This window comes from Osmerus eperlanus, chromosome 2 (assembly GCF_963692335.1).
Source record: "Osmerus eperlanus chromosome 2, fOsmEpe2.1, whole genome shotgun sequence".
NCBI classification, from domain to species: domain Eukaryota; kingdom Metazoa; phylum Chordata; class Actinopteri; order Osmeriformes; family Osmeridae; genus Osmerus; species Osmerus eperlanus.
In genome coordinates, this window is record NC_085019.1 from 25,138,412 (window position 1) to 25,210,500 (window position 72,089).

Consider the following 72,089-nt stretch of genomic DNA (forward strand, 5'->3'; position numbering starts at 1 on the left):
GACGGCTGTTCAACCATCTTTGTGTTCTTCGGGATGTCCAATGTTGGCCATCAACATCTGGGTAGAGTCCAGTAGAAACCAAGGTTTTATGTGGCCAGTAGAGAGACCAGGGTTGTTATATCCAGCAGAGAGAGACTAGGGTTGTCATGGTCAGAAGAGAGAGAGAGAGACCAGGGTTGTCATGGCTAGTAGAGACCAGGGTTGTCATGGCCAATAGAGAGAGAGAGACCAGGGTTGACATGGCCAGGAGAGAGAGAGAGACCAGGGTTGTCATGGCTAGTAGAGACCAGGGTTGTCATGGCCAGTAGAGAGAGAGAGACCAGGGTTGACATGGCCAGGAGAGAGAGAAAGACCAGGGTTGTCATGGCCAGGAGAGAGAGAAAGACCAGGGTTGTCATGGCCAGGAGAGAGAGATCAAGGTTTTCATGGCCAGGAGAAAGAGAGACCAGTGTTGTAATGGCTAGTAGAGACCAGTGTTGTAATGGGGTAGAGACCAGTGTTGTAATGGGGTAGAGACCAGGGTTGTTATGGCCAGGAGAGAGAGAGAGGCCAGGGTTGTCATGGCCAGGAGAAAGACAGACCAGAATTGAGTATCATAATGTAGTTATTCCAGCCAGACTTGGTTCATCCAGGATTAATAGCTTGGCAGTGTTAAGGTTAGGGAAGCAGTCTTGTTTCTAGTATCTTTATGTGCTCCTCCCACACGCATGTCACACACCTCCAGCCAGCTCCTCATACACACACGTCACATGCCAGTAGATGGATGCCAGCAGCTTGGTCCAGGCCCCACCCACCTCTGGTGTGATGTAATCAGGATACTCCTCCCCCAGAACCTCCAAGATTACACTGTTTAGATACTGAGGTTGGGGAGGAGAGGGAGGGAAGAGAGGGGAAGGGGGAGAGGAGCGAGGGGAGTCAGGGGGTAGAGAGTGGAGAGATAAAGGTGGGAGAGTAGGAGTGGGATGGGGATGAGGATATTGTGTGGGTGATATCATGTGAATCTATAATATTTAGATTCTGTCAGAGAAGTGTGAGATGTGTGTGATGTGTGTGATGTATGAGTATGTGAGTGTGTACAGATTCTTCACCTTGAAGTACACAGGCTCCACCTTGTGTTTGAGTGCATGAGACCTGCCCACCAGCAGCAGCACTGATGCCATCTTGTCTCCATTATGGATGTTCTCCACCAGGGTGTTGATGGCACTCATAACCCTCCGAGCGTGCCTCCTCAGCAGGGCGCTTGTCTGCAACGCACCAGCCTCCTGCATGTGCTGAAACTGGGGGAAGTACTGCTTGGAGTCTGGGTAGTTCTGGAAGAGTCTGGAGGGTGGTAGGGTAGAGGCGGTGTTGGAGGGATCAGTAGGGAGGAGGGCAGAGTAGGGGCAGGGTTAGGTCACACATGCAGAGGAGGGCAGAGTAGGGGCAGGGTTAGGTCACACATGCAGAGGAGGGAAGAGTAGGGGCAGGGTTAGGTCACACATGCAGAGGAGGGCAGAGTAGGGGCAGGGTTAGGTCACACATGCAGAGGAGGGCAGAGTAGGGGCAGGGTTAGGTCACACATGCAGAGGAGGGCAGAGTAGGGGCAGGGTTAGGTCACACATGCAGAGGAGGGCAGAGTAGGGGCAGGGTTAGGTCACACATGCAGAGGAGGGCAGAGTAGGGGCAGGGTTAGGTCACACATGCAGAGGAGGGCAGAGTAGGGGCAGGGTTAGGTCACACATGCAGAGGAGGGCAGAGTAGGGGCAGGGTTAGGTCACACATGCAGAGGAGGGAAGAGTAGGGGCAGGGTTAGGTCACACATGCAAATATAAATAGTACCCACCAACACCCAAGTATGTTTCTGGGACAGAGCAGCATGTATCATGAGTAAATATTATGCGAAAGAGCCGATTTAGCGACACGGCTGCATATTTGACCCTTTACCCTCTTGTAATGTTTAACAGGTGTTCTCTGTGTTGTTCTTGGAAAACAAGAAGGAGCTATACTTCTGACCCCACAGACATGCATACCTAACTTCTGACCCCACAGACATGCATACCTAACTTCTGACCCCACAGACATGCATACCTAACTTCTGACCCCACAGACATGCATACCTAACTTCTGACCCCACAGACATGCATACCTAACTTCTGACCCCACAGACATGCATACCTACCTTCTGACCCCACAGACATGCATACCTAACTTCTGACCCCACAGACATGCATACCTAACTTCTGACCCCACAGACATGCATACCTAACTTCTGACCCCACAGACATGCATACCTAACTTCTGACCCCACAGACATGCATACCTAACTTCTGACCCCACAGACATGCATACCTAACTTCTGACCCCACAGACATGCATACCTAACTTCTGACCCCACAGACATGCATACCTACCTTCTGACCCCACAGACATGCATACCTAACTTCTGACCCCACAGACATGCATACCTAACTTCTGACCCCACAGACATGCATACCTAACTTCTGACCCCACAGACATGCATACCTAACTTCTGACCCCACAGACATGCATACCTAACTTCTGACCCCACAGACATGCATACCTAACTTCTGACCCCACAGACATGCATACCTAACTTCTGACCGCACAGACATGCATACCTAACTTCTGACCCCACAGACATGCATACCTAACTTCTGACCCCACAGACATGCATACCTAACTTCTGACCCCACAGACATGCATACCTAACTTCTGACCCCACAGACATGCATACCTACCTTCTGACCCCACAGACATGCATACCTAACTTCTGACCCCACAGACATGCATACCTAACTTCTGACCCCACAGACATGCATACCTAACTTCTGACCCCACAGACATGCATACCTAACTTCTGACCCCACAGACATGCATACCTAACTTCTGACCCCACAGACATGCATACCTAACTTCTGACCCCACAGACATGCATACCTAACTTCTGACCCCACAGACATGCATACCTAACTTCTGACCCCACAGACATGCATACCTAACTTCTGACCCCACAGACATGCATACCTAACTTCTGACCCCACAGACATGCATACCTAACTTCTGACCCCACAGACATGCATACCTAACTTCTGACCCCACAGACATGCATACCTAACTTCTGACCCCACAGACATGCATACCTAACTTCTGACCCCACAGACATGCATACCTACCTTCTGACCCCACAGACATGCATACCTAACTTCTGACCCCACAGACATGCATACCTAACTTCTGACCCCACAGACATGCATACCTACCTTCTGACCCCACAGACATGCATACCTACCTTCTGACCCCACAGACATGCATACCTAACTTCTGACCCCACAGACATGCATACCTAACTTCTGACCCCACAGACATGCATACCTAACTTCTGACCCCACAGACATGCATACCTAACTTCTGACCCCACAGACATGCATACCTAACTTCTGACCCCACAGACATGCATACCTAACTTCTGACCCCACAGACATGCATACCTAACTTCTGACCCCACAGACATGCATACCTAACTTCTGACCCCACAGACATGCATACCTAACTTCTGACCCCACAGACATGCATACCTACCTTCTGACCCCACAGACATGCATACCTACCTTCTGACCCCACAGACATGCATACCTAACTTCTGACCCCACAGACATGCATACCTAACTTCTGACCCCACAGACATGCATACCTAACTTCTGACCCCACAGACATGCATACCTAACTTCTGACCCCACAGACATGCATACCTAACTTCTGACCCCACAGACATGCATACCTAACTTCTGACCCCACAGACATGCATACCTAACTTCTGACCCCACAGACATGCATACCTAACTTCTGACCCCACAGACATGCATACCTAACTTCTGACCCCACAGACATGCATACCTAACTTCTGACCCCACAGACATGCATACCTACCTTCTGACCCCACAGACATGCATACCTAACTTCTGACCCCACAGACATGCATACCTAACTTCTGACCCCACAGACATGCATACCTAACTTCTGACCCCACAGACATGCATACCTAACTTCTGACCCCACAGACATGCATACCTAACTTCTGACCCCACAGACATGCATACCTAACTTCTGACCCCACAGACATGCATACCTAACTTCTGACCCCACAGACATGCATACCTAACTTCTGACCCCACAGACATGCATACCTAACTTCTGACCCCACAGACATGCATACCTAACTTCTGACCCCACAGACATGCATACCTAACTTCTGACCCCACAGACATGCATACCTAACTTCTGACCCCACAGACATGCATACCTACCTTCTGACCCCACAGACATGCATACCTAACTTCTGACCCCACAGACATGCATACCTAACTTCTGACCCCACAGACATGCATACCTAACTTCTGACCCCACAGACATGCATACCTACCTTCTGACCCCACAGACATGCATACCTACCTTCTGACCCCACAGACATGCATACCTAACTTCTGACCCCACAGACATGCATACCTAACTTCTGACCCCACAGACATGCATACCTACCTTCTGACCCCACAGACATGCATACCTAACTTCTGACCCCACAGACATGCATACCTAACTTCTGACCCCACAGACATGCATACCTAACTTCTGACCCCACAGACATGCATACCTAACTTCTGACCCCACAGACATGCATACCTACCTTCTGACCCCACAGACATGCATACCTAACTTCTGACCCCACAGACATGCATACCTAACTTCTGACCCCACAGACATGCATACCTAACTTCTGACCCCACAGACATGCATACCTAACTTCTGACCCCACAGACATGCATACCTACCTTCTGACCCCACAGACATGCATACCTAACTTCTGACCCCACAGACATGCATACCTAACTTCTGACCCCACAGACATGCATACCTAACTTCTGACCCCACAGACATGCATACCTAACTTCTGACCCCACAGACATGCATACCTAACTTCTGACCCCACAGACATGCATACCTAACTTCTGACCCCACAGACATGCATACCTAACTTCTGACCCCACAGACATGCATACCTAACTTCTGACCCCACAGACATGCATACCTAACTTCTGACCCCACAGACATGCATACCTAACTTCTGACCCCACAGACATGCATACCTAACTTCTGACCCCACAGACATGCATACCTAACTTCTGACCCCACAGACATGCATACCTAACTTCTGACCCCACAGACATGCATACCTAACTTCTGACCCCACAGACATGCATACCTACCTTCTGACCCCACAGACATGCATACCTAACTTCTCCCAGGTGACTGTTGACCAAAGCCAAGGGTTAGGATTCCGTGAAAGCAGTACTATGCGAGACATGTTTTACCACATACTGTACAGGCTGAGATCTCTGTAATTGCAGACAGCACAAGGTTACCTTATAATGTGGTTTAGTCAAACCGTGCCTCTGTCCCATGGCGCTGCTATCTTTTCTGACAGATACACATTCATTGTAAGATTGTCTTTTCATGTTAGGTTAGTTAAGTTATGTCAACATTTTGACTATATGCTTTTCTGGTAAGGACTTTTACGCGTATTCACCTACCAAGTTTAGCATTTTGGCCAAATGGTCCCTATTTTCCCACTGTTTGGGTGCAGTCACCTGCTCAAATAGCTCTCTATCACGTTGTCCACAGCCCTGCAGCACCTCCTTTAGAAGAAGTGGCTTTGATCATGCTTGGCCGTATTGAGCACATTCCACAAACGACGCATTGAATTTTTGTAGATTGTACTGCCCCACTTCCCAATCTATCCCAACATCAGAAAGGCAATTGTATGCACCCAAATTGTAGCTGCCGCAATAATGTTTTTCTTTCATAATCTTGTGTTATTTTGAGTTTGTAATGTCACTAAGTAATATAGTAAGTTCTGTGTTGCGCTTCTGAATTGTTGCTGTCAGTGAGTAGCGTGCATGTAGATCACGTGCTTCATTGGTAAGACGGCTCATGTGCTTCCGGATGCTGCAGAGAACGCTTAGGCACTGAGGAACACGCTCATCGACTAATACAAGAAAATATATTATAATTAGACTCTAACAACTGCTAAATGTTTGATCAGAAGTCGCACACGGTATGTTTATGTGTTACATTTTGTATGGATGTTTATGTTGATGTGATTAATTGTTTTGGTGACTGATATGTTTTCACCATGTTTGACGGTGTTTGCTGAAAAAGAAAGGAACGTGCAAAGAAAATAAACAATCAAACAGCAGTTGAAGCGTAGCTTTATCTCTATCAAACAAATAACTTTGGTAGCAGTTATACAAATGTTATTCTAATGTAATTAATGTTGACACCACTGATTGAATGTATGTTTATCGAAGAGGTGGGAATTATGGACAGTGTATGTCTTTAATGGAGAGGGTGGGATTATGGACAGTATGGCTTTATGATCCATGTCTTAGGGGTCCCATGACATGCTGTTTTTGGATGCTTTTATATAGGCCTTAGTGGTTCCCTAATACTGTATCTGAAGTCTCTTTCCCCAAATTCAGCCTTGGTGCAGAATTACAGACACTACGAGCAGTCCCACAATGAGCTTTCCTCAGAACGAGCTGTTTCTGTGTCGGTAGCTTTAAATGCTAATGAGGAGGAGAGAGGCGGCACCATGCGCTAATGTTTACAGTGGATGTATCTCAATGGATGTAGCCCCGTTGCTGTAAGATGCCTCAAATTTGCCCATTCTCATCTGATCACCCTGGTTTGCAGAGTTGCACACTCATAGTCATTTCAATGAGGGGAAAGGCGGATATGGCGCGCTATAACAGGAGTCAGTTGGCTGAGCGGTGAGGGAATCGGGCTAGTAATCCAAAGGTTGCCAGTTCGATTCCCTGTCATGCCAACTGACGTTGTGTCCCCCAAGGACACAACGTCAGTTGGCATGACCGGGTCCATGACCGGGTCCTTGTCGGGGGAATGTCCCCGTACTTACTGTAAGTCGCTCTGGATAAGAGCGTCTGCTAAATGACTAAATGTAAATGTAAATAACACCAACAGCAGAACCATTATCCAAATAACAAAGAAGTGTACAACACTCGCGTTACAGTGTGTGTATTCACACACATACTTGATGCTATTTACCTTTACATTAGCGAGATGAGCTGTTAGCTGTTAGCTGCAGAGCTAATGTTACAGCCACATTCTGAAGGTGACATTCTGACATGATGAAGGGTAGCAAGCTAGGTAACCATATACAGTAAAGCAACAACATGATATTGTCACGCCCCTGGCTGGGACACTGTTTCTGTTTCTCTTTTCATTGATTAGACTGTCATTAGACTGTGGGTCGGGTTCAGGCATGGTGACTGTTAGGGTGTAAGGCATGGTGATTGTTACAGAGTAAGGCATTGGTGACTGTAGAAACAATAATATTTTATATATCATTTTGGTTATGAAAGAGTCAGCACACATAGTCCAACACACACAGTCCACATGCACACATTTCTGTATCAACTGCTGTGCTGCAGGTATATTTGTTTCCAGGATTTACCCTTTAGCTTTTCCTTCAACTTTAACCTGCGAACAATCCTAAAACCACACCCGATGAATTTACTGGCTGGGTGAAGTTCTGTGTCATGCAGATAATCATAACATTCCATTCCATTAACCATTGATACAATTCATTTTGCCTTTAGTTTGGCTAGAGAAATACAGTTAAATTGTTTTCATTTTCCAGAAGCTTTTATCCAAAGTAAAACAAATGGCGCATATACTGTAGATAGTACAGCAGAACATCAAGGATCAGAAGTACATAGTCCTCGAATCCGGCCCAGGCCATCCCCCCTCTTTCCCCACATTTCCTGTCTTCTCCAAACACTATCTCTCTTAGAATTAAAGGCAGAAATGCTATCGGAACTACAGTACAACAATAACATCTCAATTGAAATGCATTGGACGGTGCTGAAAACATCAACTTAAGTGAAATAGCACTTTCGTAGATGTAGTTTCTTGCCACAGAGTGGTGCAACAGGATCTCAAAAAATAACATGCAGAGATGTGACAAACTCAAAACTTCTAAGTTTTGCTTTCGGTGCCCTTAGGTCAGAAGTAGTTAGTCTAGGTGAAGCTTGAAGAGGATCCATAAAATGTCACTTATTAAATTAAATTTTTCATGTTGGTGGTTAAATTAAGTAGGGTTATAATTAGGGTAAACTCTAACCCAGGTTAAAAATAACTCTAACCCAGGTTAAAAATAACTCTAACCCAGGTTAAAAATAACTTGGGCTGCTACTACAGCCAGACAGAGTCAGGGTCAAGGTTGAAGTCAGGGTCAATGTTAAGGTCAGGGTTATGTAGGGTTGAGCATGGGTTAGTCTTAGCAGAAGAGAAGGAGGAGACAGAGAGGGTGGTGAGACAGGAAGGGTGGTAAGACAGGGAGAAGGAGGAGACAGGAGGAGTCAGGACCGGTAAAGAGTCCTAGGGCACCAATACCTGACTAGTATGGCCACCCCCGCGTCCTCACAGTGCTGGTAGACTTTGCTCCAGGACTCTTGGACCAGCCCCCTCTCCGTCTCTGAGAGTTGGTCTGGCAGCTCCACAGCTGCCTGCTCTCTGTTCATCCTGGCCGCCAGTAGAGAGCTCAAAGGATCCCAGCAACCCAGCCTGCCGTCCCTAGTTCAATCCTCTGAAAGAGGGTGTGTGTGTGCTGGACTCTCTGCTCCTCTGCGTGTGTGCTGGAAGGGGGAACACCTCAGGAAAACACTGAATGAGGAGGAGCCTCCCTCCCACATATTTCAAATTATACTCTTTGTTGTTATACTCTTGTTCCCTCCCTCCCTCTCTAGGTCCCTCCCTCTAGCTCCTTCTCTTTCTTGCTGACTTCCATCCTATCACTCTTTCCTGCTCACTCCCTTTCCCTCTATCCATCTAGTTCTCTTCCTCTCTTTCCCTCTACCTCTCCCTTCCTTTTATTCTCTCTCTTGCTCCCTCTCTCTCTTCCAGTTCTTCCCTGACACCCTGTCTCTTGTCTACACTGCATGAACACATACAAAGGTAAACGATTCAAGGGTTAACCAGCAACATGATACTCATTGTATTCATAGGTTTTAGATCAAAAGTACAAAATATTTAACCTTGTCTTCAGTATTGTTCAAACCAAGAGTAAATCAGCAGGATATTCAATGATCCTATGGAATGTAGATGTTTATCTGGAAGGAACTGAGTCTGTAAATGTAACTACGTAATTAGGTCACAAACCTGGGAACAGACCTCCTGGAACTGCTGAAAGAGAAGTCTTTATGAGTTTGGGTCCATTCTGTTCCGTCAAGAGACAGAGAAATCTTATCATATTTATTTGTCATGGTCCATAGACAACCCATAGGTTGACTGAATAGAGACATGTATTTGCCAAAACATGGTGTTCTAGACTGGTGATTATCAGATAATTATCAGATCTCCATTTAGCATCATTTCTCACAAGGGTATCTGTTCATATCTCGTGCTCTTTCAAAACTCCCTAAAAAGGGAATGAAACTCAACCTTGAACTAGATCCTGAGGGTTCTATCCACTAGCACAGTCAGTTCTAACCCACAGTCCCAAAGTGCAATATTGATCTGTTGTCCCCTCAGGTCACCTGGGGGGTGTTCCATCAACGTCGCTAACGCAAGTTGCGCTTACACAAATAAGTCTCACTTGGGTAAACGTCAACTTATACTTAAGCCTCAAGCTGTTCCACTAACGTTCTGTTTCACTAACAGGCAACGCTAATTCAAGCCAGACCTCTATAAGCTTAGACGGTGCAGCCCAGATCAGGCGATCGTCGAAAAGAGGAGTTATGTCGCAAAAAGCAAAGCATAAACAAGCAGAGAGGTGTTATTTTCAGCAGTGTAAATTGATTTGTTGAGTTTTTTTGGAGTTGTCCCCAAAAAGGGCAATGTTGCCACAATTAACATGGCAAGGGAGACAACTTGTCAAACCATTACGACCGTTAAAATGCGTAAATTGTAGGCCTACCAAATCTACTTAACATAACTATATGCATTTAGGCCTACTGATAATTAGCGTAATTTGCTGAGCTGTCTGAAACCGTTCTGACAATTCAAGTTCAAGTATTTTATTGTCAGATGCACAGAACAACACAAGGTCAGACTGGGCACTGAAATTCTTAAGACAAGACAACGCAAGCAACCTGGCATAACATAACATATAAGTATACATATAAGGGGAGTCGGATGGCTGAGCGGTTAGGGAATCGGGCTATTAATCAGAAGGTTGCCGGATCGATTCAAGGCCGTGTCAAATGACATTGTGTCCTTGGGCAAGGCACTTCACCCTACTTGCCTCAGGGGGAATGTCCCTGTACTTACTGTAAGTCGCTCTGGATAAGAGCGTCTGCTAAATGACTAAATGTAAATGTAACACATTACCATGCAATCAATTAAATAGTACAATGAGTAACGTAATACAACAACAATAATTCAAAACTGTTTGGGATTGATTCATGCAAATGCTAATTCCAGTTTCACCCACAGTACCACAAGGCCAGATCCTGAGACAGTGTTTCTCACATTTGACGCATTTGGTCAAATTTTTGAAACCACAGCACAGAACTTCCTCCCAGGGGTATGGGAGTGGGAGGTTAGTCTGTTAACTTCTTTATTTGTCCCTAGGGACATTTTTCTTGGACACAACCCATCATTTCACACCCTGCTTATATCCTGAGTTTAGTGATGAGGGATGAAAGAGGTTTTTTTTTTTCATATGCCTTTATAGGTATATTTTCCTGTATTTAACTGGAGCATCTACCTGATGTGAGTTGTTTGCATTCTGAATCCAGGACAAGGGGAGGGCTCAGCAAAAATGTTCAGTCAGAGGGGTTACAATTGGCAGGTCTCCGTGTTCTGGTGATATATTGGAGTAACAAAATGCCTTTACAATGACTTCAGTTTCCCTCACAATTTAAACTATAAACACATTTCTGTTTGAAAAGATGTCTTCATCATCTTCACGTTCACAGCCGTCTGATTACAAGGCGAAGGTGTAAAGCTTATAAATATGGTGACACCTTGCGGAGGCTTTGAGCATAGAGGAAAATTATTAATCCTGAATCTCTTTGACATAATCACTGATGAAATATATTAATATAGCCCATATAAATGGTGTACAGTCCTGCTATTTGGCCGTATAGCTGATAACGTGCAGAGAAAGCTTTGATTGATTGAATGTCCGTGAAGATCTGATTAATCCACATTTTTGCGTCAATTCCGATTCCACATAGCTCTACCAATGAAGTAATGACGGCAACTTAATAATTAAAAAAAAAAAGAGTTTAACCACAAGTGTTAAAGTAGCTAATGTCCGAAAAACCCACTTTAGCCAAATGTTTTCCCGATAGATAGATCGCATGTTGCTTTTTATGTAGCACATTCAATTTTTAGGCTGACTGGATCACGACGCCAGTTTCCCTTGGCTGTGTAACTAACTAGCTACTGTAGCTGTCATTCAAAGTTAGCGCTAAACAGGTGGCTAGCGAAGATGAATGTCCCTAAAACTGGATACCGGGTCTTCTCTGCAAACTCCACCGCCGCATGCACAGAACTAGCCAAAAGGATTACAGAGTATGTATTGTATGTTTCTTAGATATACTACCGTATATAGAAATATGGTACTGATAAATAACCAGCTAGTCTAACGTTGCTGGCTAGCGGGGGAGTTGCCATCTGTGTGGTATCAGGCTAAGCTAACCCTTTTGGCTAGGCTAACCTATCTATGCTAGTATGTATAGACTAGCTTTATAAGCTAGCTAGGACAAAAGTTCTGGGGAGTTGAAACAGAAACGAGTTATTATTTATTTATTTTCGGCACCAATTGCATACAAGCAAAATTACCTAGCTAGCTATCTACATGGGCTAGCAGGGAGCAAAACTTATCAGCTAGCACTAGCCAGCGTAATGGAAAGCGCTTCAGCGTGAGTTAAACTAGCTATGTAACTAACTGGCAGTGTAAGATATTATGTGCCTGTTCAGTGGAAAGCTGGGAAGTATGAGTGCCAGAGAGAGGCAGAATATGGTGCATGTTTACCACGCAGCCCTGTATGGGGCATGTTTACCACGCAGCCCTGTGCGGGTCATGTTTACCACGCAGCCCTGTGCGGGGCATGTTTACCACACAGCCCTGTGTGGTGCATGTTTACCACGCAGCCCTGTGCGGGGCATGTTTACCACACAGCCCTGTGGTGGAGTGTGGTGTCTACATGGTCACACAGCTTGAGCATGGAAACATTACATTCACAAACGGACACACACTCTTAGCTGGTAGTAGCTTTTTCTGACCAAATCCTTCCTGATGAAGATAAGTTATGTTGGAGGCTTATTTAATGATTTATGTGTTTACATGTTTTCAGACGTCTGGGAGTGGAGTTGGGCAAATCTGTGGTGTTCCAGGAGTCCAACAGAGGTGTGTTTAAGCAGTCTGGTCACACACACCTGAAAACCCAACCCTTTTATAATGTCTGATACAGACATGTGCCTGCATCTTCAGGAGCAACAGTAAGGGTCATTGCCTTATAACCGTATAACCCCCCTCCAATTACAGAGACAAGAGTGGATGTAAAAGAGTCTGTACGTGGCCAGACCATCTTCATCATTCAGACCATTCCCAGGTCAGGCCTCGCTCGCCTCAGCCTGCTATGACCTGACTGCTGCTGGGTCGGAGCAGGGCGGAGGCTACAGACGCCAGACCGACAGCACACAGAAAAGGCGCCAGACAGACATCACTACAGACAGACAGAGAGCAGCACAGACAGACATCACTACAGACAGACAGAGAGCAGCACAGACAGACATCACTACAGAGAGCAGCACAGACAGACATCACTACAGACAGCAGCACAGACAGACAGCACTACATACAGACAGACAGACAGACAGCACTACATACAGACAGACAGCAGCACAGACAGACATACAGCAGTACAGACAGACAGCAGCACAGACAGCAGTACAGACAGCAGCACAGACAGACAGCAGCACATACATCTTATAAACATTTTATGAATACTAATATCGTTTTTATTACCTGACCAGCTGCAGGGGGGCTGGTGCTCCCTGCAGCTGGTCAGAATGATGAACAATTACAGAGTGGGGAGTTGTTTAATTGTTGTGTTTTCCTGAGCAGAGATGTAAACACCGCCATCATGGAGCTGCTAGTCATGGCGTACGCCCTAAAGACCTCCTGTGCTAAGAACATCATTGGAGTCATCCCCTACTTTCCCTACAGCAAACAGTGTAAAATGAGGAAGAGGGGCTCCATTGTTTGCAAACTGCTAGCTTCCATGCTAGCCAAAGCAGGTAAAGATAGCTTGTGGAGCTAGGTGTCCGGGTGTTAAGCTAGGTGTTAGGGTTAACACTTACAAAAAGAATAATGGGATAAAGACTATCTCCCTTAATAAGATACACTCACATACACTCACATACACACACATACACACACACATACACAGGTGTCCGGGTGTTAAGCTAGGTGTTAGGGTTAACACTTACAAAAAGAATAATGGGATAAAGACTATCTCCCTTAATAAGAAACACTCACATACACTCACATACACACACATACACACACATACACAGGTGTCCGGGTGTTAAGCTAGGTGTTAGGGTTAACACTTACAAAAAAGATGTTTACTTCAAGTTTAATTTGTAAGTATACTTAAGTATAAAAAGTATACTATTATCATGGTACTTAAAGTATAAATGAATTGGCCCACTTTTTAGGTAATTTAGTACACTTTAAAGTACACTTATAGTGTATTTGAAGTTTACTCTGAATACTGTAAAGTAGCCTGTGTAGTGCACTTTTAGTTTATGCACTATACTTCCTAAAGTACTTCAAAGTATACATTTGAATACTCTAAAGTAACCTGTGTAGTGCACTTTCAGTTCATGAAGTATACTTCTTAAAGTACTTCAAAGTATATCTTTCAAGTGCACTTTCAATTAATGTAGGTTCTTCAAGAAGTCAACTTAACCCTCGTGCTGCCTTCGGGTCACATGACCCAAAGGTTCATAACGAACCATCGTTGTGTTTACCCAATTTTACCCAATACAAAAACAAATTAAAATAATTTTCTTTTAACCTTTGCAATGTGGGGGGTCTGAGACAGCCCAACGGTTAAAAGAAAATGCTTCACTTTGTCTTTGTATGCGGTAAATCTGTCGCAATACGACGGTGGGTCACAATGACTGATGGGTCAGAATGACCCGAAGATAACACAAGGGTTAATAAATGTCCATTTACTATAATTTACTAATATATTTAAATGTTTAGGGGCCCCTCAAACACCGCTGATCTTGCGTCACTTGACAAGAACGGGGCCCTCGCCAAGTGACACTGCAGATTATTAGCTGAAAGACGCTAATTACTTCGTATGCACTCATGTCGTAAAAATCCAGCTCTTCTGATCAAACGTAACAGTCATTTAACTCATGGTTACAATGGTAAACCAGCACAACAATGACAATTACCACGCAACAAAACACTACATTCTAAGCAGACACATTTAACGCAAAATTCCTTCTGTGACGCAAGATCGGCGGCATTGGAGGGGTCCCTAAACATTTAAATATATTAGTAAATCATAGTAATGGACATTTATTAAGTTTACTTCTTGAAGTAGGCTACTTACATTAATTGAAAGTGCACTTGAAAGTATTCCAAAGTATACTTTGAGGTACTTTAGGAAGTATACTTCATGAACTGAAAGTGCACTACACAGGCTACTTTACAGTATTCAAAAGTAAACCTCAAATACAGTATTCAAAAGTAAACCTCAAATACACTAGTGTTTAATGTGTACTTTAAAGTGTACAAAATTACCTAAAAAGTGGGGAAATTCAGTTTACTTAGTACAAAAATAGTATATAAATAAGTACCATGGGTTACCATGGTACCATGATAATAGTATACTTTTTATACTTAATTATACTTACAAATTAAACTTGAAGTATACTTCTTTTTCTTTTGGAGGCTTTTGAACTTTCAGACAATGATTCCCCATGCTTGTTCAACTTCCACCCATACAAGAAGTCTATCAAACACTTTGGGGCAGATAAGCAGGATTTGCTTCTCAGGAAAAACAGACACATTGCCTATGTGATGTGACCAAGTTTGACCTAATATTCACGTAACAATGTCGTCAATATTTTGCCTCTGTCTCCTTCTGTCTCCTTGTCTCCTTCTGTCTCCTGTTCTCTTCTCTGTTGTTTGAGCAGGTCTCACCCACATCATCACCATGGACCTACACCAGAAGGAGATTCAGGGGTTCTTCAGCTTTCCTGTCGACAACCTGCGAGCCTCACCCTTTCTGCTTCAATATATACAAGAGGAGGTAATCACACACACACACCAAGCATACACACACACCACACACACACACCACACATGGCACACCACACATAGCACACACACATGGCACACACACCACACATGGCACACACACCACACATGGCACACACACCACAGATGGCACACACACCACAGATGGCACACACACCACACATGGCACACACACACCACACATGGCACACACACCACACTTAGCACACACACCACACATGGCACACACACCACACATTATGGAATACATTTATATTTACATTTATTCATTTAGCAGACGCTTTTATCCAAAGCGACTTCCAAGAGAGAGCTTTACAAAAAGGTCAATGATCATAAACAACGAGATGGCCCCAACATTGCGTGTAGCCAAAACATGAAGCATACATTGTGAAAAAGCAATGGGTAGAACCAGAAGAGCATATAGTTAAACAAATTAGAATTAAACAGCATGATCCTCGAAAGTGCTAGACTGTACCTGCAGGAAAGCAAGCAACAATAATATAATTCACAGCGAGTACAAGTAGTTAACTCAGTTACAACTAACCAACAAGAGCAACACGTCCCTCAATAATTGTCATTGTGTTCCTGGAGGAAGCTAACATTTGATCCAACAAATCTTCCTTAAGTGCTGGTGTACTCCCGGAACAAGTATGTCTTTAGCCTTTTCTTGAAGGTGGAGAGAGACAGTCAGTATCTCTGATGGAGGTGGCGAGATGATTCCACCATTGGGGGGCCAAACAAGAGAAGAGCTTGGGTTGGGAGCGGGCGCTCTTGAGAGGTGGGGCCACCAGACGGTTGTCAGAAGAAGACCGTAGGTGGCGGGTGGGGGTGTAAGGCTGGACGAGAGACTTTATGTAGTCAGGTGAAGTCCTGTTCACCGCTCGGAACGTCAGTACCAGGGTCTTGAATCTGATGCGGGCCGTGATGGGTAGCCAGTGGAGGGAGATGAAGAGCGGGGTGACATGGGAGCGTCTGGGTAGGTTGAAGACAAGGTGTGCTGTTGCGCATGCTGGGAGACCGGCGAGCAGCAAGTTACAGTAGTCCAACTTGGAGAGGACAAGTTTTTGGACTAGCAGCTGGGTGGAATGCTCAGACAGGTATCTCCTGATCTTCTGGATGTTGTAGAGGGTGAATTTACACGACCGGGAGACTGCAGCAATGTGGGCCGTGAGGGTGAGCTTGTCATCTATGGTAACCCTGAGGTTCCTGGCAGAGGATGAAGGGGTCAACGTCGCGGATCCCAGGATGATTGAGAGATCGTGGGAGATGGAGGGTTTGGCTGGGATGATGAGAAGTTCAGTTTTGGCGAGGTTCAGCTGGAGGTGGTGCTTGGTCATCGTGGCGGAGATGTCTGTGAGGCAGGCCGCGATTCTAGCTGAGATCCCTGGCACAGTCGGGGGGAACGACAGGTACAGCTGCGTGTTGTCAGCGTAGCAGTGTTAGGAGAAGCCATGGGAGGTGATGATTGGTCCAAGTGAGATGGTGTACAGGGAGAAGAGGAGGGCTCCTAGGACAGAGCCCTGTGGGACACCGGTGGAGGTGACCTTGTAGGATCTTCCCAACAGGTAGGATGAGATCCACTGAAGTGCAGTGCCAGAGATGCCCATCTCAGAAAGTCTAGAGAGCAGGATCTGGTGGTTGACCGTGTCAAATGCTGCAGATAGGTCCAGCAAAATGATGACGGATGACCTTGAAGGAGCTCTGGCAGACTGGAGGGCAGTAGTGATTGACAGGAAGGCAGTTTCTGTGGAGTGGCCAGTCTTGAAGCCTGATTGGTTGGGGTCTAGTAGGTTGTTCTGATAGAGAAAGTTGGAAAGTTGATTAGATACAGCTCGTTCAATTGTTTTTGAAAAGAAAGGTAGCAGTGGAATAACGATATGAACTCTTTGTTTTCTTTCTTCTTGTCAGGTTCCTGATTACAGAAATGCCATCATTGTTGCCAAGTCTCCCTCAGCAGCTAAGAGGTACCACAGCATTCACACACGCTCGGTACCTGAGAGTGACAGACTATACCTCTACCAGACTACAGACTAGTGTTGTCACAATACCAGTGTTCGACCAGGTGGTTGAAACCCGGAACCCCTGTTCCCCCTGTGCTCTCAGTGTAAGAGACTGTTGTGAAGATTAAACTTGTTATCCATAATGATAAACATAAAATAATGAATTAAACAACTTTTCTAGGTGCGCTTCTAAGGAGTAAATCTTAGTGCGTAACTGAGATGAGTAGCCGAAATAACACCGACTAGCCTGCTTATCGTGTTGTGCAAAAGGCTTTAGTTTATTTGTGCCTGCAACAAAACATACGGTTGTTAAAAACGACACACACACACAATAATAACATTAATAACAATAAACTAAAACATAAACGACCGTCCGAACAAGAGAATGCTCCTGAAAAGCTAGGCGTTAGTACTGTAAATTACAGTAGGTTACACTAGACGCATTAGAATTAGTTGTGTTTCAGACTCTGAAAACAACGACACAAGAATTAGCGTACATCTGACTGAGCAATAAAACTTCTGGGGGAAAAAACTGTCTATACCTTAAAACCTGTATTTGTATTTAAGCCAAATTCACTAACAAGTAACAAGAAATGTACCTAATACTGATGGAAAGTACGATAAGCTAACACACTCAATGTTATAAATCACATACAGCTCAACCTAGCAACAGTAGAAAACATCATGGTTTCGTGCACTCGCCCTCAAGAGGGAACAGGGGAACTGAATTCTGCAAACACCAGCCGCATGTTGCAGAGCAGGCCATGACATCACACGCTGGTCCATGACATCACACGCTGGTCCATGACATCACACGCTGGTCTGTGACATCACACGCTGGTCCGTGACATCACGCCTGTTTCAGCTCATGAAAGTACCAGTTTTTCTTAATGCCAGTATTGTACAATTTCTAAAAAGCCAGTACCCCGGTACGGTACCGGTATACCGTGCAACATTACTGCAGACCTCTAGGAGGGTGACATGTAGACCAGACTACAGACTATATATCGACTCAATATTGTGAGCGAAAGGACAGAAGAGACAGAAAAGTACGAATATGAGTGTGGCTCAGGGAGACAATGAAATCATGGAGATTGAAGAGGAAACATTAGTAGCCAAAGGGTTCCTCGACCAGCGTGGAAGTACTTTGGCTTTAAACCAACAGATGTTGCTCAGGCTAATGCACATGTAAAACGTGCCGTATGGTGGTACAGCGCGTAAGAGGCAATACAACCAGCCTTTTTTCTCACCTCAAAAACCACCACAAGACACTGCGATGAGTGCACAGTAATATCCGAATAAAAATCTGCCACAGTTACACCTGAGCTAGCAAAGCAAACATCGCTAGCGAGTGCTTTTGCTAGTGGTACTAACTACGACAAGAGCTCCAAGAGACATAACAAAATCACTAATGCTGTCACATACTATTTGGCCAAAGATATGATGCCCATTTATACAGTCGATAAATAAGGCTCAAGAAGCTTATGTATGAACTGGATAAAAGATACCAAATCCCGTCCCGCACGTATTTCTCACCGGTAGACTAGTTATCCCGCAGCTATACAAACAGTGCAGAAAGCCGGTGCAGGCACAGTTTGAAATCGGACAAATTGAACATTTAAACCAGTTATGTCCTTCTAGTTCTCTCTGGTGTCAGTTAGGTGTTAAACCAGCTATGGTTGACATGCTAGTTTTCTTGAATCGTAATCTGTAGCCTCTACCAGTGAATTGATGTGGAAAGTGCCCCCTGCCTTCTAAAGGCTACACTTGTGTTTCTGATACAATTTTCTTATTACTTGTTAAACATGTCCTGTTCTGTGGACATGGTCTTTATTTATTCTTTTTATACATGTCCTGTTCTGTAGACATGCTATTTATTTATCATTATTTGTTATACTGTACCACCAGCAAAACATGTCCTGTGTTGTAGACATGGTCTTTATTTATTCAGGTTGTACTGTCAGTTTAAATAAACCCTTGTGTTGTACGAAAACTTGTTGTTTTGATATTCTATTTTGATGTGTTTTCCCATAACTTTTGTGTGTTTATATATGTTTAAGAATATCAAAATTTAATATCGATATCACAATATTCATGCTCAATATCGCAGTATGACATTTTGTCAATATCGTGCAACCCTACTACAGACCTCTAGGAGGGTGACAGGTAGACCAGACTACAGACCTCTAGGAGGGTGACAGGTAGACCAGACTACAGACCTCTAGGAGGGTGACAGGTAGACCAGACTACAGACCTCTAGGAGGGGGACATGTAGACCAGACTACAGACCTCTAGGAGGGTGACAGGTAGACCAGACTACAGACCTCTAGGAGGGTGACAGGTAGACCAGACTACAGACCTCTAGGAGGGTGACAGGTAGACCAGACTACAGACCTCTAGGAGGGTGGCAGGTAGACCAGACTACAGACCTCTAGGAGGGGGACATGTAGACCAGACTACAGACCTCTAGGAGGGTGACAGGTAGACCAGACTACAGACCACTAGGAGGGGGACATGTAGACCAGACTACAGACCTCTAGGAGGGTGACAGGTAGACCAGACTACAGACCTCTAGGAGGGTGACAGGTAGACCAGACTACAGACCTCTAGGAGGGTGGCAGGTAGACCAGACTACAGACCTCTAGGAGGGTGACAGGTAGACCAGACTACAGACCTCTAGGAGGGGGACATGTAGACCAGACTACAGACCTCTAGGAGGGTGACAGGTAGACCAGACTACAGACCTCTAGGAGGGTGACAGGTAGACCAGACTACAGACCTCTAGGAGGGGGACATGTAGACCAGACTACAGACCTCTAGGAGGGGGACATGTAGACCAGACTACAGACCTCTAGGAGGGGGACATGTAGACCAGACTACAGACCTCTAGGAGGGTGACAGGTAGACCAGACTACAGACCTCTAGGAGGGTGACAGGTAGACCAGACTACAGACCTCTAGGAGGGGGACATGTAGACCAGACTACAGACCTCTAGGAGGGTGACAGGTAGACCAGACTACAGACCTCTAGGAGGGTGACAGGTAGACCAGACTACAGACCTCTAGGAGGGTGACAGGTAGACCAGACTACAGACCTCTATGAGGGTGGCAGGTAGACCAGACTACAGACCTCTAGGAGGGTGACAGGTAGACCAGACTACAGACCTCTAGGAGGGTGACAGGTAGACCAGACTACAGACCTCTAGGAGGGGGACATGTAGACCAGACTACAGACCTCTAGGAGGGTGACAGGTAGACCAGACTACAGACCACTAGGAGGGGGACATGTAGACCAGACTACAGACCTCTAGGAGGGGGACATGTAGACCAGACTACAGACCTCTAGGAGGGTGGCAGGTAGACCAGACTACAGACCTCTAGGAGGGGGACATGTAGACCAGACTACAGACCTCTAGGAGGGTGACAGGTAGACCAGACTACAGACCTCTAGGAGGGTGGCAGGTAGACCAGACTACAGACCTCTAGGAGGGGGACATGTAGACCAGACTACAGACCTCTAGGAGGGTGACAGGTAGACCAGACTACAGACCTCTAGGAGGGTGGCAGGTAGACCAGACTACAGGCCTCTAGGAGGGTGACAGGTAGACCAGACTACAGACCTCTAGGAGGGTGACAGGTAGACCAGACTACAGACCTCTAGGAGGGTGGCAGGTAGACCAGACTACAGGCCTCTAGGAGGGTGACATGTAGACCAGACTACAGACCTCTAGGAGGGTGACAGGTAGACCAGACTACAGACCTCTAGGAGGGTGACAGGTAGACCAGCTGTGTATTTGCAGCTGTGTATCTGCAACTCAGATGAGAGGGTTAGGGTAAGTCATCTAGAACATAATCTATATTGTCCTGGCCTGTGCAGATGAAGGCTTAGGGTTAGTATAGATAAAGATGGCCTGTGCAGGTTTAATAATTAAATATATAACCAACCACGCCTCTCCTCTCATCCCCTCCCGTCCTCTCTCCCCCCCTCTCTCTTCTCTCCCCCTTCGTCTTCTCCCCCCCTCTCTCCCCCCCTCCCCCCCCTCCCCCCCTCTCCTCTCTCCCCCTTCGTCTTCTCCTCTCCCCCCCTCTCTCCCCCCCTCTCTCCCCCTCCCGTCCTCTCCCCTCACGTTCTCTCTCCCCCTCCCGTCCTCTCTCCCCCCCCTACCATCCTCTCTCCCCCTCCCGTCCTCTCTCCTCTCTCCCCCTCCCGTTCTCTCCCCTCCCGTCCTCTCTCCCCCTCCCCCCCTCTCTCCCCCCTCCCGTCCTCTCTCCCCCTCCCGTCCTCTCTCCCCCCCTCCCGTCCTCTCTCCCCCTCCCGTTCTCTCCCCTCCTGTCCTCTCTCCCCCCCTCCCCCCCTCTCTCCCCCTCTCCCCCTCCCGTCCTCTCCCCTCACGTTCTCTCTCCCCCTCCCGTCCTCTCTCCCCCTCCCGTCCTCTCCCCTCCCGTCCTCTCTCCCCCTCCCGTCCTCTCCCCCCCCCCTCCCGTCCTCTCTCCCCCTCCCGTCCTCTCTCCCCCTCCTGTTCTCTCCCCTCCCGTCCTCTCTCCCCCCCTCCCGTCCTCTCTCCCCCCCCCGTCCTCTCTCCCCCTCCCGTCCTCTCTCCCCCCCCCGTCCTCTCTCCCCCTCCCGTCCTCTCCCCTCACGTTCTCTCTCCCCCAGGGCTCAGTCGTATGCGGAGCGTCTGCGTCTGGGTTTGGCTGTGATGCATGGAGAGGCCCAGTGTTCTGAGTCTGACATGGCTGACGGCCGACACTCCCCTCCCTGTGTTCGTAACACCTCTGGTCATCCAGGTCTCGACCTGCCCCGTAAGTGTTTTAGCAGAGTGTGTGTGTATATGTATGTATTCGTGTGTATATTTCAGCAGTGGGTGTATGCCTGTAAGTGTTTTAGCTACATTGTAACAACCACAATGTGAGAGGGGAGAGAGTGTGGTGAGCTTACAAGAATTTTTCAGATCCTGACACTAATCCCCTATATTTTCTTACTTACACTATATTTACACCACTGACATCAACACCACTAACATGACATCATGTCATGTCATCTCCCTCTCGAGATGTCGCTCCCGGCTTTTGTGCACCAGTCCGCTGATTGAAGTTTCAGCCTTGTGGCTTGGAACACTGGATCCCTGGTGCTGGGAGGGCTTGGAACACTGGATCCCTGGTGCTGGGAGGGCTTGGAACACTGAATCCCTGGTGCTGGGAGGGCTTGGAACACTGAATCCCTGGTGCTGGGAGGGCTTGGAACACTGAATCCCTGGTGCTGGGAGGGCTTGGAACACTGGATCCCTGGTGCTGGGAGGGCTTGGAACACTGGATCCCTGGTGCTGGGAGGGCTTGGAACACTGGATCCCTGGTGCTGGGAGGGCTTGGAACACTGGATCCTTTGTGCTGGGAGGGCTTGGAACACTGGATCCCTGGTGCTGGGAGGGCTTGGAACACTGGATCACTGGTGCTGGGAGGGCTTGGAACACTGGATCCCTTGTGCTGGGAGGGCTTGGAACACTGGATCCCTGGTGCTGGGAGGGCTTGGAACACTGGATCCCTGGTGCTGGGAGGGCTTGGAACACTGGATCACTGGTGCTGGGAGGGCTTGGAACACTGGATCCCTGGTGCTGGGAGGGCTTGGAACACTGGATCACTGGTGCTGGGAGGGCTTGGAACACTGGATCCCTGGTGCTGGGAGGGCTTGGAACACTGGATCCCTGGTGCTGGGAGCGCTCTGGATCTCTGGGACTGACGGACTGAAGTCAAGCAGACTACAGGCAGACTTTAGTGTGGATGGTATCAGTAACCTTTTGATTTGTCATCCTGTACTGGAAAGGGTGAATCCTGATTCACCTCTAGGTTACCCAGTCTAACTCAGTTCTCAGCCAGACTAACCCTCTCTCGAAGCTCAGAACAATCTCCTGGTCTTGACCTCATCTCTGTGTCTGGGAAGCATGTTTTGCTGTGTACTGTGGGTGTGTGTGTGTGTGTGTGTGTGTGTGTGTGTGTGTGTGTGTGTATTTGCACAGTCTGTAGTTAACGTGGTGTTTTATCTGTTGGTGATAGCAGGCAAACAGCAGGCTCCATTCCCTGGCATAGAGCTCCCAAGTACGACTGCTGTTCTACTACAGCCCCTTATACTGCTCTATAACCAGTCTGATTCCCCTGTTATAATGGATCTTTAAACAGTCTGATTCCCTGTTATAATGGATCTTCAACCAGTCTGATTCCCCTGTTATAATGGATCTTTAACCAGTCTGATTTCCTGTTATAATGGATCTTTAACCAGTCTGATTCCCCTTTATAACTGCTATATGGTTTTAACTGCTGTTTAACCAGACTGCTCCCTAATTATGAACACACTGGTCCCCTGTTATAACCAGACTGATTCCCTGTTATACCTCCTCTTTATCCAGACTGGTCCCCTGTTATAACCAGACTGATTCCCTGTTATACCTGCTCTTTATCCAGACTGGTCCCCTGTTATAACCAGACTGATTCTCTGTTATAACTGCTCTTTATCCAGACTGGTCCCCTGTTATAACCAGACTGATTCCATGTTATAACTGCTCTTTATCCAGATTGGTCCCCTGTTATAACCAGACTGATTCCCTGTTATACCTGCTCTTTATCCAGACTGGTCCCCTGTTATAACCAGACTGATTCCCTGTTATAACTGCTCTTTATCCAGACTGCCCCCCTGTTATAACCAGACTGATTCCCTGTTTTAACTGCTCTTTAACCAGACTGGTACCTTCTGATGGTTTCTCTACACCTGCATGAAGTGATGGAGGGGTTGGATAAATCTAGTAGTAGTCTGGAGTGTTTAGGGTTAGTGTGAGCAAGGGGTTGGGTTAGTGTGAGATACAGCAGCAGTCCTAGTCTGGTCAAACTCTCTTTAGACTGCATCTTAAACTAAACTGAATTTAAATGAACTAATTTAATGTTAGTGAAAAGACACAGAGATTCCTGACTCAAAGCTTTCCGACTGAGCTCTCAGGCTGCTTTCTAAGCTGGTCCAACACCTCCTTTACTGGCTTTCTGTTCTGATCATCTGCCTAAAGGAACCATCACAGTATAGACACATGCTTCTGTAGTGTTCTGGACTCATCTTGGCCATCAACATGTCACACAGCCCTATGGACCTGTCCTGACCTGTTGCATGTCACGATAGCATTGTAAAGCATACAGTTCAATACCTATCTTAGGATAGTTAAGAAAGTGACAGATTAACCTGAACAGGATACTTACAACAGTGACTGATTTGAGAATCATTGGTAGAGGGTGTGTTAGTTGGGATGGTTAGGTGTGGGTTAGTTTACTATGTGAGTATGAGTTGGTGTACTAGGTGGGTATGGGTTAGTGTAGTAGACGGGTTTGTTTACTCTTAGTTTTGACCAGCCATATTCTGTGACTTAAGTCAAGTTGAAATGTTTGAAACCAGGAAAATCAGAAAGGGTAGGATTAGGGTAGGATACTCAATTAATATTATTGCTGCATTGGAGCGGCTGGATCAATGCAGCACGATGAGTTGTGTAACGGATTCGGCGTGATGGGGTGAACATTTCCAAAACCGCCACCAAGGGGCATCTCAGACCAGATTATGTATCAGGCCTACAAAGTGCAACATTCAGGAGGAGATTTGAACCTGCAGTTCTACCACTGACCATCTCAGATCTTGTTACTGGTGATTGAAACACTCAGGCTTGACATTGTAGGATAGAAAGGATGGTTATAAAGTAACAACTTCAAAACCATGGTATTATTTACATCAGTTTATTCATATTAATTGTTGTTGTGACACTATCTCCTTGGGGGTTTCCAGAAAGCGGGTTTAACAAACTGTAAGCCTAACCCTGAACTCTGAGTTGATTTACCATAACATGGGAAACACTGAATTTTCGGTTCCATAACAGCCATTTTGAATTGCTTAAATCAACTCGGAGTATGTCCACTCTGAGTTAAGCGTGGGCATGAGGACTATAAAAAGCCAACATCAATGCAACTCCAATACTAGGATTCACCATGGCACCCGGCGACAAAAAACATCCTCTTACTTCACCCCACTTCAGTTAGAAGTGTTAATACGTGTTTATGGTGAATCTGAGCACATATTGCGGAAAAAAGCAACATTTCACTGTAGCAGCGAATGAGAGACAATTTGCGTTGGAGACAATTGTCTCCAATACATACAATGCATACATTTGAATGCATTAGCCAGTCCATACATTCAACATTAAACCACGCTGTCCGTTAATATTACAGTTGAAAAAGTGGTGGAATGTAATTGAATAAAATAGCATGTTCACATAAGTGCATCCCACAGGGCAGAATCTTAAAATAAAATATAAAAACATACTATGAACAGGTAAGGCATATTTTGCTTAGGCATATATCTAGTGATTGTAGCCTACGTCACCTTGGTTTAAATTATATTTGACATGATCCAAAATAAATATCAGTAAGTGCCTGTTTCAACTTGTAGTAGCAATAACCCTGAACAGAATGCTTTTCATCACAGGATGATGATGATTATGATGATGAAGAGACATGAGCAGTGTAGATGAGCAGTATAGCTGTGTAGATGAGCAGTATAGCTTTGTAGATGAGCGGTATAGCAGTGTAGATGAGCAGTATAGCTGTGTAGATGAGCAGTATAGCAGTGTAGATGAGCGGTATAGCAGTGTAGATGAGCAGTATAGCTGTGTAGATGAGCAGTAAAGCAGTGTAGATGAGCAGTATAGCTGTGTAGATGAGCGGTATAGCTGTGTAGATGAGCTGTGTAGATGAGCAGTATAGCAGTGTCGATGAGCAGTATAGCTGTGTAGATGAGCAGTATAGCAGTGTAGATGAGCAGTATAGCAGTGTAGATGAGAGGTATAGCAGTGTAGATGAGCGGTATAGCAGTGTAGATGAGCGGTATAGCAGTGTAGATGAGCGGTATAGCTGTGTAGATGAGCGGTATAGCTGTGTAGATGAGCGGTATAGCAGTGTAGATGAGCGGTATAGCAGTGTAGATGAGCAGTATAGCTGTGTAGATGAGCAGTATAGCAGTGTAGATGAGCAGTATAGCTGTGTAGATGAGCAGTATAGCAGTGTAGATGAGCAGTATAGCTGTGTAGATGAGCAGTATAGCAGTGTAGATGAGCAGTGTAGATGAGCAGTATAGCTGTGTAGATGAGCGGTATAGCAGTGTAGATGAGCAGTATAGCTGTGTAGATGAGCAGTATAGCAGTGTAGATGAGCAATATAGCATTGTAGGGTTACTCTCATCGTTTGGTGCCCTGAGTGCACCCTAACCCGTGTAAATGAGCAGTATAGCAGTGTAGGGTTAGGGTTACTCTCAGCATTTGGTGCCCTCTGAGTGCACGTCCACCGTGTGTAATATTAGTGATGTAATGGCTGAGAATGTTGCAAACATAAATTAAATTATTATTATAATTCACTTAGGTATTCATCTGGGAATTAAGCACATCTAATCGCTGTCTTATAATCCTCTCCTGACTTAAGGCTAAGCAAATTTAATTTAGTTTGAGATTGGTCGGCTGAACCAGGGAAGGACACCCCATGCCTGCCAACTGTATCAGGCTCAGGTAGAAATGCAGAGTTTGTTAAGGAAAACCTGCTAGCGAGCAGTTTAGGTTCACAGATTCAGTTACCATGGACACTGACCCACAGTTTGTGTAACCTGTCTTTCTGGAATGGTTATATCTCTTCCCTGTCCCAGCCCTCCAGGCGATCATTGTGTTGCTGTGATGAAAGTCCAGTCTTTTGATTGGATATGTTGAGAGAATGCCAGTCATTTTGAGTTTGCATGGCATGTGCTGTCATGAGATAAGCCTTCCAGTAGCATGGCATGTGCTGTCATGAGATAAGCCTTCCCCAGTAGCATGGCATGTGCTGTCATGAGATAAGCCTTCCAGTAGCATGGCATGTGCTGTCATGAGATAATCCTCCAGTAGCATGGCATGTGCTGTCATGAGATAAGCCTTCCAGTAGCATGGCATGTGCTGTCATGAGATAAGCCTTCCAGTAGCATGGCATGTGCTGTCATGAGATAAGCCTTCCAGTAGCATGGCATGTGCTGTCATGAGATAAGCCTTCCAGTAGCATGGCATGTGCTGTCATGAGATAAGCCTTCCAGTAGCATGGCATGTGCTGTCATGAGATAAGCCTCCAGTAGCATGGCATGTGCTGTCATGAGATAAGCCTTCCAGTAGCATGGCATGTGCTGTCATGAGATAAGCCTTCCAGTAGCATGGCATGTGCTGTCATGAGATAAGCCTTCCAGTAGCATGGCATGTGCTGTCATGAGATAAGCCTTCCAGTAGCATGGCATGTGCTGTCATGAGATAAGCCTTCCAGTAGCATGGCATGTGCTGTCATGAGATAAGCCTCCAGTAGCATGGCATGTGCTGTCATGAGATAAGCCTCCAGTAGCATGGCATGTGCTGTCATGAGATAAGCCTTCCAGTAGCATGGCATGTGCTGTCATGAGATAAGCCTTCCAGTAGCATGGCATGTGCTGTCATGAGATAAGCCTCCAGTAGCATGGCATGTGCTGTCATGAGATAAGCCTCCAGTAGACCTGTCGTCTTGTACGGGTAGGAGGATAGAATGGTGGAAAATGTCTAAAACAAGTAGACAGATGTGTTTAGTGACTTGAAATAGTAAGCATGTTTTACGGTGTAGAAGAGGTATGGGGATTCCTCACATCTGTTAGCTGTTATACTGGTCAGGATTAAACAGTGAAAAGGAGATCAAAAAACTATTTGGATGCAACTCAACTCAAATGAACCCATTTGACCCTGCTGAGGTGTGTGTGTGTCTCACCTCATGGCTCTCAGTGCAGTCTTTGTGTCGCTGTGCTGTCAGTCCCAGCAGTAACCCTCCCCTTCCTCTGCAGTGATGATGGCCAAGGAGAAGCCCCCCATCACAGTGGTGGGAGACGTGGGAGGCAGAATCGCCATCATCGTGGTGAGTAACTCTGGATGGTTCACCTGCTGTTCACCTGTCTTCAGGCCAGGGTCAGTAAGAGTCAGGGTCAGGTCAGTGAGTCAGAAGAGCAGTATAGCAGTGTAGATGAGCTGTGTAGATGAGCAGTGTAGATGAGCAGTATAGCAGTGTAGATGAGCTGTGTAGATGAGCAGTATAGCAGTGTAGATGAGCTGTGTAGATGAGCAGTATAGCAGTGTAGATGAGCTGTGTAGATGAGCAGTATAGCAGTGTAGATGAGCTGTGTAGATGAGCAGTGTAGATGAGCAGTATAGCAGTGTAGATGAGCTGTGTAGATGAGCAGTTTAGCAGTGTAGATGAGCAGTATAGCAGTGTAGAAGAGCAGTATAGCAGTGTAGAAGAGCAGTATAGCAGTGAAGAAGAGCAGTATAGCAGTGTAGATGAGCAGTATAGCTGTGTAGAAGAGCAGTATAGCAGTGTAGATGAGCAGTATAGCAGTGAAGAAGAGCAGTAGCGCAGTGTAGATGAGCAGTATAGCAGTGAAGAAGAGCAGTAGCGCAGTGTAGATGAGCAGTATAGCAGTGTAGAATAGCAGTATAGCAGTGTAGATGAGCAGTATAGCTGTGTAAATGAGCAGTGTAGCAGTGTAGCTGAGCAGTGTAGAAGAGCAGTATAGCAGTGTAGATGAGCAGTATAGCAGTGTAGATGAGCAGTATAGCAGTGTAGATGAGCAGTATAGCAGTGTAGAAGAGCAGTATAGCAGTGTAGAAGAGCAGTATAGCAGTATAGCAGTGCAGAAGAGCAGTATAGCAGTGTAGATGAGCAGTATAGCAGTGTAGAAGAGCAGTATAGCAGTATAGCAGTGCAGAAGAGCAGTATAGCAGTGTAGATGAGCAGTATAGCAGTGTAGAAGAGCAGTATAGCAGTGTAGATGAGCAGTATAGCAGTGTAGATGAGCAGTATAGCAGTGTAGATGAGCAGTATAGCAGTGTAGATGAGCAGTATAGCAGTGTAGATGAGCAGTATAGCAGTGTAGATGAGCAGTATAGCAGTGTAGATGAGCAGTATAGCAGTGTAGAAGAGCAGTATAGCAGTGTAGATGAGCAGTATAGCAGTGTAGAAGAGCAGTATAGCAGTATAGCAGTGCAGAAGAGCAGTATAGCAGTGTAGAAGAGCAGTATAGCAGTGTAGATGAGCAGTATAGCAGTGTAGAAGAGCAGTATAGCAGTGCAGAAGAGCAGTATAGCAGTGTAGATGAGCAGTATAGCAGTGTAGATGAGCAGTATAGCAGTGCAGAAGAGCAGTATAGCAGTGTAGATGAGCAGTATAGCAGTGTAAAAGAGCAGTATAGCAGTGTAGATGAGCAGTATAGCAGTGTAGATGAGCAGTGTAAATGAGCAGTATAGCAGTGTAAATTAGCAGTATACCAGTGTAGATGAGCAGTATAGCAGTGTAGAAGAGCAGTATAGCAGTGTAGATGAGCAGTATAGCAGTGCAGAAGAGCAGTATAGCAGTGTAGATGAGCAGTATAGCAGTGTAGATGAGCAGTAGCAGTGTAGAAGAGCAGTATAGCAGTGTAAATTAGCAGTATAGCAGTGTAGATGAGCAGTATAGCAGTGTAGATGAGCAGTGTAAATGAGCAGTATAGCAGTGTAAATGAGCAGTATATCAGTTAGTTCCCTACATCAGTATATAGCAGTATGGCTCCCTACATTATTATATAAGAGTATGGCTCCCTACATCAGCCCAAAGAGGTGATTCATAAGCTGATGCTGTGTTCCTCAGGATGACATCATCGATGATGTGGAGGACTTTGTGGCAGCAGCAGAGATCCTGAAGGAGAGAGGAGCCTACAAAATTTACATCATGGCCACACATGGCCTGCTGTCTGCCGACGCGCCCAGGCTCATAGAGGAGTCTGCGATAGACGAGGTACCTGGAGGGGCCTTTGAGTCACAGTGTGTGTATGAGTTCACTGCAATGTGTGTGATTTTGGTAGAATATTTTCAGTATAATATGTATGTGTGTGTTTAGTAGAATGTGTGGGTCCCTTATTCCTCTCTGCTATCCTCTTCTCAACTCCCTTATTCTCTATTGGCCTGATGCTCTACTCTTCTATATTCGCCTGATGCTCTACTATACTCTTCTATGCTGTCCTCTATTCCCTGTTCTACTGCACTGCGCTCCGGTTTACTCTACTGTTCTCTACTGTCTTCTACTGTGCTATCCTCTCCTTTCCTCTCTACTGTGTTCTCTGCTTTACTCTTTTCTACTGCACTGTACTCTAACCCTAACCCTCCTCCTTTCCTCCCAGGTGGTGGTGACTAACACTGTGCCCCATGAGGTGCAGAAGCTTCAGTGTCCTAAGATCAAGACTGTAGATGTGAGCATGATCCTTGCAGAGGCCATCAGGCGCATCCACAATGGAGAGTCCATGGCCTACCTGTTCAGGAACATCACCGTAGATGACTAGACCTCGCACACTCATGGACTCATCTCAGTGGTCTCTTCTGGTCTCCTGTTTGGGCTCAGGCTGAATGCACTGGAGGAAGAACCTCACAGCTTCTCTTGCTATTCTTCTTTAGAAGAATAGCAAGGTGAAAAGAATGAAAACAAAAAGGTTTTGATTTAAGTTAGGACTATAGACATTCTCTCCCTGCTCCCTCCCTCCTTCCACCTCTCCCTGCTCTCTCCATCCATTCCGACAGAAATGGAACTTTGAGTTGATGGGATGAAACAAAAAAGTGTTAGCACTCCTGATTGAACACTTCAGTATTTGAATGCAATCAGGTAAATGTTGTTCTTTAACCCTCCCTGTCATCTTCATAGTTGTGATGCCTTGTACATCCTCTACTCTTATCTTCTGCCCCGCCAACCCTTCTCTCCTCCAAACCCTCCTCCCATACTCCTCACCCCTTTGTCCTCCTCCCTAACCCTCCTCCTTAACTCTTTCCCTCCTTTCCTCCCCTCTTAACTCTCCTGTATAAATCGGAGAGGCCAGACAGAGGGTTAAGAATGAATGAATATTCAGCCATGTTGTTTAACAATGTTTCCCTATTGTAAAACATTTCAATGTAATCCACTGATGTCCTGTTGGGAAACGAGCCCTTGTTTCTGCCCACCAATGAATTTATCATAATCTTAGTATCCCAGCAACTTCATTATCCTTGTCACTTATTGCAGTCGGTCAACTGTCACTTGTGAAAGTCTTTATGTAAATATACTTTATGCAATAAGCTGTCTGTGTATTTCTGAATGGATTTAATGTGTTCCATTAAATGGATCTTGTATCAAAACTGTTATAGTTCACTCTTGTATCCCCTACTACAATGTTTTATTCTCTCTACAGTATTTCTACCAGCATTAAAATGCACATCCCAAACATGGGGATACAGGTAAGGTTGGTGATCAGGGGCCAGACATATCAAACGTAAGTAAATTAATCTGTAAAGTATGCATACGGAGAAAACGGGAATCCTCTGTAAGAAATGTTTTTCTCCGATTGCGTACACGACCGATATCATACTTTTGTCTTGTTGAGAGCTTGTCCACACCCCGTCACCTCCCATATTTGACCTCATATGGTTGTTGAAACGCCCATACTTTGTCAGGTTTCTCAAAAAGCTTTTCAAGTAACCCATTGTGAACAGTGAATGATTCTTAATAAGAACTAGCGTCATGCCGTCATCTCAAGAGTGGATGGCTGAGGAGTACAGATCAAGAGTGGATGGCTGAGGAGTACAGATCAAGAGTGGATGGTTGTGGAGTACGGTGATCAGGGGTGCATGGGGGGTCATGTAGATTTTTCACACATTTACCCCTGTAGGGTGTTAAATATTGTCCAAACAACCAAAACTAAATCCCCTATGTTTGAAGGAAGATGGGAAAATGAATGTAGTGTATTAAAATGAACCAAATAATGCCCATTTGCTGCTAGTTCACCACAGCACGATACGATACTCGCTGTGCAACAGCACATCTATGCACGTTGTATCCATGCGTCGTTGCTAACGTGTGCTGATGTTGTGACGTAGGCTAGCACTGAGTTCCCTTTGTTGACAAAAGGCACTTTTTGCCACAAAAACGTTGTAACCTCCTAAACCCTGCAACGGAGCGTGAATAAATACAAGCAACTCAATCGCTAACAAGACGAAACTTTTGACACCGACGTTGTCTATGTAGTCCAAATATTGACAGATCCTTAGGGGTGGGAAAATAAATAAAAATAATAAGAAAAATATATGTGAGAGAACAAAGGTTGTGCTCAAGCTCTTGAGCACACCCAATGAAAGCGGCAGATGATGGATGGATGGATGGATGGAGAGAGAAAGCAAGAGGTGAGGAAGGAGGAATAGCAATGCTACAGTCAGTTACGCAATGAGATGTGAGAGCCATCAAGTAGAGACTCTGTCCAGAAACTTCAGATTTTAGCATATGAGCGGTGGGGGCAGGCCAGGGTGACACCCAGCCTTACAGTTTCAAAACTTGGTTTCAAAACCGCGTTTCTTTTGTGCTGCTCGTGGGATACTTACAACATTTCTATGAATTCTTGAGAGGGCCAGTGAGGTGTTTTTTTGGGTGAAAGTGGCCTGGGTTTTTGGGGTGAAAGTGGCCTGGGTTTTTGGGGTGAAAGTGGCCTGGGTTTTTGGGGTGAAAGTAGCCTGGTTTGGCTGAAAGTGGCCTGGTTTGTTATTTATTACATATCATGACTGAGTTTGTTTGCGCAAAAGAACTTCAGTCACCTTGTTTATTTAGCCCACCATTACAAAACAAATGTGTATCACTGCACTAGCATTTTAAGCATCTGTCAAATTATAATATGGAGATGTCTGCGCTTTTTTAGAAAAAGTTAGAGAGGGGATACACATTATCAGGCCATTTTTTTACTTGATATAATGTGTATCCCTTCTGTAACCTTTGTTTCACAGGACTGACAGGTCAGGGGACCCATTTAGTTTCACAGAGGCCCCTCCCCATCTCTCTGGTGGCGGTGGCCCTGGACCTCTCTGCATTGTTTTGGGGGGACAGCCCAGGGCCTCTCCTCATTTCTGGGGAGTGGCCCTGACACCTTTGGTGCCACTCACCAATTTCTATGTCTATCAGACAAACTGATCGATTTGATCTTTGCTTAAAATCATGCCGGTACCCCTCTTCGTGGCTACCATTCCTACCTTTGGTTTCTCTCAATCAAGCGGGAGTCAAGCGGGAGTTCAAACCCCCCTTTCTTCAAAATGGTAAAAGTCTTAAACCCCCCTTTCTTCAAAATGGTAAAAGTCTCTTTCTTGTCCATGGTAAATTCCAAACCCCCCTTTCTTCTACATGGTTAAGTCCTAACCCCCCTTTCTTCTCCATGGTAAAGTCCTAAAGTCTCTTTCTCTCTCTGTCTCTAACACTAACCCTCAGGTGCCTGGTCCTGCCCTACACTGCCATGTCTGACAGGTTGGGGGACCCCTTTTATTTCACAGGGGCCCCTCCCCATTTCTGGAGAGTGGCCCTGACACCTTTGGTGCCAGTCAACCAATGGCTGTGTCTATCAGACAAGCAGATCAATTTAATCTTCACTAATACTCAGGACAATACCCCTCTTCGGGACTACCATTCCTACCTTTGGTTTCTCAATCATTTTGAGTTCCCATGATCCTTTGGGGCTGACTGTTTGGTGGCCTTGGAACATTTTCCAGAAATGTTCCAGTTTGATTAGGCTCAATGGGGTTTGGGGGCGCCGCTGACGCCGCTCCTAAATACCGTTGTACTACCGGAACATGTGAGTCTTGAGCCTTTTCTTGAAGGTGGGGAGACAGTCAGTGTCTCTGATGGAGGTGGGGAGTTGATACCACCATATGGGGGGGTAGACAGGAGAAGAGCTTGTGTTGGGACCGAGCACTCTTGAGCGGTGGGACCACCAGACGGTTGTCAGAAGAGGACCGTAGGTGGCGGGTGGGGTTGTAAGGCTGGAGGAGAGACTTGATGTATTCGGGTGCAGTCCTGTTCACCGCTCGGAAGGTCAGTACCAGGGTCTTGAATCTGATACCGGCCATGATGGGGAGCCAGTGGAGGGAGATGAGGAGCGGGGTAACATAGGAGCATCTGGGTAGATTGAAGACCAGGCGGGCCGCTGCGTTCTGAATCCTCTGGAGAGGGTGGGTTGCGCATGCTGGGAGACCGGCGAGCAGCGAGTTGCAGTAGTCCAACTTGGAGAGGACAAGTGCTTGGACTAGCAGCTGGGTGGAATGCTCAGACAGTTATCTCCTGATCTTCCGGATGTTGTAGAGGGTGAATCTACATGACCTGGAAACTGCAGCAATGTGGGCTGTGAGGGAGAGCTTGTCATCCATGGTAACCCCGAGGTTCCTGGCAGAGGATGAAGGGGTCACCGTCGCAGATACCAGGGTGATTGAGAGATCGTGGGAGATGGGAGGGTTTGGCCGGGATGATGAGGAGTTCTGTTTTGGCGAGGTTCAGCTGGAGGTGGTGCTTGGTCATCCAGGCGGAGATGTCTGTGAGGCAGGCCTCGATCCTAGCTGAGGTCCCCGGATCAGTCGGGGGGAACGACAGGTACAGCTGGGTGTCGTCAGCGTAGCAGTGGTAGGAGAAGCCATGGGAGGTGATGATCGGTCCAAGTGAGGTGGTGTACAGGGAGAAGAGGAGGGGTCCAAGGACGGAGCCCTGTGGGACACCAGTGGAGAGCTGGCGGGGGCCTGACACTTTGCCTCCCCAGGAGACCTGGTAGGATCTTCCCGACAGGTAGGATGAGATCCACTGAAGTGCAGTGCCAGTGATGCCCATCTCAGAAAGTCTGCCGAGCAGGATTTGATGGTTAACAGTATCAAATGCTGCAGAAAGGTCCAACCGAATGATGACGGATGACCTTGAAGCCGGTCTGGCAGACAGGAGGGCAGTTTCTGTGGAGTGGCCAGTCTTGAAGCCCGATTGGTTGGGGTCAAGCAGGTTGTTCAATTGTTACATATTTGTTATATATTTTTTCTTCATAATTCCCCCCCCCCCATCTTAATGTCATTCAATAAATACACTGACATAAATAACAAAAAATATTCTCCATAGTCTGTTCTCTTCATGTCATATTATATACACTTGTTTGAGCTGCTGACAGTGTTGTTGTTAAAATCCTGGTCCTCACCTTCAATGCCCTGAATGGAGAAGTTCCTCCCTACATTTCTGATTTAATACAGCTTCATACCCCCACCCGTAATTTGAGGTCATTGGGTCCAGGGGCGGTTTTAGGCACGGGCGGACCGGGCAGCTGCCCGGGGCGGCATTTTTTCATGTCACGTGGGGGGCGCACAAGCATAAAATAAATAAATAAAAATCTCTGCGCCGCGAAGCGGTTTTCTCTTTTCTATCATTTCACTGTGTGGGGAATTGGCAAATTGGCGCCCCCTTCAGGCAGCTGCAGGCACCCCTGGCTTGCTGAGAAGGTGCCGTGCACAGAAGCTGTGTGAAAAAAGGGGAGGGGGACAGATAGGTCACCTGACTGGGTCTCCCAAATGGAACGGACAACGGGGGGGGGAGACTTTGCTATTCAAGCAGGCTTTTAGTTAGTTGAGGGGTTTTTATGGTTGTCTGTTATGTTTCTATTTAAATGTTCTGTATTCTTTATTTGTAGTGTTATATTGCATTTTGTTGTGAAGCACTTTGTGATTTTATCTGAGAGAGGTGCTATACAAATAAACTTTACTTACTTACTTACTTACTTTTATATTATGGTAGAGTTTTTATCCAGCTAGCTTGTGTTGTCAGGTTCTATGAAATCTGCCTGAAAGAGGGCAATCCGTTAGCAAGAGTTAGGCTACTAATATTGGGATTGTCTGCAATTTATAATGTAAATAATGTGGTGCATAACATGTTCAATTGTTTTGCTGTTGCATATTCTCAGAAACAAATGCAAATAATCAGTTTACTTAGATTTTGAGATTTTTTTACCTCTTTCAATGAACAAACTGTTCATTGAAAGAGGTAAAAAAATCTCAAAATCCAATCCAAAACATGCCCGTAGAGGGGACTCTGATGAGCAGACCAGACCAAGTTTGGGGCATGTAGGGCCTTTCTAGGCAGAGTTATGGGCCGTACAAAAAGGGAAGACAAATATGGTCAATTTTTTTAAAAATCCAATCCAAAACACGCCCGTAGAGGGGACTCTGATGAGCAGACCAGACCAAGTTTGGGGCATGTAGGGCCTTTCTAGGCAGAGTTATGGGCCGGACAAAAAGGGAAGACAAATATGGTAAAAAAATCTCAAAATCCAATCCAAAACATGCCCGTAGAGGGGACTCTGATGAGCAGACCAGACCAAGTTTGGGGCATGTAGGGCCTTTCTAGGCAGAGTTATGGGCCGGACAAAAAGGGAAGACAAATATGGTCAATTTTTTTAAAAATCCAATCCAAAACACGCCCGTAGAGGGGACTCTGATGAGCAGACCAGACCAAGTTTGGGGCATGTAGGGCCTTCCTAGGCAGAGTTATGGGCCGGACAAAAAGGGAAGACAAATATGGTCAATTTTTCTTTTTTATTCAATACAAAACACGCCCGTAGAGGGGACCCTGATGAGCAGACAGGACCAAGTTTGGGGCATGTAGGGCCTTTCTAGGCAGAGTTATGGGCCGGACAAAAAGGGAAGACAAATATGGTAAAAAAAAAATTAAATCCAATCCGAAACATGCCCGTAGAGGGGACTCTGATAAGCAGACCAGATCAAGTTTGGGGCATGTAGGGCCTTTCTAGGCAGAGTTATGGGCCGGACAAAAAGGGAAGACAAATATGGTAAAAAAATAAATAAATCCAATCCAAAACATGCCCGTAGAGGGGACTCTGATGAGCAGACCAGACCAAGTTTGGGGCATGTAGGGCCTTTCTAGGCAGAGTTATGGGCCGGACAAAAAGGGAAGACAACTATGGTCAAAAATCTTAAAATCCAATCTAAAACACACCCGTAGAGGGGACTCTGATGAACAGACCAGACCAAGTTTGGGGCATGTAGGGCCTTTCTAGGCAGAGTTATGGGCCGGACAAAAAGGGAAGACAAATATGGTCAATTTTTTTTTAAATCCAATCCAAAACACGCCCGTAGAGGGGACTCTGATGAGCAGACCAGACCAAGTTTGGGGCATGTAGGGCCTTTCTAGGCAGAGTTATGGGCCAGACAAAAAGGGAAGACAAATATGGTCAAAAATCTTAAAATCCAATCCAAAACACGCCCGTAGAGGGGACTCTGATGAGCAGACCAGACCAAGTTTGGGGCATGTAGGGCCTTTCTAGGCAGAGTTATGGGCCGGACAAAAAGGGAAGACAAATATGGTCAATTTTTTTTAAAATCCAATCCAAAACACGCCCGTAGAGGGGACTCTGATGAGCAGACCAGACCAAGTTTGGGGCATGTAGGGCCTTTCTAGGCAGAGTTATGGGCCGGACAAAAAGGGAAGACAAATATGGTCAATTTTTCTTTTTTATTCAATACAAAACACGCCCGTAGAGGGGACTCTGATGAGCAGACAGGACCAAGTTTGGGGCATGTAGGGCCTTTCTAGGCAGAGTTATGGGCCGGACAAAAAGGGAAGACAAATATGGTAAAAAAATCTCAAAATCCAATCCAAAACATGCCCGTAGAGGGGACTCTGATGAGCAGACCAGATCAAGTTTGGGGCATGTAGGGCCTTTCTAGGCAGAGTTATGGGCCGGACAAAAAGGGAAGACAAATATGGTAAAACATTTTAAATATCCAATCCAAAACACGCCCGTAGAGAGGACTCTGATGAACAGACCAGACCAAGTTTGGGGCATGTAGGGCCTTTCTAGGCAGAGTTATGGGCCAGACAAAAAGGGAAGACATATATGGTCAAAAATCTTAAAATCCAATCCAAAACACGCCCGTAGAGGGGACTCTGATGAGCAGACCAGACCAAGTTTGGGGCATGTAGGGCCTTTCTAGGCAGAGTTATGGGCCGGACAAAAAGGGAAGACAAATATGGTCAAAAATCTTAAAATCCAATCCAAAACACGCCCGTAAAGGGGACTCTGATGAGCAGACCAGACCAAGTTTGGGGCATGTAGGGCCTTTCTAGGCAGAGTTATGGGCCGGACAAAAAGGGAAGACAAATATGGTAAAAAAATCTCAAAATCCAATCCAAAACATGCCCGTAGAGGGGACTCTGGTGAGCAGACCAGACCAAGTTTGGGGCATGTAGGGCCTTTCTAGGCAGAGTTATGGGCCGGACAAAAAGGGAAGACAAATATGGTCAATTTTTAAAAAAATCCAATCCAAAACACGCCCGTAGAGGGGACTCTGATGAGCAGACCAGACCAAGTTTGGGGCATGTAGAGCCTTTCTAGGCAGAGTTATGGGCCGGACAAAAAGGGAAGACAACTATGGTCAAAAATCTTAAAATCCAATCTAAAACACACCCGTAGAGGGGACTCTGAGGAACAGACCAGACCAACTTTGGGGCATGTATGGCCTTTCTAGGCAGAGTTATGGGCCGGACAAAAAGGGAAGACAAATATGGTCAATTAAAAAAAATCCAATTTAAAACATACCCGTAGAGGGGACTCTGATTAGCAGACCAGATCAAGTTTGGGGCATGTAGGGCCTTTCTAGGCAGAGTTATGGGCTGGACAAAAAGGGAAGACAAATATGGTAAAACATTTTAAATATCCAATCCAAAACACGCCCGTAGAGAGGACTCTGATGAACAGACCAGACCAAGTTTGGGGCATGTAGGGCCTTTCTAGGCAGAGTTATGGGCCAGACAAAAAGGGAAGACAAATATGGTCAAAAATCTTAAAATCCAATCCAAAACACGCCCGTAGAGGGGACTCTGATGAGCAGACCAGACCAAGTTTGGGGCATGTAGGGCCTTTCTAGGCAGAGTTATGGGCCGGACAAAAAGGGAAGACAAATATGGTCAAAAATCTTAAAATCCAATCCAAAACACGCCCGTAGAAGGGACTCTGATGAGCAGACCAGACCAAGTTTGGGGCATGTAGGGCCTTTATAGGCAGAGTTATGGGCTGGACAAAAAGGGAAGACAAATATGGTAAAAAAAAAATTAAATCCAATCCAAAACATGCCCGTAGAGGGGACTCTGATGAGCAGACCAGACCAAGTTTGGGGCATGTAGGGCCTTTCTAGGCAGAGTTATGGGCCGGACAAAAAAGGGAAGACAAATATGCTAAAACATTTTAAATATCCAATCCAAAACACGCCCGTAGAGAGGACTCTGATGAGCAGACCAGACCAAGTTTGGGGCATGTAGGGCCTTTCTAGGCAGAGTTATGGGCCGGACAAAAAGGGAAGACAAATATGGTTAAAAAAAAATTTAATCCAATCCAAAACATGCCCGTAGAGGGGACTCTGATGAGCAGACCAGACCAAGTTTGGGGCATGTAGGGCCTTTCTAGGCAGAGTTATGGGCCGTACAAAAAGGGAAGACAAATATGGTCAATTTTTTTAAAAATCCAATCCAAAACACGCCCGTAGAGGGGACTCTGATGAGCAGACCAGACCAAGTTTGGGGCATGTAGGGCCTTTCTAGGCAGAGTTATGGGCCGGACAAAAAGGGAAGACAAATATGGTAAAAAAATCTCAAAATCCAATCCAAAACATGCCCGTAGAGGGGACTCTGATGAGCAGACCAGACCAAGTTTGGGGCATGTAGGGCCTTTCTAGGCAGAGTTATGGGCCGGACAAAAAGGGAAGACAAATATGGTCAATTTTTTTAAAAATCCAATCCAAAACACGCCCGTAGAGGGGACTCTGATGAGCAGACCAGACCAAGTTTGGGGCATGTAGGGCCTTCCTAGGCAGAGTTATGGGCCGGACAAAAAGGGAAGACAAATATGGTCAATTTTTCTTTTTTATTCAATACAAAACACGCCCGTAGAGGGGACCCTGATGAGCAGACAGGACCAAGTTTGGGGCATGTAGGGCCTTTCTAGGCAGAGTTATGGGCCGGACAAAAAGGGAAGACAAATATGGTAAAAAAAAAATTAAATCCAATCCGAAACATGCCCGTAGAGGGGACTCTGATAAGCAGACCAGATCAAGTTTGGGGCATGTAGGGCCTTTCTAGGCAGAGTTATGGGCCGGACAAAAAGGGAAGACAAATATGGTAAAAAAATAAATAAATCCAATCCAAAACATGCCCGTAGAGGGGACTCTGATGAGCAGACCAGACCAAGTTTGGGGCATGTAGGGCCTTTCTAGGCAGAGTTATGGGCCGGACAAAAAGGGAAGACAACTATGGTCAAAAATCTTAAAATCCAATCTAAAACACACCCGTAGAGGGGACTCTGATGAACAGACCAGACCAAGTTTGGGGCATGTAGGGCCTTTCTAGGCAGAGTTATGGGCCGGACAAAAAGGGAAGACAAATATGGTCAATTTTTTTTTAAATCCAATCCAAAACACGCCCGTAGAGGGGACTCTGATGAGCAGACCAGACCAAGTTTGGGGCATGTAGGGCCTTTCTAGGCAGAGTTATGGGCCAGACAAAAAGGGAAGACAAATATGGTCAAAAATCTTAAAATCCAATCCAAAACACGCCCGTAGAGGGGACTCTGATGAGCAGACCAGACCAAGTTTGGGGCATGTAGGGCCTTTCTAGGCAGAGTTATGGGCCGGACAAAAAGGGAAGACAAATATGGTCAATTTTTTTTAAAATCCAATCCAAAACACGCCCGTAGAGGGGACTCTGATGAGCAGACCAGACCAAGTTTGGGGCATGTAGGGCCTTTCTAGGCAGAGTTATGGGCCGGACAAAAAGGGAAGACAAATATGGTCAATTTTTCTTTTTTATTCAATACAAAACACGCCCGTAGAGGGGACTCTGATGAGCAGACAGGACCAAGTTTGGGGCATGTAGGGCCTTTCTAGGCAGAGTTATGGGCCGGACAAAAAGGGAAGACAAATATGGTAAAAAAATCTCAAAATCCAATCCAAAACATGCCCGTAGAGGGGACTCTGATGAGCAGACCAGATCAAGTTTGGGGCATGTAGGGCCTTTCTAGGCAGAGTTATGGGCCGGACAAAAAGGGAAGACAAATATGGTAAAACATTTTAAATATCCAATCCAAAACACGCCCGTAGAGAGGACTCTGATGAACAGACCAGACCAAGTTTGGGGCATGTAGGGCCTTTCTAGGCAGAGTTATGGGCCAGACAAAAAGGGAAGACATATATGGTCAAAAATCTTAAAATCCAATCCAAAACACGCCCGTAGAGGGGACTCTGATGAGCAGACCAGACCAAGTTTGGGGCATGTAGGGCCTTTCTAGGCAGAGTTATGGGCCGGACAAAAAGGGAAGACAAATATGGTCAAAAATCTTAAAATCCAATCCAAAACACGCCCGTAAAGGGGACTCTGATGAGCAGACCAGACCAAGTTTGGGGCATGTAGGGCCTTTCTAGGCAGAGTTATGGGCCGGACAAAAAGGGAAGACAAATATGGTAAAAAAATCTCAAAATCCAATCCAAAACATGCCCGTAGAGGGGACTCTGGTGAGCAGACCAGACCAAGTTTGGGGCATGTAGGGCCTTTCTAGGCAGAGTTATGGGCCGGACAAAAAGGGAAGACAAATATGGTCAATTTTTAAAAAAATCCAATCCAAAACACGCCCGTAGAGGGGACTCTGATGAGCAGACCAGACCAAGTTTGGGGCATGTAGAGCCTTTCTAGGCAGAGTTATGGGCCGGACAAAAAGGGAAGACAACTATGGTCAAAAATCTTAAAATCCAATCTAAAACACACCCGTAGAGGGGACTCTGAGGAACAGACCAGACCAACTTTGGGGCATGTATGGCCTTTCTAGGCAGAGTTATGGGCCGGACAAAAAGGGAAGACAAATATGGTCAATTAAAAAAAATCCAATTTAAAACATACCCGTAGAGGGGACTCTGATTAGCAGACCAGATCAAGTTTGGGGCATGTAGGGCCTTTCTAGGCAGAGTTATGGGCTGGACAAAAAGGGAAGACAAATATGGTAAAACATTTTAAATATCCAATCCAAAACACGCCCGTAGAGAGGACTCTGATGAACAGACCAGACCAAGTTTGGGGCATGTAGGGCCTTTCTAGGCAGAGTTATGGGCCAGACAAAAAGGGAAGACAAATATGGTCAAAAATCTTAAAATCCAATCCAAAACACGCCCGTAGAGGGGACTCTGATGAGCAGACCAGACCAAGTTTGGGGCATGTAGGGCCTTTCTAGGCAGAGTTATGGGCCGGACAAAAAGGGAAGACAAATATGGTCAAAAATCTTAAAATCCAATCCAAAACACGCCCGTAGAAGGGACTCTGATGAGCAGACCAGACCAAGTTTGGGGCATGTAGGGCCTTTATAGGCAGAGTTATGGGCTGGACAAAAAGGGAAGACAAATATGGTAAAAAAAAAATTAAATCCAATCCAAAACATGCCCGTAGAGGGGACTCTGATGAGCAGACCAGACCAAGTTTGGGGCATGTAGGGCCTTTCTAGGCAGAGTTATGGGCCGGACAAAAAAGGGAAGACAAATATGCTAAAACATTTTAAATATCCAATCCAAAACACGCCCGTAGAGAGGACTCTGATGAGCAGACCAGACCAAGTTTGGGGCATGTAGGGCCTTTCTAGGCAGAGTTATGGGCCGGACAAAAAGGGAAGACAAATATGGTTAAAAAAATTTTTAATCCAATCCAAAACATGCCCGTAGAGGGGACTCTGATGAGCAGACCAGACCAAGTTTGGGGCATGTAGAGCCTTTCTAGGCAGAGTTATGGGCCGGACAAAAAGGGAAGACAACTATGGTCAAAAATCTTAAAATCCAATCTAAAACACACCCGTAGAGGGGACTCTGATGAGCAGACCAGACCAAGTTTGGGGCATGTAGGGCCTTTCTAGGCAGAGTTATGGGCCAGACAAAAAGGGAAGACAAATATGGTCAAAAATCTTAAAATCCAATCCAAAACACGCCCGTAGAGGGGACTCTGATGAGCAGACCAGACCAAGTTTGGGGCATGTAGGGCCTTTCTAGGCAGAGTTATGGGCCGGACAAAAAGGGAAGACAAATATGGTCAAAAATCTTAAAATCCAATCCAAAACACGCCCGTAGAGGGGACTCTGATGAGCAGACCAGACCAAGTTTGGGGCATGTAGGGCCTTTCTAGGCAGAGTTATGGGCCGGACAAAAAGGGAAGACAAATATGGTCAATTTTTCTTTTTTATTCAATACAAAACACGCCCGTAGAGGGGACTCTGATGAGCAGACAGGACCAAGTTTGGGGCATGTAGGGCCTTTCTAGGCAGAGTTATGGGCCGGACAAAAAGGGAAGACAAATATGGTAAAAAAATAAATAAATCCAATCCGAAACAGGCCCGTAGAGGGGACTCTGATGAGCAGACCAGATCAAGTTTGGGGCATGTAGGGCCTTTCTAGGCAGAGTTATGGGCCGGACAAAAAGGGAAGACAAATATGGTAAAAAAAATAAATAAATCCAATCCAAAACATGCCCGTAGAGGGGACTCTGATGAGCAGACCAGACCAAGTTTGGGGCATGTAGAGCCTTTCTAGGCAGAGTTATGGGCCGGACAAAAAGGGAAGACAAATATGGTCAATTTTTTTTTAAATCCAATCCAAAACACGCCCGTAGAGGGGACTCTGATGAGCAGACCAGACCAAGTTTGGGGCATGTAGGGCCTTTCTAGGCAGAGTTATGGGCCAGACAAAAAGGGAAGACAAATATGGTCAAAAATCTTAAAATCCAATCCAAAACACGCCCGTAGAGGGGACTCTGATGAGCAGACCAGACCAAGTTTGGGGCATGTAGGGCCTTTCTAGGCAGAGTTATGGGCCGGACAAAAAGGGAAGACAAATATGGTCAATTTTTTTTAAAATCCAATCCAAAACACGCCCGTAGAGGGGACTCTGATGAGCAGACCAGACCAAGTTTGGGGCATGTAGGGCCTTTCTAGGCAGAGTTATGGGCCGGACAAAAAGGGAAGACAAATATGGTCAATTTTTCTTTTTTATTCAATACAAAACACGCCCGTAGAGGGGACTCTGATGAGCAGACAGGACCAAGTTTGGGGCATGTAGGGCCTTTCTAGGCAGAGTTATGGGCCGGACAAAAAGGGAAGACAAATATGGTAAAAAAATCTCAAAATCCAATCCAAAACATGCCCGTAGAGGGGACTCTGATGAGCAGACCAGATCAAGTTTGGGGCATGTAGGGCCTTTCTAGGCAGAGTTATGGGCCGGACAAAAAGGGAAGACAAATATGGTAAAACATTTTAAATATCCAATCCAAAACACGCCCGTAGAGAGGACTCTGATGAACAGACCAGACCAAGTTTGGGGCATGTAGGGCCTTTCTAGGCAGAGTTATGGGCCAGACAAAAAGGGAAGACATATATGGTCAAAAATCTTAAAATCCAATCCAAAACACGCCCGTAGAAGGGACTCTGATGAGCAGACCAGACCAAGTTTGGGGCATGTAGGGCCTTTATAGGCAGAGTTATGGGCTGGACAAAAAGGGAAGACAAATATGGTAAAAAAAAAATTAAATCCAATCCAAAACATGCCCGTAGAGGGGACTCTGATGAGCAGACCAGACCAAGTTTGGGGCATGTAGGGCCTTTCTAGGCAGAGTTATGGGCCGGACAAAAAAGGGAAGACAAATATGCTAAAACATTTTAAATATCCAATCCAAAACACGCCCGTAGAGAGGACTCTGATGAGCAGACCAGACCAAGTTTGGGGCATGTAGGGCCTTTCTAGGCAGAGTTATGGGCCGGACAAAAAGGGAAGACAAATATGGTTAAAAAAAAATTTAATCCAATCCAAAACATGCCCGTAGAGGGGACTCTGATGAGCAGACCAGACCAAGTTTGGGGCATGTAGAGCCTTTCTAGGCAGAGTTATGGGCCGGACAAAAAGGGAAGACAACTATGGTCAAAAATCTTAAAATCCAATCTAAAACACACCCGTAGAGGGGACTCTGATGAGCAGACCAGACCAAGTTTGGGGCATGTAGGGCCTTTCTAGGCAGAGTTATGGGCCAGACAAAAAGGGAAGACAAATATGGTCAAAAATCTTAAAATCCAATCCAAAACACGCCCGTAGAGGGGACTCTGATGAGCAGACCAGACCAAGTTTGGGGCATGTAGGGCCTTTCTAGGCAGAGTTATGGGCCGGACAAAAAGGGAAGACAAATATGGTCAAAAATCTTAAAATCCAATCCAAAACACGCCCGTAGAGGGGACTCTGATGAGCAGACCAGACCAAGTTTGGGGCATGTAGGGCCTTTCTAGGCAGAGTTATGGGCCGGACAAAAAGGGAAGACAAATATGGTCAATTTTTCTTTTTTATTCAATACAAAACACGCCCGTAGAGGGGACTCTGATGAGCAGACAGGACCAAGTTTGGGGCATGTAGGGCCTTTCTAGGCAGAGTTATGGGCCGGACAAAAAGGGAAGACAAATATGGTAAAAAAATAAATAAATCCAATCCGAAACAGGCCCGTAGAGGGGACTCTGATGAGCAGACCAGATCAAGTTTGGGGCATGTAGGGCCTTTCTAGGCAGAGTTATGGGCCGGACAAAAAGGGAAGACAAATATGGTAAAAAAAATAAATAAATCCAATCCAAAACATGCCCGTAGAGGGGACTCTGATGAGCAGACCAGACCAAGTTTGGGGCATGTAGAGCCTTTCTAGGCAGAGTTATGGGCCGGACAAAAAGGGAAGACAAATATGGTCAATTTTTAAAAATCGAATCTAAAACATACCCGTAGAGGGGACTCTGATTAGCAGACCAGATCAAGTTTGGGGCATGTAGGGCCTTTCTAGGCAGAGTTATGGGCCGGACAAAAAAGGGAAGACAAATATGCTAAAACATTTTAAATATCCAATCCAAAACACGCCCGTAGAGAGGACTCTGATGAACAGACCAGACCAAGTTTGGGGCATGTAGGGCCTTTCTAGGCAGAGTTATGGGCCAGACAAAAAGGGAAGACAAATATGGTCAAAAATCTTAAAATCCAATCCAAAACATGCCCGTAGAGGGGACTCTGATGAGCAGACCAGACCAAGTTTGGGGCATGTAGGGCCTTTCTAGGCAGAGTTATGGACCGGACAAAAAGGGAAGACAAATATGGTCAAAAATCTTAAAATCCAATCCAAAACACGCCCGTAGAGGGGACTCTGATGAGCAGACCAGACCAAGTTTGGGGCATGTAGGGCCTTTCTAGGCAGAGTTATGGGCCGGACAAAAAGGGAAGACAAATATGGTCAAAAATCTTAAAATCCAATCCAAAAATTGCCGTAAAGGGGACTCGATTGAGCAGACCAGACCAAGTTTGGGGCATGTACGGCCTTTCTAGGCAGAGTTATGGGCCAGACAAAAAGGGAAGTCAAATATGGTCATTTTTTATTTAAATCCAATCCAAAACACGCCTGCAGAGGGGACTCTGATGAGCAGACCAGACCAAGTTTGGGGCATGTAGGGCCTTTCTAGGCAGAGTTATGGGCCGGACAAAAAGGGAAGACAAATATGGTCAATTTTTCTTTTTTATTCAATACAAAACACGCCCGTAGAGGGGACTCTGATGAGCAGACAGGACCAAGTTTGGGGCATGTAGGGCCTTTCTAGGCAGAGTTATGGGCCGGACAAAAAGGGAAGACAAATATGGTAAAAAAATAAATAAATCCAATCCGAAACAGGCCCGTAGAGGGGACTCTGATGAGCAGACCAGATCAAGTTTGGGGCATGTAGGGCCTTTCTAGGCAGAGTTATGGGCCGGACAAAAAGGGAAGACAAATATGGTAAAAAAAATAAATAAATCCAATCCAAAACATGCCCGTAGAGGGGACTCTGATGAGCAGACCAGACCAAGTTTGGGGCATGTAGAGCCTTTCTAGGCAGAGTTATGGGCCGGACAAAAAGGGAAGACAAATATGGTCAATTTTTAAAAATCGAATCTAAAACATACCCGTAGAGGGGACTCTGATTAGCAGACCAGATCAAGTTTGGGGCATGTAGGGCCTTTCTAGGCAGAGTTATGGGCCGGACAAAAAAGGGAAGACAAATATGCTAAAACATTTTAAATATCCAATCCAAAACACGCCCGTAGAGAGGACTCTGATGAACAGACCAGACCAAGTTTGGGGCATGTAGGGCCTTTCTAGGCAGAGTTATGGGCCAGACAAAAAGGGAAGACAAATATGGTCAAAAATCTTAAAATCCAATCCAAAACATGCCCGTAGAGGGGACTCTGATGAGCAGACCAGACCAAGTTTGGGGCATGTAGGGCCTTTCTAGGCAGAGTTATGGACCGGACAAAAAGGGAAGACAAATATGGTCAAAAATCTTAAAATCCAATCCAAAACACGCCCGTAGAGGGGACTCTGATGAGCAGACCAGACCAAGTTTGGGGCATGTAGGGCCTTTCTAGGCAGAGTTATGGGCCGGACAAAAAGGGAAGACAAATATGGTCAAAAATCTTAAAATCCAATCCAAAAATTGCCGTAAAGGGGACTCGATTGAGCAGACCAGACCAAGTTTGGGGCATGTACGGCCTTTCTAGGCAGAGTTATGGGCCAGACAAAAAGGGAAGTCAAATATGGTCATTTTTTATTTAAATCCAATCCAAAACACGCCTGCAGAGGGGACTCTGATGAGCAGACCAGACCAAGTTTGGGGCATGTAGGGCCTTTCTAGGCAGAGTTATGGGCCGGACAAAAAGGGAAGACAAAAATGGTCAATTTAAAAAAAAATCCAATCCAAAACATGCCCGTAGAGGGGACTCTGATGAGCAGACCAGACCAAGTTTGGGGCATGTAGGGCCTTTCTAGGCAGAGTTATGGGCCAGACAAAAAGGGAAGACAAATATGGTCTATAATCCAATCCAAAACATGCCTGTAGAGGGGACTCTGATGAGCAGACCAGACCAAGTTTGGGGCATGTAGGGCCTTTCTAGGCAGAGTTATGGGCCAGACAAAAAGGGAAGTCAAATATGGTCATTTTTTATTTAAATCCAATCCAAAACACGCCCGTAGAGGGGACTCTGATGAGCAGACCAGACCAAGTTTGGGGCATGTAGGGCCTTTCTAGGCAGAGTTATGGGCCAGACAAAAAGGGAAGTCAAATATGGTCATTTTTTATTTAAATCCAATCCAAAACACGCCCGTAGAGGGGACTCTGATGAGCAGACCAGACCAAGTTTGGGGCATGTACGGCCTTTCTAGGCAGAGTTATGGGCCAGACAAAAACGGAAGTCAAATATGGTCATTTTTTATTTAAATCCAATCCAAAACACGCCCGTAGAGGGGACTCTGATGAGCAGACCAGACCAAGTTTGGGGCATGTAGGGCCTTTCTAGGCAGAGTTATGGGCCAGACAAAAAGGGAAGACAAATATGGTCAATTTTTTTAAAAATCCAATCCAAAACACGCCCGTAGAGGGGACTCTGATGAGCAGACCAGACCAAGTTTGGGGCATGTAGGGCCTTTCTAGGCAGAGTTATGGGCCGGACAAAAAGGGAAGACAAATATGGTCAATTTTTAAAAATCCAATCTAAAACATACCCGTAGAGGGGACTCTGATTAGCAGACCAGATCAAGTTTGGGGCATGTAGGGCCTTTCTAGGCAGAGTTATGGGCCGGACAAAAAAGGGAAGACAAATATGCTAAAACATTTTAAATATCCAATCCAAAACACGCCCGTAGAGAGGACTCTGATGAACAGACCAGACCAAGTTTGGGGCATGTAGGGCCTTTCTAGGCAGAGTTATGGGCCGGACAAAAAGGGAAGACAAATATGGTCAATTTTTAAAAATCCAATCTAAAACATACCTGTAGAGGGGACTCTGATTAGCAGACCAGATCAAGTTTGGGGCATGTAGGGCCTTTCTAGGCAGAGTTATGGGCCGGACAAAAAAGGGAAGACAAATATGCTAAAACATTTTAAATATCCAATCCAAAACACGCCCGTAGAGAGGACTCTGATGAACAGACCAGACCAAGTTTGGGGCATGTAGGGCCTTTCTAGGCAGAGTTATGGGCCAGACAAAAAGGGAAGACAAATATGGTCAAAAATCTTAAAATCCAATCCAAAACATGCCCGTAGAGGGGACTCTGATGAGCAGACCAGACCAAGTTTGGGGCATGTAGGGCCTTTCTAGGCAGAGTTATGGGCCAGACAAAAAGGGAAGTCAAATATGGTCATTTTTTATTTAAATCCAATCCAAAACACGCCCGTAGAGGGGACTCTGATGAGCAGACCAGACCAAGTTTGGGGCATGTAGGGCCTTTCTAGGCAGAGTTATGGGCCGGACAAAAAGGGAAGACAAAAATGGTCAATTTAAAAAAAAATCCAATCCAAAACATGCCCGTAGAGGGGACTCTGATGAGCAGACCAGACCAAGTTTGGGGCATGTAGGGCCTTTCTAGGCAGAGTTATGGGCCAGACAAAAAGGGAAGACAAATATGGTCTATAATCCAATCCAAAACATGCCTGTAGAGGGGACTCTGATGAGCAGACCAGACCAAGTTTGGGGCATGTAGGGCCTTTCTAGGCAGAGTTATGGGCCAGACAAAAAGGGAAGTCAAATATGGTCATTTTTTATTTAAATCCAATCCAAAACACGCCCGTAGAGGGGACTCTGATGAGCAGACCAGACCAAGTTTGGGGCATGTAGGGCCTTTCTAGGCAGAGTTATGGGCCAGACAAAAAGGGAAGTCAAATATGGTCATTTTTTATTTAAATCCAATCCAAAACACGCCCGTAGAGGGGACTCTGATGAGCAGACCAGACCAAGTTTGGGGCATGTACGGCCTTTCTAGGCAGAGTTATGGGCCAGACAAAAACGGAAGTCAAATATGGTCATTTTTTATTTAAATCCAATCCAAAACACGCCCGTAGAGGGGACTCTGATGAGCAGACCAGACCAAGTTTGGGGCATGTAGGGCCTTTCTAGGCAGAGTTATGGGCCAGACAAAAAGGGAAGACAAATATGGTCAATTTTTTTAAAAATCCAATCCAAAACACGCCCGTAGAGGGGACTCTGATGAGCAGACCAGACCAAGTTTGGGGCATGTAGGGCCTTTCTAGGCAGAGTTATGGGCCGGACAAAAAGGGAAGACAAATATGGTCAATTTTTAAAAATCCAATCTAAAACATACCCGTAGAGGGGACTCTGATTAGCAGACCAGATCAAGTTTGGGGCATGTAGGGCCTTTCTAGGCAGAGTTATGGGCCGGACAAAAAAGGGAAGACAAATATGCTAAAACATTTTAAATATCCAATCCAAAACACGCCCGTAGAGAGGACTCTGATGAACAGACCAGACCAAGTTTGGGGCATGTAGGGCCTTTCTAGGCAGAGTTATGGGCCGGACAAAAAGGGAAGACAAATATGGTCAATTTTTAAAAATCCAATCTAAAACATACCTGTAGAGGGAACTCTGATTAGCAGACCAGATCAAGTTTGGGGCATGTAGGGCCTTTCTAGGCAGAGTTATGGGCCGGACAAAAAAGGGAAGACAAATATGCTAAAACATTTTAAATATCCAATCCAAAACACGCCCGTAGAGAGGACTCTGATGAACAGACCAGACCAAGTTTGGGGCATGTAGGGCCTTTCTAGGCAGAGTTATGGGCCAGACAAAAAGGGAAGACAAATATGGTCAAAAATCTTAAAATCCAATCCAAAACATGCCCGTAGAGGGGACTCTGATGAGCAGACCAGACCAAGTTTGGGGCATGTAGGGCCTTTCTAGGCAGAGTTATGGACCGGACAAAAAGGGAAGACAAATATGGTCAAAAATCTTAAAATCCAATCCAAAACACGCCCGTAGAGGGGACTCTGATGAGCAGACCAGACCAAGTTTGGGGCATGTAGGGCCTTTCTAGGCAGAGTTATGGGCCGGACAAAAAGGGAAGACAAATATGGTCAAAAATCTTAAAATCCAATCCAAAAATTGCCGTAAAGGGGACTCGATTGAGCAGACCAGACCAAGTTTGGGGCATGTACGGCCTTTCTAGGCAGAGTTATGGGCCAGACAAAAAGGGAAGTCAAATATGGTCATTTTTTATTTAAATCCAATCCAAAACACGCCTGCAGAGGGGACTCTGATGAGCAGACCAGACCAAGTTTGGGGCATGTAGGGCCTTTCTAGGCAGAGTTATGGGCCGGACAAAAAGGGAAGACAAAAATGGTCAATTAAAAAAAAAATCCAATCCAAAACATGCCCGTAGAGGGGACTCTGATGAGCAGACCAGACCAAGTTTGGGGCATGTAGGGCCTTTCTAGGCAGAGTTATGGGCCAGACAAAAAGGGAAGACAAATATGGTCTATAATCCAATCCAAAACATGCCTGTAGAGGGGACTCTGATGAGCAGACCAGACCAAGTTTGGGGCATGTAGGGCCTTTCTAGGCAGAGTTATGGGCCAGACAAAAAGGGAAGTCAAATATGGTCATTTTTTATTTAAATCCAATCCAAAACACGCCCGTAGAGGGGACTCTGATGAGCAGACCAGACCAAGTTTGGGGCATGTAGGGCCTTTCTAGGCAGAGTTATGGGCCAGACAAAAAGGGAAGTCAAATATGGTCATTTTTTATTTAAATCCAATCCAAAACACGCCCGTAGAGGGGACTCTGATGAGCAGACCAGACCAAGTTTGGGGCATGTAGGGCCTTTCTAGGCAGAGTTATGGGCCGGACAAAAAGGGAAGACAAAAATGGTCAATTTAAAAAAAAATCCAATCCAAAACATGCCCGTAGAGGGGACTCTGATGAGCAGACCAGACCAAGTTTGGGGCATGTAGGGCCTTTCTAGGCAGAGTTATGGGCCAGACAAAAAGGGAAGACAAATATGGTCTATAATCCAATCCAAAACATGCCTGTAGAGGGGACTCTGATGAGCAGACCAGACCAAGTTTGGGGCATGTAGGGCCTTTCTAGGCAGAGTTATGGGCCAGACAAAAAGGGAAGTCAAATATGGTCATTTTTTATTTAAATCCAATCCAAAACACGCCCGTAGAGGGGACTCTGATGAGCAGACCAGACCAAGTTTGGGGCATGTAGGGCCTTTCTAGGCAGAGTTATGGGCCAGACAAAAAGGGAAGTCAAATATGGTCATTTTTTATTTAAATCCAATCCAAAACACGCCCGTAGAGGGGACTCTGATGAGCAGACCAGACCAAGTTTGGGGCATGTACGGCCTTTCTAGGCAGAGTTATGGGCCAGACAAAAACGGAAGTCAAATATGGTCATTTTTTATTTAAATCCAATCCAAAACACGCCCGTAGAGGGGACTCTGATGAGCAGACCAGACCAAGTTTGGGGCATGTAGGGCCTTTCTAGGCAGAGTTATGGGCCAGACAAAAAGGGAAGACAAATATGGTCAATTTTTTTAAAAATCCAATCCAAAACACGCCCGTAGAGGGGACTCTGATGAGCAGACCAGACCAAGTTTGGGGCATGTAGGGCCTTTCTAGGCAGAGTTATGGGCCGGACAAAAAGGGAAGACAAATATGGTCAATTTTTAAAAATCCAATCTAAAACATACCCGTAGAGGGGACTCTGATTAGCAGACCAGATCAAGTTTGGGGCATGTAGGGCCTTTCTAGGCAGAGTTATGGGCCGGACAAAAAAGGGAAGACAAATATGCTAAAACATTTTAAATATCCAATCCAAAACACGCCCGTAGAGAGGACTCTGATGAACAGACCAGACCAAGTTTGGGGCATGTAGGGCCTTTCTAGGCAGAGTTATGGGCCGGACAAAAAGGGAAGACAAATATGGTCAATTTTTAAAAATCCAATCTAAAACATACCTGTAGAGGGGACTCTGATTAGCAGACCAGATCAAGTTTGGGGCATGTAGGGCCTTTCTAGGCAGAGTTATGGGCCGGACAAAAAAGGGAAGACAAATATGCTAAAACATTTTAAATATCCAATCCAAAACACGCCCGTAGAGAGGACTCTGATGAACAGACCAGACCAAGTTTGGGGCATGTAGGGCCTTTCTAGGCAGAGTTATGGGCCAGACAAAAAGGGAAGACAAATATGGTCAAAAATCTTAAAATCCAATCCAAAACATGCCCGTAGAGGGGACTCTGATGAGCAGACCAGACCAAGTTTGGGGCATGTAGGGCCTTTCTAGGCAGAGTTATGGACCGGACAAAAAGGGAAGACAAATATGGTCAAAAATCTTAAAATCCAATCCAAAACACGCCCGTAGAGGGGACTCTGATGAGCAGACCAGACCAAGTTTGGGGCATGTAGGGCCTTTCTAGGCAGAGTTATGGGCCGGACAAAAAGGGAAGACAAATATGGTCAAAAATCTTAAAATCCAATCCAAAAATTGCCGTAAAGGGGACTCGATTGAGCAGACCAGACCAAGTTTGGGGCATGTACGGCCTTTCTAGGCAGAGTTATGGGCCAGACAAAAAGGGAAGTCAAATATGGTCATTTTTTATTTAAATCCAATCCAAAACACGCCTGCAGAGGGGACTCTGATGAGCAGACCAGACCAAGTTTGGGGCATGTAGGGCCTTTCTAGGCAGAGTTATGGGCCGGACAAAAAGGGAAGACAAAAATGGTCAATTAAAAAAAAAATCCAATCCAAAACATGCCCGTAGAGGGGACTCTGATGAGCAGACCAGACCAAGTTTGGGGCATGTAGGGCCTTTCTAGGCAGAGTTATGGGCCAGACAAAAAGGGAAGACAAATATGGTCTATAATCCAATCCAAAACATGCCTGTAGAGGGGACTCTGATGAGCAGACCAGACCAAGTTTGGGGCATGTAGGGCCTTTCTAGGCAGAGTTATGGGCCAGACAAAAAGGGAAGTCAAATATGGTCATTTTTTATTTAAATCCAATCCAAAACACGCCCGTAGAGGGGACTCTGATGAGCAGACCAGACCAAGTTTGGGGCATGTAGGGCCTTTCTAGGCAGAGTTATGGGCCAGACAAAAAGGGAAGTCAAATATGGTCATTTTTTATTTAAATCCAATCCAAAACACGCCCGTAGAGGGGACTCTGATGAGCAGACCAGACCAAGTTTGGGGCATGTACGGCCTTTCTAGGCAGAGTTATGGGCCAGACAAAAACGGAAGTCAAATATGGTCATTTTTTATTTAAATCCAATCCAAAACACGCCCGTAGAGGGGACTCTGATGAGCAGACCAGACCAAGTTTGGTGCATGTAGGGCCTTTCTAGGCAGAGTTATGGGCCAGACAAAAAGGGAAGACAAATATGGTCAAAAATCTTAAAATCCAATCCAAAACATGCCCGTAGAGGGGACTCTGATGAGCAGACCAGACCAAGTTTGGGGCATGTAGGGCCTTTCTAGGCAGAGTTATGGACCGGACAAAAAGGGAAGACAAATATGGTCAAAAATCTTAAAATCCAATCCAAAACACGCCCGTAGAGGGGACTCTGATGAGCAGACCAGACCAAGTTTGGGGCATGTAGGGCCTTTCTAGGCAGAGTTATGGGCCGGACAAAAAGGGAAGACAAATATGGTCAAAAATCTTAAAATCCAATCCAAAAATTGCCGTAAAGGGGACTCGATTGAGCAGACCAGACCAAGTTTGGGGCATGTACGGCCTTTCTAGGCAGAGTTATGGGCCAGACAAAAAGGGAAGTCAAATATGGTCATTTTTTATTTAAATCCAATCCAAAACACGCCTGCAGAGGGGACTCTGATGAGCAGACCAGACCAAGTTTGGGGCATGTAGGGCCTTTCTAGGCAGAGTTATGGGCCGGACAAAAAGGGAAGACAAAAATGGTCAATTAAAAAAAAAATCCAATCCAAAACATGCCCGTAGAGGGGACTCTGATGAGCAGACCAGACCAAGTTTGGGGCATGTAGGGCCTTTCTAGGCAGAGTTATGGGCCAGACAAAAAGGGAAGACAAATATGGTCTATAATCCAATCCAAAACATGCCTGTAGAGGGGACTCTGATGAGCAGACCAGACCAAGTTTGGGGCATGTAGGGCCTTTCTAGGCAGAGTTATGGGCCAGACAAAAAGGGAAGTCAAATATGGTCATTTTTTATTTAAATCCAATCCAAAACACGCCCGTAGAGGGGACTCTGATGAGCAGACCAGACCAAGTTTGGGGCATGTAGGGCCTTTCTAGGCAGAGTTATGGGCCAGACAAAAAGGGAAGTCAAATATGGTCATTTTTTATTTAAATCCAATCCAAAACACGCCCGTAGAGGGGACTCTGATGAGCAGACCAGACCAAGTTTGGGGCATGTACGGCCTTTCTAGGCAGAGTTATGGGCCAGACAAAAACGGAAGTCAAATATGGTCATTTTTTATTTAAATCCAATCCAAAACACGCCCGTAGAGGGGACTCTGATGAGCAGACCAGACCAAGTTTGGTGCATGTAGGGCCTTTCTAGGCAGAGTTATGGGCCAGACAAAAAGGGAAGACAAATATGGTCAATTTTTTTAAAAATCCAATCCAAAACACGCCCGTAGAGGGGACTCTGATGAGCAGACCAGACCAAGTTTGGGGCATGTAGGGCCTTTCTAGGCAGAGTTATGGGCCGGACAAAAAGGGAAGACAAATATGGTCAATTTTTAAAAATCCAATCTAAAACATACCCGTAGAGGGGACTCTGATTAGCAGACCAGATCAAGTTTGGGGCATGTAGGGCCTTTCTAGGCAGAGTTATGGGCCGGACAAAAAAGGGAAGACAAATATGCTAAAACATTTTAAATATCCAATCCAAAACACGCCCGTAGAGAGGACTCTGATGAACAGACCAGACCAAGTTTGGGGCATGTAGGGCCTTTCTAGGCAGAGTTATGGGCCGGACAAAAAGGGAAGACAAATATGGTCAATTTTTAAAAATCCAATCTAAAACATACCTGTAGAGGGGACTCTGATTAGCAGACCAGATCAAGTTTGGGGCATGTAGGGCCTTTCTAGGCAGAGTTATGGGCCGGACAAAAAAGGGAAGACAAATATGCTAAAACATTTTAAATATCCAATCCAAAACACGCCCGTAGAGGGGACTCTGATGAGCAGACCAGACCAAGTTTAGGGCATGTAGGGCCTTTCTAGGCAGAGTTATGGGCCGGACAAAAAGGGAAGACAAATATGGTCAAAAATCTTAAAATCCAATCCAAAACACGCCCGTAGAGGGGACTCTGATGAGCAGACCAGACCAAGTTTGGGGCATGTAGGGCCTTTCTAGGCAGAGTTATGGGCCGGACAAAAAGGGAAGACAAATATGGTCAAAAATCTTAAAATCCAATCCAAAAAACGCCCGTAAAGGGGACTCGATTGAGCAGACCAGACCAAGTTTGGGGCATGTACGGCCTTTCTAGGCAGAGTTATGGGCCAGACAAAAAGGGAAGTCAAATATGGTCATTTTTTATTTAAATCCAATCCAAAACACGCCTGCAGAGGGGACTCTGATGAGCAGACCAGACCAAGTTTGGGGCATGTAGGGCCTTTCTAGGCAGAGTTATGGGCCGGACAAAAAGGGAAGACAAAAATGGTCAATTTAAAAAAAAATCCAATCCAAAACATGCCCGTAGAGGGGACTCTGATGAGCAGACCAGACCAAGTTTGGGGCATGTAGGGCCTTTCTAGGCAGAGTTATGGGCCAGACAAAAAGGGAAGACAAATATGGTCTATAATCCAATCCAAAACATGCCTGTAGAGGGGACTCTGATGAGCAGACCAGACCAAGTTTGGGGCATGTAGGGCCTTTCTAGGCAGAGTTATGGGCCGGACAAAAAGGGAAGACAAATATGGTCAAAAATCTTAAAATCCAATCCAAAACACGCCCGTAAAGGGGACTCTGATGAGCAGACCAGACCAAGTTTGGGGCATGTACGGCCTTTCTAGGCAGAGTTATGGGCCAGACAAAAAGGGAAGTCAAATATGGTCATTTTTTATTTAAATCCAATCCAAAACACGCCTGCAGAGGGGACTCTGATGAGCAGACCAGACCAAGTTTGGGGCATGTAGGGCCTTTCTAGGCAGAGTTATGGGCCGGACAAAAAGGGAAGACAAAAATGGTCAATTTAAAAAAAAATCCAATCCAAAACATGCCCGTAGAGGGGACACTGATGAGCAGACCAGACCAAGTTTGGGGCATGTAGGGCCTTTCTAGGCAGAGTTATGGGCCAGACAAAAAGGGAAGACAAATATGGTCTATAATCCAATCCAAAACACGCCTGTAGAGGGGACTCTGATGAGCAGACCAGACCAAGTTTGGGGCATGTAGGGCCTTTCTAGGCAGAGTTATGGGCCGGACAAAAAGGGAAGACAAATATGGTCAATTTTTTTAAAAATCCAATCCAAAACACGCCCGTAGAGGGGACTCTGATGAGCAGACCAGACCAAGTTTGGGGCATGTAGGGCCTTTCTAGGCAGAGTTATGGGCCGGACAAAAAGGGAAGACAAATATGGTCAATTTTTCTTTTTTATTCAATACAAAACACGCCCGTAGAGGGGACTCTGATGAGCAGACAGGACCAAGTTTGGGGCATGTAGGGCCTTTCTAGGCAGAGTTATGGGCCGGACAAAAAGGGAAGACAAATATGGTAAAAAAATCTTAAAATCCAATCCAAAACACGCCTCTGATGAGCAGACCAGACCAAGTTTGGGGCATGTACGGCCTTTCTAGGCAGAGTTATGGGCCAGACAAAAAGGGAAGTCAAATATGGTCATTTTTTATTTAAATCCAATCCAAAACACGCCTGCAGAGGGGACTCTGATGAGCAGACCAGACCAAGTTTGGGGCATGTAGGGCCTTTCTAGGCAGAGTTATGGGCCGGACAAAAAGGGAAGACAAAAATGGTCAATTAAAAAAAAAATCCAATCCAAAACATGCCCGTAGAGGGGACTCTGATGAGCAGACCAGACCAAGTTTGGGGCATGTAGGGCCTTTCTAGGCAGAGTTATGGGCCAGACAAAAAGGGAAGACAAATATGGTCAAAAAACTTGAAATCCAATCCAAAACAAGCCCGTAGAGGGGACTCTGATGAGCAGACCAGACCAAGTTTGGGGCATGTAGGGCCTTTCTAGGCAGAGTTATGGGCCAGACAAAAAGGGAAGACAAATATGGTCAAAAATCTTAAAATCCAATCCAAAACACGCCCGTAGAGGGGACTCTGATGAGCAGACCAGACCAAGTTTGGGGCATGTAGGGCCTTTCTAGGCAGAGTTATGGGCCAGACAAAAAGGGAAGACAAATATGGTCAAAAATCTTAAAATCCAATCCAAAACACGCCCGTAGAGGGGACTCTGATGAGCAGACCAGACCAAGTTTGGGGCATGTAGGGCCTTTCTAGGCAGAGTTATGGGCCTAGGCAGAGTTATGGGCCGGACAAAAAGGGAAGACAAATATGGTCAAAAATCTTAAAATCCAATCCAAAACACGCCCGTAGAGGGGACTCTGATGAGCAGACCAGACCAAGTTTGGGGCATGTAGGGCCTTTCTAGGTAGAGTTATGGGCCGGACAAAAAGGGAAGACAAATATAGTCATTTAAAAAAAAAAATACAATCCAAAACACGCCCGTAGAGGGGACTCTGATGAGCAGACCAGACCGAGTTTGGGGCATGTAGGGCCTTTCTAGGCAGAGTTATGGGCCAGACAAAAAGGGAAGACAAATATGGTCAAAAATCTTAAAATCCAATCCAAAACACGCCCGTAGAGGGGACTCTGATGAGCAGACCAGACCAAGTTTGGGGCATGTAGGGCCTTTCTAGGCAGAGTTATGGGCCAGACAAAAAGGGAAGACAAATATGGTCAAAAATCTTAAAATCCAATCCAAAACACGCCCGTAGAGGGGACTCTGATGAGCAGACCAGACCAAGTTTGGGGCATGTAGGGCCTTTCTAGGCAGAGTTATGGGCCTAGGCAGAGTTATGGGCCGGACAAAAAGGGAAGACAAATATGGTCAAAAATCTTAAAATCCAATCCAAAACACGCCCGTAGAGGGGACTCTGATGAGCAGACCAGACCAAGTTTGGGGCATGTAGGGCCTTTCTAGGTAGAGTTATGGGCCGGACAAAAAGGGAAGACAAATATAGTCATTAAAAAAAAAAAATACAATCCAAAACACGCCCGTAGAGGGGACTCTGATGAGCAGACCAGACCGAGTTTGGGGCATGTAGGGCCTTTCTAGGCAGAGTTATGGGCCAGACAAAAAGGGAAGACAAATATCGTCAAAAATCTTAAAATCGAATCCAAAACATGCCCGTAGAGGGGACTCTGATGAGCAGACCAGACCAAGTTTGGGGCATGTAGGGCCTTTCTAGGCAGAGTTATGGGCCAGACAAAAAGGGAAGACAAATATGGTCAAAAATCTTAAAATCCAATCCAAAACACGCCCGTAGAGGGGACTCTGATGAGCAGACCAGACCAAGTTTGGGGCATGTAGGGCCTTTCTAGGCAGAGTTATGGGCCGGACAAAAAGGGAAGACAAATATAGTCATTTAAAAAAAAAAATCCAATCCAAAACACGCCCGTAGAGGGGACTCTGATGAGCAGACCAGACCGAGTTTGGGGCATGTAGGGCCTTTCTAGGCAGAGTTATGGGCCAGACAAAAAGGGAAGACAAATATGGTCAAAAATCTTAAAATCCAATCCAAAACATGCCCGTAGAGGGGACTCTGATGAGCAGACCAGACCAAGTTTGGGGCATGTAGGGCCTTTCTAGGCAGAGTTATGGGCCAGACAAAAAGGGAAGACAAATATCGTCAAAAATCTTAAAATCGAATCCAAAACATGCCCGTAGAGGGGACTCTGATGAGCAGACCAGACCAAGTTTGGGGCATGTAGGGCCTTTCTAGGCAGAGTTATGGGCCAGACAAAAAGGGAAGACAAATATGGTCAAAAATCTTAAAATCCAATCCAAAACACGCCCGTAGAGGGGACTCTGATGAGCAGACCAGACCAAGTTTGGGGCATGTAGGGCCTTTCTAGGCAGAGTTATGGGCCGGACAAAAAGGGAAGACAAATATAGTCATTTAAAAAAAAAAATCCAATCCAAAACACGCCCGTAGAGGGGACTCTGATGAGCAGACCAGACCGAGTTTGGGGCATGTAGGGCCTTTCTAGGCAGAGTTATGGGCCAGACAAAAAGGGAAGACAAATATGGTCAAAAATCTTAAAATCCAATCCAAAACATGCCCGTAGAGGGGACTCTGATGAGCAGACCAGACCAAGTTTGGGGCATGTAGGGCCTTTCTAGGTAGAGTTATGGGCCGGACAAAAAGGGAAGACAAATATAGTCATTAAAAAAAAAAAATCCAATCCAAAACACGCCCGTAGAGGGGACTCTGATGAGCAGACCAGACCGAGTTTGGGGCATGTAGGGCCTTTCTAGGCAGAGTTATGGGCCAGACAAAAAGGGAAGACAAATATGGTCAAAAATCTTAAAATCCAATCCAAAACACGCCCGTAGAGGGGACTCTGATGAGCAGACCAGACCAAGTTTGGGGCATGTAGGGCCTTTCTAGGCAGAGTTATGGGCCAGACAAAAAGGGAAGACAATTATGGTCAAAAATCTTAAAATCCAATCCAAAACACACCCGTAGAGGGGACTCTGATGAGCAGACCAGACCAAGTTTGGGGCATGTAGGGCCTTTCTAGGCAGAGTTATGGGCCGGACAAAAAGGGAAGACAAATATAGTCATTTAAAAAAAAAAATCCAATCCAAAACACGCCCGTAGAGGGGACTCTGATGAGCAGACCAGACCAAGTTTGGGGCATGTAGGGCCTTTCTAGGCAGAGTTATGGGCCAGACAAAAAGGGAAGACAAATATGGTCAAAAATCTTAAAATCCAATCCAAAACACGCCCGTAGAGGGGACTCTGATGAGCAGACCAGACCAAGTTTGGGGCATGTAGGGCCTTTCTAGGCAGAGTTATGGGCCAGACAAAAAGGGAAGACAAATATGGTCAAAAATCTTAAAATCCAATCCAAAACACGCCCGTAGAGGGGACTCTGATGAGCAGACCAGACCAAGTTTGGGGCATGTAGGGCTTTTCTAGGCAGAGTTATGGGCCGGACAAAAAGGGAAGACAAATATGGTCAAAAATATTAAAATCCAATCCAAAACACGCCCGTAGAGGGGACTCTGATGAGCAGACCAGACCAAGTTTGGGGCATGTAGGGCCTTTCTAGGCAGAGTTATGGGCCAGACAAAAAGGGAAGACAAATATGGTCAAAAATCTTAAAATCCAATCCAAAACACGCCCGTAGAGGGGACTCTGATGAGCAGACCAGACCAAGTTTGGGGCATGTAGGGCCTTTCTAGGCAGAGTTATGGGCCAGACAAAAAGGGAAGACAAATATGGTCAAAAATCTTAAAATCCAATCCAAAACACGCCCGTAGAGGGGACTCTGATGAGCAGACCAGACCAAGTTTGGGGCATGTAGGGCCTTTCTAGGCAGAGTTATGGGCCAGACAAAAAGGGAAGACAAATATGGTCAAAAATCTTAAAATCCAATACAAAACACGCCCGTAGAGGGGACTCTGATGAGCAGACCAGACCAAGTTTGGGGCATGTAGGGCCTTTCTAGGCAGAGTTATGGGCCGGACAAAAAGGGAAGACAAATATGGTCAATTTTTCTTTTTTATTCAATACAAAACACGCCCGTAGAGGGGACTCTGATGAGCAGACAGGACCAAGTTTGGGGCATGTAGGGCCTTTCTAGGCAGAGTTATGGGCCGGACAAAAAGGGAAGACAAATATGGTAAAAAAATCTTAAAATCCAATCCAAAACACGCCTCTGATGAGCAGACCAGACCAAGTTTGGGGCATGTGGCGCCTTTCTAGGCAGAGTTATGGGCCGGACAAAAAGGGAAGACAAATATGGTCAAAAATCTTAAAATCCAATCCAAAAAACGCCCGTAAAGGGGACTCGATTGAGCAGACCAGACCAAGTTTGGGGCATGTACGGCCTTTCTAGGCAGAGTTATGGGCCAGACAAAAAGGGAAGTCAAATATGGTCATTTTTTATTTAAATCCAATCCAAAACACGCCTGCAGAGGGGACTCTGATGAGCAGACCAGACCAAGTTTGGGGCATGTAGGGCCTTTCTAGGCAGAGTTATGGGCCGGACAAAAAGGGAAGACAAAAATGGTCAATTTAAAAAAAAATCCAATCCAAAACATGCCCGTAGAGGGGACTCTGATGAGCAGACCAGACCAAGTTTGGGGCATGTAGGGCCTTTCTAGGCAGAGTTATGGGCCAGACAAAAAGGGAAGACAAATATGGTCAAAAAACTTGAAATCCAATCCAAAACAAGCCCGTAGAGGGGACTCTGATGAGCAGACCAGACCAAGTTTGGGGCATGTAGGGCCTTTCTAGGCAGAGTTATGGGCCAGACAAAAAGGGAAGACAAATATGGTCAAAAATCTTAAAATCCAATCCAAAACACGCCCGTAGAGGGGACTCTGATGAGCAGACCAGACCAAGTTTGGGGCATGTAGGGCCTTTCTAGGCAGAGTTATGGGCCAGACAAAAAGGGAAGACAAATATGGTCAAAAATCTTAAAATCCAATCCAAAACACGCCCGTAGAGGGGACTCTGATGAGCAGACCAGACCAAGTTTGGGGCATGTAGGGCCTTTCTAGGCAGAGTTATGGGCCTAGGCAGAGTTATGGGCCGGACAAAAAGGGAAGACAAATATGGTCAAAAATCTTAAAATCCAATCCAAAACACGCCCGTAGAGGGGACTCTGATGAGCAGACCAGACCAAGTTTGGGGCATGTAGGGCCTTTCTAGGTAGAGTTATGGGCCGGACAAAAAGGGAAGACAAATATAGTCATTTAAAAAAAAAAATACAATCCAAAACACGCCCGTAGAGGGGACTCTGATGAGCAGACCAGACCGAGTTTGGGGCATGTAGGGCCTTTCTAGGCAGAGTTATGGGCCAGACAAAAAGGGAAGACAAATATGGTCAAAAATCTTAAAATCCAATCCAAAACACGCCCGTAGAGGGGACTCTGATGAGCAGACCAGACCAAGTTTGGGGCATGTAGGGCCTTTCTAGGCAGAGTTATGGGCCAGACAAAAAGGGAAGACAAATATGGTCAAAAATCTTAAAATCCAATCCAAAACACGCCCGTAGAGGGGACTCTGATGAGCAGACCAGACCAAGTTTGGGGCATGTAGGGCCTTTCTAGGCAGAGTTATGGGCCTAGGCAGAGTTATGGGCCGGACAAAAAGGGAAGACAAATATGGTCAAAAATCTTAAAATCCAATCCAAAACACGCCCGTAGAGGGGACTCTGATGAGCAGACCAGACCAAGTTTGGGGCATGTAGGGCCTTTCTAGGTAGAGTTATGGGCCGGACAAAAAGGGAAGACAAATATAGTCATTAAAAAAAAAAAATACAATCCAAAACACGCCCGTAGAGGGGACTCTGATGAGCAGACCAGACCGAGTTTGGGGCATGTAGGGCCTTTCTAGGCAGAGTTATGGGCCAGACAAAAAGGGAAGACAAATATCGTCAAAAATCTTAAAATCGAATCCAAAACATGCCCGTAGAGGGGACTCTGATGAGCAGACCAGACCAAGTTTGGGGCATGTAGGGCCTTTCTAGGCAGAGTTATGGGCCAGACAAAAAGGGAAGACAAATATGGTCAAAAATCTTAAAATCCAATCCAAAACACGCCCGTAGAGGGGACTCTGATGAGCAGACCAGACCAAGTTTGGGGCATGTAGGGCCTTTCTAGGCAGAGTTATGGGCCGGACAAAAAGGGAAGACAAATATAGTCATTTAAAAAAAAAAATCCAATCCAAAACACGCCCGTAGAGGGGACTCTGATGAGCAGACCAGACCGAGTTTGGGGCATGTAGGGCCTTTCTAGGCAGAGTTATGGGCCAGACAAAAAGGGAAGACAAATATGGTCAAAAATCTTAAAATCCAATCCAAAACATGCCCGTAGAGGGGACTCTGATGAGCAGACCAGACCAAGTTTGGGGCATGTAGGGCCTTTCTAGGCAGAGTTATGGGCCAGACAAAAAGGGAAGACAAATATCGTCAAAAATCTTAAAATCGAATCCAAAACATGCCCGTAGAGGGGACTCTGATGAGCAGACCAGACCAAGTTTGGGGCATGTAGGGCCTTTCTAGGCAGAGTTATGGGCCAGACAAAAAGGGAAGACAAATATGGTCAAAAATCTTAAAATCCAATCCAAAACACGCCCGTAGAGGGGACTCTGATGAGCAGACCAGACCAAGTTTGGGGCATGTAGGGCCTTTCTAGGCAGAGTTATGGGCCGGACAAAAAGGGAAGACAAATATAGTCATTTAAAAAAAAAAATCCAATCCAAAACACGCCCGTAGAGGGGACTCTGATGAGCAGACCAGACCGAGTTTGGGGCATGTAGGGCCTTTCTAGGCAGAGTTATGGGCCAGACAAAAAGGGAAGACAAATATGGTCAAAAATCTTAAAATCCAATCCAAAACATGCCCGTAGAGGGGACTCTGATGAGCAGACCAGACCAAGTTTGGGGCATGTAGGGCCTTTCTAGGCAGAGTTATGGGCCAGACAAAAAGGGAAGACAAATATGGTCAAAAATCTTAAAATCCAATCCAAAACACGCCCGTAGAGGGGACTCTGATGAGCAGACCAGACCAAGTTTGGGGCATGTAGGGCCTTTCTAGGTAGAGTTATGGGCCGGACAAAAAGGGAAGACAAATATAGTCATTAAAAAAAAAAAATCCAATCCAAAACACGCCCGTAGAGGGGACTCTGATGAGCAGACCAGACCGAGTTTGGGGCATGTAGGGCCTTTCTAGGCAGAGTTATGGGCCAGACAAAAAGGGAAGACAAATATGGTCAAAAATCTTAAAATCCAATCCAAAACACGCCCGTAGAGGGGACTCTGATGAGCAGACCAGACCAAGTTTGGGGCATGTAGGGCCTTTCTAGGCAGAGTTATGGGCCAGACAAAAAGGGAAGACAATTATGGTCAAAAATCTTAAAATCCAATCCAAAACACACCCGTAGAGGGGACTCTGATGAGCAGACCAGACCAAGTTTGGGGCATGTAGGGCCTTTCTAGGCAGAGTTATGGGCCGGACAAAAAGGGAAGACAAATATAGTCATTTAAAAAAAAAAATCCAATCCAAAACACGCCCGTAGAGGGGACTCTGATGAGCAGACCAGACCAAGTTTGGGGCATGTAGGGCCTTTCTAGGCAGAGTTATGGGCCAGACAAAAAGGGAAGACAAATATGGTCAAAAATCTTAAAATCCAATCCAAAACACGCCCGTAGAGGGGACTCTGATGAGCAGACCAGACCAAGTTTGGGGCATGTAGGGCCTTTCTAGGCAGAGTTATGGGCCAGACAAAAAGGGAAGACAAATATGGTCAAAAATCTTAAAATCCAATCCAAAACACGCCCGTAGAGGGGACTCTGATGAGCAGACCAGACCAAGTTTGGGGCATGTAGGGCTTTTCTAGGCAGAGTTATGGGCCGGACAAAAAGGGAAGACAAATATGGTCAAAAATATTAAAATCCAATCCAAAACACGCCCGTAGAGGGGACTCTGATGAGCAGACCAGACCAAGTTTGGGGCATGTAGGGCCTTTCTAGGCAGAGTTATGGGCCAGACAAAAAGGGAAGACAAATATGGTCAAAAATCTTAAAATCCAATCCAAAACACCCCCGTAGAGGGGACTCTGATGAGCAGACCAGACCAAGTTTGGGGCATGTAGGGCCTTTCTAGGCAGAGTTATGGGCCAGACAAAAAGGGAAGACAAATATGGTCAAAAATCTTAAAATCCCATCCAAAACACGCCCGTAGAGGGGACTCTGATGAGCAGACCAGACCAAGTTTGGGGCATGTAGGGCCTTTCTAGGCAGAGTTATGGGCCGGACAAAAAGGGAAGACAAATATAGTCATTTAAAAAAAAAAATCCAATCCAAAACACGCCCGTAGAGGGGACTCTGATGAGCAGACCAGACCAAGTTTGGGGCATGTAGGGCCTTTCTAGGCAGAGTTATGGGCCAGACAAAAAGGGAAGACAAATATGGTCAAAAATCTTAAAATCCAATCCAAAACACGCCCGTAGAGGGGACTCTGATGAGCAGACCAGACCAAGTTTGGGGCATGTAGGGCCTTTCTAGGCAGAGTTATGGGCCAGACAAAAAGGGAAGACAAATATGGTCAAAAATCTTAAAATCCAATCCAAAACACGCCCGTAGAGGGGACTCTGATGAGCAGACCAGACCAAGTTTGGGGCATGTAGGGCTTTTCTAGGCAGAGTTATGGGCCGGACAAAAAGGGAAGACAAATATGGTCAAAAATATTAAAATCCAATCCAAAACACGCCCGTAGAGGGGACTCTGATGAGCAGACCAGACCAAGTTTGGGGCATGTAGGGCCTTTCTAGGCAGAGTTATGGGCCAGACAAAAAGGGAAGACAAATATGGTCAAAAATCTTAAAATCCAATCCAAAACACCCCCGTAGAGGGGACTCTGATGAGCAGACCAGACCAAGTTTGGGGCATGTAGGGCCTTTCTAGGCAGAGTTATGGGCCAGACAAAAAGGGAAGACAAATATGGTCAAAAATCTTAAAATCCCATCCAAAACACGCCCGTAGAGGGGACTCTGATGAGCAGACCAGACCAAGTTTGGGGCATGTAGGGCCTTTCTAGGCAGAGTTATGGGCCGGACAAAAAGGGAAGACAAATATAGTCATTTAAAAAAAAAAATCCAATCCAAAACACGCCCGTAGAGGGGACTCTGATGAGCAGACCAGACCAAGTTTGGGGCATGTAGGGCCTTTCTAGGCAGAGTTATGGGCCAGACAAAAAGGGAAGACAAATATAGTCATAAAAAAAAAAAAATACAATCCAAAACACGCCCGTAGAGGGGACTCTGATGAGCAGACCAGACCAAGTTTGGGGCATGTAGGGCCTTTCTAGGCAGAGTTATGGGCCAGACAAAAAGGGAAGACAAATATGGTCAAAAATCTTAAAATCCAATCCAAAACACGCCCGTAGAGGGGACTCTGATGAGCAGACCAGACCAAGTTTGGGGCATGTAGGGCCTTTCTAGGCAGAGTTATGGGCCAGACAAAAAGGGAAGACAAATATGGTCAAAAATCTTAAAATCCAATCCAAAACACGCCCGTAGAGGGGACTCTGATGAGCAGACCAGACCAAGTTTGGGGCATGTAGGGCTTTTCTAGGCAGAGTTATGGGCCGGACAAAAAGGGAAGACAAATATGGTCAAAAATATTAAAATCCAATCCAAAACACGCCCGTAGAGGGGACTCTGATGAGCAGACCAGACCAAGTTTGGGGCATGTAGGGCCTTTCTAGGCAGAGTTATGGGCCAGACAAAAAGGGAAGACAAATATGGTCAAAAATCTTAAAATCCAATCCAAAACACGCCCGTAGAGGGGACTCTGATGAGCAGACCAGACCAAGTTTGGGGCATGTAGGGCCTTTCTAGGCAGAGTTATGGGCCAGACAAAAAGGGAAGACAAATATGGTCAAAAATCTTAAAATCCAATCCAAAACACGCCCGTAGAGGGGACTCTGATGAGCAGACCAGACCAAGTTTGGGGCATGTAGGGCCTTTCTAGGCAGAGTTATGGGCCAGACAAAAAGGGAAGACAAATATGGTCAAAAATCTTAAAATCCAATCCAAAACACGCCCGTAGAGGGGACTCTGATGAGCAGACCAGACCAAGTTTGGGGCATGTAGGGCCTTTCTAGGCAGAGTTATGGGCCGGACAAAAAGGGAAGACAAATATGGTCAAAAATATTAAAATCCAATCCAAAACACGCCCGTAGAGGGGACTCTGATGAGCAGACCAGACCAAGTTTGGGGCATGTAGGGCCTTTCTAGGCAGAGTTATGGGCCAGACAAAAAGGGAAGACAAATATGGTCAAAAATCTTAAAATCCAATCCAAAACACGCCCGTAGAGGGGACTCTGATGAGCAGACCAGACCAAGTTTGGGGCATGTAGGGCCTTTCTAGGCAGAGTTATGGGCCAGACAAAAAGGGAAGACAAATATGGTCAAAAATCTTAAAATCCAATCCAAAACACGCCCGTAGAGGGGACTCTGATGAGCAGACCAGACCAAGTTTGGGGCATGTAGGGCCTTTCTAGGCAGAGTTATGGGCCAGACAAAAAGGGAAGACAAATATGGTCAAAAATCTTAAAATCCAATACAAAACACGCCCGTAGAGGGGACTCTGATGAGCAGACCAGACCAAGTTTGGGGCATGTAGGGCCTTTCTAGGCAGAGTTATGGGCCGGACAAAAAGGGAAGACAAATATAGTCATTAAAAAAAAAAAATCCAATCCAAAACACGCCCGTAGAGGGGACTCTGATGAGCAGACCAGACCAAGTTTGGGGCATGTAGGGCCTTTCTAGGCAGAGTTATGGGCCGGACAAAAAGGGAAGACAAATATGGTCAAAAATATTAAAATCCAATCCAAAACACGCCCGTAGAGGGGACTCTGATGAGCAGACCAGACCAAGTTTGGGGCATGTAGGGCCTTTCTAGGCAGAGTTATGGGCCAGACAAAAAGGGAAGACAAATATGGTCAAAAATCTTAAAATCCAATCCAAAACACGCCCGTAGAGGGGACTCTGATGAGCAGACCAGACCAAGTTTGGGGCATGTAGGGCCTTTCTAGGCAGAGTTATGGGCCAGACAAAAAGGGAAGACAAATATGGTCAAAAATCTTAAAATCCAATCCAAAACACGCCCGTAGAGGGGACTCTGATGAGCAGACCAGACCAAGTTTGGGGCATGTAGGGCCTTTCTAGGCAGAGTTATGGGCCAGACAAAAAGGGAAGACAAATATGGTCAAAAATCTTAAAATCCAATACAAAACACGCCCGTAGAGGGGACTCTGATGAGCAGACCAGACCAAGTTTGGGGCATGTAGGGCCTTTCTAGGCAGAGTTATGGGCCGGACAAAAAGGGAAGACAAATATAGTCATTAAAAAAAAAAAATCCAATCCAAAACACGCCCGTAGAGGGGACTCTGATGAGCAGACCAGACCAAGTTTGGGGCATGTAGGGCCTTTCTAGGCAGAGTTATGGGCCGGACAAAAAGGGAAGACAAATATAGTCATTTAAAAAAAAAAATCCAATCCAAAACACGCCCGTAGAGGGGACTCTGATGAGCAGACCAGACCAAGTTTGGGGCATGTAGGGCCTTTCTAGGCAGAGTTATGGGCCAGACAAAAAGGGAAGACAAATATAGTCATTTAAAAAAAAAAATCCAATCCAAAACACGCCCGTAGAGGGGACTCTGATGAGCAGACCAGACCAAGTTTGGGGCATGTAGGGCCTTTCTAGGCAGAGTTATGGGCCAGACAAAAAGGGAAGACAAATATAGTCATTTAAAAAAAAAAATCCAATCCAAAACACGCCCGTAGAGGGGACTCTGATGAGCAGACCAGACCAAGTTTGGGGCATGTAGGGCCTTTCTAGGCAGAGTTATGGGCCAGACAAAAAGGGAAGACAAATATGGTCAAAAATCTTAAAATCCAATCCAAAACACGCCCGTAGAGGGGACTCTGATGAGCAGACCAGACCAAGTTTGGGGCATGTAGGGCCTTTCTAGGCAGAGTTATGGGCCAGACAAAAAGGGAAGACAAATATGGTCAAAAATCTTAAAATCCAATCCAAAACACGCCCGTAGAGGGGACTCTGATGAGCAGACCAGACCAAGTTTGGGGCATGTAGGGCCTTTCTAGGCAGAGTTATGGGCCAGACAAAAAGGGAAGACAAATATGGTCAAAAATCTTAAAATCCAATCCAAAACACGCCCGTAGAGGGGACTCTGATGAGCAGACCAGACCAAGTTTGGGGCATGTAGGGCCTTTCTAGGCAGAGTTATGGGCCAGACAAAAAGGGAAGACAAATATAGTCATAAAAAAAAAAATCCAATCCAAAACACGCCCGTAGAGGGGACTCTGATGAGCAGACCAGACCAAGTTTGGGGCATGTAGGGCCTTTCTAGGCAGAGTTATGGGCCAGACAAAAAGGGAAGACAAATATGGTCAAAAATCTTAAAATCCAATCCAAAACACGCCCGTAGAGGGGACTCTGATGAGCAGACCAGACCAAGTTTGGGGCATGTAGGGCCTTTCTAGGCAGAGTTATGGGCCAGACAAAAAGGGAAGACAAATATGGTCAAAAATCTTAAAATCCAATCCAAAACACGCCCGTAGAGGGGACTCTGATGAGCAGACCAGACCAAGTTTGGGGCATGTAGGGCCTTTCTAGGCAGAGTTATGGGCCGGACAAAAAGGGAAGACAAATATAGTCATAAAAAAAAAAAAATCCAATCCAAAACAAGCCCGTAGAGGGGACTCTGATGAGCAGACCAGCCCAAGTTTGGGGCATGTAGGGCCTTTCTAGTCAGAGTTATGGGCCAGACAAAAAGGGAAGACAAATATGGTCAAAAATCTTAAAATCCAATCCAAAACACGCCCGTAGAGGGGACTCTGATGAGCAGACCAGACCAAGTTTGGGGCATGTAGGGCCTTTCTAGGCAGAGTTATGGGCCAGACAAAAAGGGAAGACAAATATGGTCAAAAATCTTAAAATCCAATCCAAAACACGCCCGTAGAGGGGACTCTGATGAGCAGACCAGACCAAGTTTGGGGCATGTAGGGCCTTTCTAGGCAGAGTTATGGGCCAGACAAAAAGGGAAGACAAATATGGTCAAAAATCTTAAAATCCAATCCAAAACACGCCCGTAGAGGGGACTCTGAAGAGCAGACCAGACCAAGTTTGGGGCATGTAGGGCCTTTCTAGGCAGAGTTATGGGCCAGACAAAAAGGGAAGACAAATATAGTCATAAAAAAAAAAAAATCAAATCCAAAACAAGCCCGTAGAGGGGACTCTGATGAGCAGACCAGCCCAAGTTTGGGGCATGTAGGGCCTTTCTAGGCAGAGTTATGGGCCAGACAAAAAGGGAAGACAAATATGGTCAAAAATCTTAAAATCCAATCCAAAACACGCCCGTAGAGGGGACTCTGATGAGCAGATCAGACCAAGTTTGGGGCATGTAGGGCCTGTAGCGGGGTTTGCTCGTTTAAGATTAGCAATACTTAATTTATAATAAAGTATGTAGTTCTTGGGGGCACCACCTCTTATTGTTAAAGGGATAGAGGAAACCTTATTGAATAATATTTAAATAATAGCTTTCGTAATAATCAGTCTAATCTTAAAGTCGTGAATTCGTTCTAAGAGTAGAGCCAATCGTAACATCAGTGAACACGCACGTCAAAATATCTTTACAATGAATTTATTCAAGTAAGGTAAACAGATCTTATGAAAAGTTGGATTATGGGTTTGATATGAGAGATTGGTTTCAATGAACAGAATGAAATGGTCTAACTTAAAGAAAGGCAGAAATTGTACAGTCAGTGATTACATCCTTACAAATCATAAACAGAGCTGACGCCAATGCCATGTCGAGGAGGAAAGAGCGTTAGCCATAGTTACGTTTGATCAGGGGTTGATCAATGATGTTGAGGGCGGTTTGCGCCAAAGGTCCATTTGAAGAATCTGAAGTCACAGCGCGGCTGCGCTGGGTCATGTGACTGAGTCTGCGGGATCTCAGTGAAGTCGCATTTGGAATTGCGTTTTTGGTTCTTCTGTTGAAACGTCCAGATAGTGTCGCGATCACTATAAAGTTGAATCTCAGGAGAAGCTTGGCGACGTCCTTGGAACGCCAATCCTGATGGCGTTCATGCCATGGTCGGTTTCGCTGGAGTCAGAGATTGATGGTCATCTTAGG

At 45.8% G+C, this 72,089-nt stretch overlaps 2 protein-coding genes across 2 annotated transcripts; one reads left to right on the forward strand and one right to left on the reverse strand.

The window, feature by feature from the left end:
• Positions 1–511: 511 nt before the first annotated feature.
• Positions 512–8,683, reverse strand: LOC134038155 (cytoglobin-1-like). Its single transcript, XM_062483759.1, has 3 exons — positions 8,470–8,683; positions 1,089–1,320; positions 512–857 (listed from the first exon to the last, which is right to left on the reverse strand). Exons 1-3 carry the CDS (start codon positions 8,595–8,597, stop codon positions 711–713), a joined length of 507 nt encoding a protein of 168 aa, XP_062339743.1. The 5' UTR covers positions 8,598–8,683; the 3' UTR covers positions 512–710.
• Positions 8,684–11,365: 2,682 nt separating this feature from the next.
• Positions 11,366–31,600, forward strand: LOC134015784 (phosphoribosyl pyrophosphate synthase-associated protein 1). The gene is made up of 10 exons (XM_062455320.1): positions 11,366–11,595; positions 12,381–12,433; positions 12,572–12,638; positions 13,154–13,326; positions 15,247–15,362; positions 17,279–17,334; positions 22,027–22,172; positions 28,261–28,331; positions 30,096–30,242; positions 30,625–31,600. Exons 1-10 carry the CDS (start codon positions 11,513–11,515, stop codon positions 30,781–30,783), a joined length of 1,071 nt encoding a protein of 356 aa, XP_062311304.1. The 5' UTR covers positions 11,366–11,512; the 3' UTR covers positions 30,784–31,600.
• The last annotated feature ends 40,489 nt before the right edge of the window (positions 31,601–72,089 follow it).

Excerpts from the sequence above, each read along its gene's own strand:
- LOC134038155 (XM_062483759.1), bottom strand. The coding sequence starts at position 8,597 with ATGAACAGAGAGCAGGCAGCTGTGGAGCTGCCAGACCAACTCTCAGAG. Across the intron at positions 1,321-8,469 it reads GGGGTGGCCATACTAGTCAG|ACTCTTCCAGAACTACCCAG; the intron begins GTATTGGTGCCC and ends ACCACCCTCCAG. Across the intron at positions 858-1,088 it reads TGGAGCCTGTGTACTTCAAG|TATCTAAACAGTGTAATCTT; the intron begins GTGAAGAATCTG and ends CCCCAACCTCAG.
- LOC134015784 (XM_062455320.1), top strand. The coding sequence starts at position 11,513 with ATGAATGTCCCTAAAACTGGATACCGGGTCTTCTCTGCAAACTCCACC. Across the intron at positions 15,363-17,278 it reads TTCAATATATACAAGAGGAG|GTTCCTGATTACAGAAATGC; the intron begins GTAATCACACAC and ends TCTTCTTGTCAG. Across the intron at positions 28,332-30,095 it reads GCAGAATCGCCATCATCGTG|GATGACATCATCGATGATGT; the intron begins GTGAGTAACTCT and ends TGTGTTCCTCAG.